Genomic DNA, 72,089 nt, shown 5'->3' on the forward strand with positions numbered 1-72,089 from the left:
CCGAGATCAGGGCAAGAGATGCCACACATGTGAAGAGATAGGGCACATCCATAGGAGATGTCCCTACCATCAATGCTTCCATTGCAATGAGCTAGGACATGTCGAAGCTAGGCACATCTGTAGGCAATGTTCCTACCATCCATGCTTCCATTACAATGAGCTAGGACACATCCAAGCAGACTACCCTGACTTAAGCCCAGATGCAATTGAGATGTCCCTACCATCAATGCTTCCATTGCAATGAGCTAGGACACCTCCAAATAGATTGCCCTAACTTAAGCCTAGAAGATATTGAGCCTCCAGGAAAATGAAGCTACACAAGTGGAATCTATGGATATATAGAGGAATCAAATCACACACAGGGAGAGAGTGAGAAAGAGAGAGAGAGAGAAAGAGGGAGAGAAAGAAGAAAGGTGAGAAGTGAGAGAAGAAGAAGAAGAAGAAGAAGAAGAAGAGGGAGAGAGAGAGGGAGAGAGAGAGAGAGAAAGAAGAAGAAGAGGGAGGGAGGGAGAGAGAGAGAGAGAGAGAGAGAGAGACTCTTACTCTTCCCCTCCTAAGAGGGTGGCCACACACATATTTTTTTCCTTTGGCTAGGAATCTATTCCTCGTACCTCTCGCGAGATTTTCCTCCATCCTGTAAGCTGAACTTTTCCCAATTGACCCCTTCTCGAGTGAGTGGCTACTGAAGGACTGCACAAGTTGCATCTAAAAGAGGAAAAAGACCAAGGATGGCCCCCAAGCAGAAAGTATCACGCACAGATTGCAACCCCACGACAAGCAATGAAGCCTCAGGCGAGGGCATTAAGAAACCCTAGGTCAAAGGAAAGACCGAAGCTTTTGTACTTGTTGAGAAGAAGGCTAGGTTATCAAACAATGTAACTGACCTATAGAACTTACATTGCGTACAGTTTTAAAACCCCTAACATATGCCTTAGCCAAAAGAAGACTGTGTTAAGTAAATTTTACATAGAACCACTCCTGATTCCAAGGGGGAGAGAAAATTCATGATGGAAAGGTTTTCGAGACTATTCCTGCAATGTTTGCAAAAGGATACCATTGTTTTTTGTTGACTGATCAAATAATGTCCTAAATGCTTTTGCATTAAACTAATAGTTGAAATGTGATTTGGATGATTATTCCAAGTTCTTGTGTTTGATGGTAAATGCATGGCAAGTGTCAGCGATGACAAGTTGCCATGGGGAATAAAGGAATGTTTTCTTGGAAGATGATATTAGGATGATTGCCTTGATTGTGCTTGATTCTTAATTAGATTAATTAAGGAAGAATATTTTTTGCGGGTGCATCATCTCCAAGGTCACGCCGCATTTCAACCTGAGAAGGGCATTGCTCAATTCACGAGCCGTAGGTCAAATAGTGAAAAGTCCAACCATGGAAGTTGTGTCTCACTCCTAGGTCACTTGGGGTCAGTGGAGCTCTAGACACCCTTGCTGCCTAGAGTCGAAAATGGAGTTGAAGACTACCGTGAGCCCAATGTCTTAGGCGATGGAAGATCCTATTCTAGATAATGGATGGAAATTACGGTGCCATGTGATTTGGACCATGTACTTCTATTGGACAGAAGGGATACATAATTTCTCTTATATAGGCAGGAGACAAAGATTAACATGAAGGGATTTGTTTGAACTTGTTTGTCAAAGGATTGCTTGCTCTGTATTCGTGTCTGTGCCATAAATTATGCAAACAAACCCCGTTCCCTAAAAGGCCTAATTAAGGAAGCTGATTTTGAATGTCACACATAAATGTGATAGGACCTAATTAGAAAACTAAGGATATCAAGGGAAGCGGGTGGGCGGAACTCCTGATGGGTCCGTCCTACGCAGGGTGGTCCTAGAGAACTGGGAGGCTTCTCACAAGGTTTTATCAACGTTCGACCTTTAGGTATTGTTAATTTAGGACCCGGTTCATACCGTTTTAGGGGATCGGAATGGGACTATGCCCTACGGGTAGAGAGATTGAGTAGCACATCCCTCTCATTTTCCATTCTATTTGAACCTAGTGTGGTATGGGTCTTCTTCGGCTTGGGTATTATTGTGTAAAGTAGGATTTCCAAGACCCGATGCTAGAATGCGGTCAGGAGACCTTGACCACTAGGAACCCAAATTTCATGTCGATCCTAGTGGGTTTGGTCATGAATGTTCCATTGCAAGGCGGGCTCGGGAAACCCTAGGCGACAAACCCCATAACATTCTATGAGAGTACCAGGAAACGACGCTTAGATTCGTTTCTCGATGGACCGCTAAAACATGCTTGGAAATTCGATAGGTGGGAACGTTACATGAAGTCCTTTTCTCCCATAACCTATTTTCTTTTTTCTTATTTTTTGTTTTTCAATACAAGAATCCTAGTGTTTAGAACCAACCTTGCCGCATCTATTGGATTGGAAAAAATGAAATAGAATAGGGGCAAGAGTTAGAATATAGGGTAAAGAAGATATCATTTGATTTGTTAATAGAATCCACATGATGATGACTAACAAAAGTAACGTGAAAAAAATTGAGTGATGTCAAAGGGGAATAATAACTATTTGCTGTGATTTTCAAGGTCCCTAGTGAGGGTAATATTTCTTCAGGTGATAGCCATTGATTAGGAAGGGATTATCAAAGACCTCTACATCTTGTATTTGCATAGAGTCATTAGGGTTGACAAGTACCTTGTAAGGACCCATCTAGCATTGTTGAAGCTTTCTAGCAAACTAACCAAAGTGAGAATCATATACAAGGACAAGGTCACTTTCTTTGAATTCTTTCTATTTGATAAAGATGTCATGGTAGACTTTGCAATGGGAGTGCGTGGCTTCCATGCACTGTAAGGCCATCTGTCAAGCCTCATCTAGACATTCCAAGTGTAAGAGATAGTGCTACAACAACTCAATATCTCCTAATTGTTCTATGATAGCCACTCTCAAAGAGGAAAACTCTAGCTTAATAAGAAAGATGACTTGTGTATCATAGACCAACTAGAAATGTGCCAATTCTGTTGTGGCCTTATGGGAGGTTTTGTACACCCAAACAACTTATGTAAGTTGATCATCCCAATCACTATGATGTGTAACAATTGTCCTTGTCAAGATTGAAGAGAGGATGCGATTGGTGACTTTGACCTAGTTGTTTGCTTTAGGCTAGTCAGGTGTGGACTTATGATGGTAAATCTTATAGATCCATGTTAGTTCTTCCATAATCTTGTTTAGGAAGTGTGTGCCTCTATCACTGACAAGCTCTAAAGGACTACCAAAGCAGGTGATAGTATTCTCATACATGAACAGAGCCACACTATTACCATCATCTCGCTTGTTGAGAGCTTTGGCTTCACACCACATTGTCACATAATAATTACATATGTAATGTGCCTAGGTCATGACACATTTTAGTAGTCCATCAGGAGTTTGATCTAAAAGATGCCGCTTTGCACTCCCACGGAATGTCACAGGGTTTGTTGATTAGCCACTCTCGAGTCTACCCCGCAACAAAACGTATCGGCCAACCCTGTTAAGATCAACCTGAATCTTCTTGGGTTTCTAATGCTCAAGTCATTCTATAGCCTTCTAGCTTCGGATCTACTTTGCGGAGAGCATCTAAACCGAGGTGGACTCATATCGCACTTGGTTCAAAGAGAATGGGAAATGAGAGGGATGCATCGCTTTACCTCTCTACTCGTAGGGTAAAGTCCCATTCCGGTCCCCTAAAACAATATGAGCTAGGGTTCTACCCTGCATTATCCAAGATCAATATGTCATCGCAATTTGAATGTCAATAAGCCTCCTAGTTTTTTGGTACCACCCTGCCATAGGACGGGACTCGTTGGGGGTTGTGTCCACCTGCTTCCCTTGATATCTTTAGTTTCCTACTTATCTAAGGGCAAATTAGTGATAACACATACAAGCAGCTTCCTTAATTAACCCGTTAGTCACATGTTCCTTTACATAATTTTATGCACTAACACGAAAATAGATCAGACAAATCCCTTGAAAGTAAACTTTATATTAAAATCTCAACTGAGATACAAATCCCATCCATAGTATGATTCCCACAATTGGTAAGGATGAGTCTTATTTTCCTCTAAGTTTCCACCCTTGCACTAGTAACAGGGCCTTGAGATTCCTTTCCGAGTCACGTCGACCATCCGAGTAGGACCTAGAGGTAGGGAATTTACAGCCAGAGCCCCCTGACACCCGAGAGCCTCCTACGAATAGACATTTCTACGAAGGGTCCTCTCACGACGAGCTCGATCCACATTCTCGACATGGTTATAAAAAAAACCCCTTGGATAGGGTTGGTGGCTAGCTAGTGGTGCTCAACACGCCTTTTCCAAATGTTTTAACCTTAATCCAATTTGAAAGATTTTCTTCTTATCAATTCCTTTGTTAGATGACTCCTTTTCCAAATAGGCGTTTCTAAGTACAAACACAAGCAGAAGTGCACAATATGTACTAGACAATTATTTGTTCTCTTTGTTGAAGAAAATTTCAATTTAATGCGATAGCATCTAGTCTTAGCTTTATCCCCGTTATCGTCTGAGATTTCTAGAGATAACCTAATTTAATTTCCTCATTATTTTGAATGAAGGATTATCCTTGCAATGCTTATTACAATTTGGGACATTGGCTTCCCTACAACGAAACCCTGCATATTCATTTGAACTAGGGTTTGTCGTGTAATTCATCTAATTACTTAAGGACTTTGAATTCCTTTCAACTTCAAGCAAGATGGGCTTTGAGAAGAATCCTTCAACTCTTTAGGGTTTGAAATTCTTTCAACTTCCTAGGAACCTTACGTATTTTATCACAAGTTCAATCTATGTTTTGTGAGATGTAATAGGGTTTCCTATTATTTCAACCAAGCAAATGGATGCGGATGCACAAAATCTATCCGGCTTAATTGCAGTTTAATGCATATTCTTGAAACTTTTCATACATACATACATACACACACACACACACACACACACACACACACACACACACACACACACACACACACACACACACACATATATCCATGGAATTTCCATGTAATTTATGTGCAATTTAACGGCTTCTAAGTGCAATTTTAATCGATCACCTAAGATAAATGCGATGAATAAAATTTTCCTAGTATGCTCATTATCTCGAAAAGTGCTCAATTAAGTTGCGATAATTAATGTAAATGTTCTTTTTTCCCAGTTTCTTTTTCCTAATACAACGAGGTGCACCTGATTCATAAGAGATGCGTTTCCCGTAGTTGCGGTCCCTTGGTTCACGGTCTCGTTGGTTGTGGTGGGAGTGTCAGAATTTGGAGAGATTTTTCACTTGGGAGCCATCGTCCGCAAGTGGATTCGAGAGATAAAGGAGGAATGGATTTGAGATGGGAGAGTGTAGAGAATATGGCTTAGTCAAATATCAAGATAGGGGGAATTGAGCCAACTCTCTCCCTCGCAGCCTCTCGGGGTAACTCCTCTCTCTCTCTCTCTCACTCACTCACTCACTCACTCACTCTCTCTCTCTCTCTCTCTCTCTCTCTCTCTCTCTCTCTCTCTCTCTCTCTCAAGCTCCTTCTTGCAATCTCTTTAAGGGGTATCCTTCTACCTCCCTCTCTGTACCTCTCTCTCGCAGTCTTTCGGGGTCTCCTTGTGCTTTCTTAACTGCTCCCCATGCCTCATTTTTATAGCTAAACGAGAGAAGAATGGTTGTGGCTGAGAAGAAGAGCTCTTTATGGAGGGGATCTTGGAAAAATGAGCAATTTGATGCTCAAATCACAATTTTGATAGTTCCATTGGCTTCAAAACGGGGGTAAAACTCCAAGATGGTTTGGTTAGAAATCTTCCAGATCACTCCTTCTCCTTGTTCGAAGTGCTATTTACTGCCTGTAAACTGCAGTCCGGTGCGCACGATTTCACCAAACCTCCTTTTTTGTATTAAATCTCCAAAACAAGCTAAAAAAACTTTTTTTTGTATGATATCATGTTCTAGAAATCTCCATAGCTTTTTTAGGATATTTACAATAAGTAATATCTAAAATATCTAAAATATGCTGGTTTTGCCCAAAAATCTAATATTTTTGGGCCATCCATACTATACACATTAACACTAGTGATTAATATGGATCATAGCTCTCATTCACATTGTAACTTCCATGAAGGGTGGCTACAGTCCTTGTCAATCCGAGAAAAATGTCGGATTACAACTCTCGATTTTTTATATTTTTAATTAAATAAAAATTGTTAGTTATTAATGTTAGTTAGTTTTTACCTTAGTTAGTCTTTATCTAGTAACCTTACCAACTTATTAATTGACTAACTAACTTTCAAACTAACCAACTAATTTTTAATTATGTGGAAGTATTACAACATACTAGAATGTATTTGTTCTACTTCCTTTTGGTTGGAGGGTTGGCCCCACAAAATCGACACCCGATTTCTTGAATGGCTTCAAGGGAATGATCAGTTGTAGAGTCATGGCATTGGTTCTAGTAGATTTTCCCATGTGTTGACATTCATCACAGTGCTTACAATATTCATAGGTGTCTTTGTGGATGGTTGGCCACCAATATCCTATGAGTAAAGCTTTCTTGGCTATTGCTTCTCCTGAAAAGTTTCCGCCACATGGCTTATCATGGCATGGCTTCATAATGATTCAAATCTCATATCATGCAGTACATCTTTGCAGCACTTCATATTTACCCTTTTTGTGCAAAGCATTGCCTAGCAAGGTGTAGGGGGATGATTTCAACAAAAGCTTTTTCTTCTCTTTGATGCAGATACCAAGGGGGTATTGTTGTGTGGCCAATAGGTTGGCAACGTGTCTCCATACCATGGGATCACAGTCTCGACTAGAATCAGAGGTACATCAAGAAGGCCTAGATCATCTTGCTCCCCTTTTTCACTCTGAGGGATTCATAATAAATGATCAGCCACCAGGACATGGAAGTGATGAGGTTTAGTGATCACTTCAAAATCAAATTTCTAAAATAGAAAGAGCCATTTTATCATTCTGCCTTTAACATCTGCCTTATTCATTAGGAAGGATAGAGACTCATGATCCACGTAAAACTTGGAATGTATTGATAAAAGGTAATGCCAAAACTTCACTAAAGTGAACACCATCCCCAAGCACTCAAGCTTTGTCACTATATAGTTTCACTCTCTATCATTGACTTTATAACTTGCATAATAAATTTATTATTCTAGCTTTGAGGAGCCTTTTTGATAGAGAGCTATGCCTAGCCCTTCAACTAAGGCATCCGTGTGCACATGGAATTCCTCCATCTAGATAGGAGGCTGTAGGATGGGTGCTCTAATCAGGCACTTCTTCAAGGCATTGAAAGATTTTTCACACTCATTTTTCCAAATAAACTCTGCATCTTTCTTTAGGAGCTAATGAGGGGGGTTGTCTTAGTCCCACATGGCCAAGAAATCTTCTCAATTACATTAGATTGGTTGGTATGGCTACGGCTGCAATCTTTTCAATCTTGGTAGGATTTGTTGCTATACCTTATGCAAAGACATTGTGGCCCAATGGAACTCTTGAAGAGACTCTAAAGATGCATTTGTTGGGGTTGAGGGAGATCCCATACTCCAAAGTACTGCTCTAGGTGTCCCCAATGCTTGTAGAGCGGATTGAAGAAATAGAAATAATCTAAATGTACCTCAATGGAATCATGCGAGAGACTTTGGAATGCAACCATCATGACTTGTTGAAAAGTAGTAGAGGCATTACAAAGCCCAATCAGCATCACCCTATAGGTGTAGGTACCCCATTCCATTGTGAAGGTCATCTTGGATTGGTCTTCTCTCTCCAATCTCTGCACCTCATTGTATCCAGTAAAGCCATCTAGCAAGGAATAGAGTTTGTGACCTACTAATGTGTCTAAAAATTTGTCAATGAAGACATTGGGAATTTTTTCTTTGCTTGCATTTGCATTCGCCACACCCGATGTTCCGTTAGTAGTGGCAACTCCGACAACCTCGGGGACTCTTGTATCTATGACAATATCCATTCTTTGACTGATTGTGATGGCTCTCATGGTCTTTCCACCTCATCGATGTGGAGTTCTTACTTCAACCAATGCCAATACCTAGTCAACCATGGGATGCAATTAGCATGGATTTCATTGTGGAGCTCCCCGAATCCCATGGTTACACCATCATTTTTGTAGTGGTGGACTATTCCTCAAAGCAAGCTCACTTTATACCTGCTAAGCCACCATTGAATGCCAAGGAGGTAGCTCGACTCTTCTTCACACATGTTTTCAAGGTGCATGGCTTACCCTTAGCCATAGTGTTAGATAGAGATGGAAGTTTCATGAGTGACACGTGGAAGGAACTTTTTAAGACTTTGAAAACATAGTTGATATTCTCATCCTCCTTCCACCCCGAGACAGATGGGCAAATAGAGAGAGTCAACCAAGGCATTGAAGACTATCTCAAGAACTACGCCTGGGTGGACAAAAAAGATTAGGCCTTGTACCTCGATGTGCTCGAGTTTCACTACAACAACTCAATTCACTCCACCCCACAGGCTACACACCCTTTGGGTTAGCTACAGGAAAGAAGTCGTCACACCCCTTGTCTTAGCCTTACGAGCTCCCAAAGATGAAGATTAGGATGTGGAAGAATTCTTGAAGAAATGGAGAGACCGCAATGCCACAATTAATAAAAGTTTGGAATAGCGAAAAATCACCATGACAGAACATGACAACAAGAAGCGAAAGGTAGTACTCTTTTACTAAGGGAGACATGGTCCTTGTTAGCTCCAAGCATATGTCCCTCCCAAAGAATATGAGCCCCAAATTAAATCACTGCTATTATGGACCTTACTACATCACTCAAGTGCTAAATGAAGTCACATACAAGCTTGACTTGCCCGAAAGTATTTGTGTCCATAATGCATTTCGTGCTCGTCTTTTGCGTAGGTTCTATCTTTGACAACCAATGGGGGCGGCACATACCACTACTTCGCTCCAATGGCATTCCTTCGGCGTTGGGAACACAAAAGGTACTGCGAGTACCTAACCAAGTGGAAAAGATGCCCTCTCAAGGAAGCCACTTGGATTTCGGAAGTGGAGGTGCATGAACGTGGCAAAGACGCCTTCGCCACCTATCTTATGGAGAATACCACCTGTCTTATGGAGAATCCCACCAATTCTTCCAATGTCCCTTGAGTCATCCATGGAACTCATCATAGGCCAAGTAATGCCTCCACTTCTCATATGTAATTGAGTTGAGGGTGGACTTGCATGGTAGCCAAAATAAACCAAAGCACCCAAATAGTCTAGATGGGTAGACAATGACTAGCTTGATAGGAAAAGATGTGTTAAGACCCCGAAGTCCTAGTGCGGTAGACACTGACCGGTTTGATAGTAAAGGTTGCGTTAAGACCCTGCTAATGTATCAAGACCTAGACTAGCAGACAATGGCTAGCTTGTTAGAAGAAGCTATGTTAAGACCTTGGATGAGTCAAATAACCTCTACTCTTAGATTGCTAAGGACAATCTAGTAATCGGGGGTGAGTGTAAGGGATTTGTAGCTATACCATGGCATTGATACCAAAAACACCTATATAGGGAGTAGTAGTGACTCTGAGCCTTGCTTGGTTTCCAATCTACATATGATTCCCTATATGCAGTAGTGAATCCTTATATGTGCAATGTCACAACGGTATAGTCCTAGAATGTGCCTATGTTGTACCATTTCTTTCACTGAATAATACAAGAGTATACCTTGCTCTCACATATTGTGTTACTTTTTCTGTGCTGTGTTGAGTGATTAAACGAATGCAGGTGCAACCCTTTCTCCCCCCGCCCCGGGCGCGTATCATAAAAGAGCCATTTGGCTATAGATAGACTCATGGGGGGATAGGGAGCTTGTGCACACGAAGCACGGGAACGGGCAGTGAGAATTCACAAAGGAGGGAAGCTGGACATGGGGACAAAGGGAAACGACATAACAGAGAGAGAGAGAGAGAGAGAGAGTCTCACTCTCTGCTTCAAATTTTCAGACCTTGGAGGCTCCTCCCTGCCGCCCGTGCTCTTCCTTCTTCTTGTCCTCTTCTGCAGCCTCCCTCGGCCATCCACACGACAGGTAATAGTCTTTCACACACAAATTGTAGCCTGTTTTCTTGTTTTCCTCTTTGGGATCTTCCATAGATGGGTAAGAAACAGATCACTCATGTCTTCCCTTTCTGTGTTACATTTTCAGCCTGCTTTTCTTGCCAGTAGTGCTTCATTCATCACGATGAAGAATACTGCTCTTTTCCTCTCATCAGTCCTCTTCTGTTAAGTTACTCTTTGAACTATCCAATGGCATTGGCATCTCATTTGCATCACCGCATTTGAATCAGTGACGTTCATGCCTTGTATGTTACCCATATGCCGGCCGAGCTTTCTGCCCTGATTCTGCGTCCCTGCAAGTATTTGCAATATTGATCCTCACGCTTCAAATTGAGTTTATACAAGCGATTCCGAGCATTTGCTTGTGCAGCTGCCTCAGTGATTCCTTTAGTTTGGACGGCATGTACATACATACCTTCACCTGCGACTGATATTTTGTCTGTCTCGAACTAAGGAAGCTCGTAACAAACTGGGGTGATCATGGCTAGCTTTTGCTGGTGGATGTGTATATTAAGCCTTCTGCCATTGTGTTATGAAACGTGAGAAGCAAAGGCAATGGTGGCTAAAGGCTTGCTGGCCCTATGTTTCATGGTTTTGCTCAAACAGGGTCTGCTGGCCAACCTTGCAGACTCTGGCATACTAGGGCCTTCCTCTCTGTACAATTCTGAAAATCAAAATGGGACGAATATAGGTCCTGCTGGCACTGATGTTTCTGACAGTTCTGTAGATGGTAAGACCTTGTGTCAAGAACTTTGATCGTAGGTTTCAAATTTAGTTGGTTTTGGAGAGGTGCATGTGGATCAGTACCAATTGTCCAGCCTGGTATGCTGATTGAATTGCTGCATTGCTGTTGATGAAGTCTTACCAGGAAAGTTAATATGAGCATGGTCATACCATTTTTTTAGATTTTTTATGAATGGATGCATGATGATGAACTTTAGTTTAAGAGACATGGGTAATTTCAGGAAGGTTATGAAGATCAGAGATCCTCATACATCTAATTTGTGAATGCTCTTTTTTTGTTGACAATATCACAAACTAAGCTCTTTCTGTTGGCAATGAAGTTTTTTGACTACAGTATATTGACTTCTGTTAGTCTTCTGGTCTTTCAAGGGCTGAAGCTTATGACCTAACTTGCAGTTGCAGTGCTGGAACTTTTCCGAATTCACATCACCAGGGATCCAGTTGGAGTTTTTAATAGCTGGAATACCACCACCAAAACTCCATGCAGCTGGTTTGGGATCGTGTGCAATAATGATGGGCGAGTTGTTAGTTTGTATGAGATGGATTCTAAACATTTTCTTGATTTCATTTTTGGTCTAGTGAATGTTTCATAATGATAACATAGCTGGAAGGGGAAGATTCTTGAGGGCTTCTCCTTGATGCAGGTTTATGTTTAGTTTTGCAAAAAATTCAACATCTTCATTTACCTGACTCAGCTATATTTGGGCATGTCCTAAGGTTACTTGGGAGCAAACGCCTTGAAGGCACCTTAGGTGGGCCGTTGCAGGGGCTATCATTCCTTGAACTTCTGTGAGTGCAGATACAAGCACGTTTCTTTTTCTGAGATTTGAAAAAAGCTAAGTTGCAGTTAAACTCCTGTTTTTGTGCTTCCTTTCAAAAGAAGAGACTTCATTGCTTTTCCTTGAGACCCTTTTCTGTACCTTGTTTGCTAAAAATTTTGGAACTTGAGGCTTATATATCATCCCAACCGTCTCTATAAATTTGCTAAATGTGAAAAGCTAAACTTGTGTAGTCTTCTCTATTTTGAGTACTACCTTTCAAGTTCTTAATTCTTTTCACGTTTTTGCCAATACAGGGATATTCATAATAACTCTTTCACAGGTCCAGTGCCATCTGAACTGGGGAACCTTCAACAACTTGAAGTGTTGTAAGAATGGCAACTTATTACATGCTTTGAGCTTCTTGCAAACTGTTCATTTGGAGCTACCGTGATTTACACATTAGGTTTCCTTTTCATTTGGTCTATGGTTATGTATGTAGATGTCATATGGAATTCCTTTTTCGATTGCTTTTCTTATGGTTTCAAAATGGACACCTTAGCAAATGTTAACATTATGTATCATTTCATTAGAGTTCTTGTTTAGCAAAAGGTTGCATTTATGGAGTTTATTTGACAAACTGCAGGATGAACATAGTTGACATGATGATCTTATGTTAACTAAATGACAGATTCAAATCCTTTAGGTGAGACAGGTTTTCCAATTCACTGAAATTTTAAAAAAGCAGACTTGACAGTAAAATGAGTTCTCCCACAACACAGTTGGGTGGAAGGCTATTATCGGAAAACGATATTGTACAAGCCTTATTGCACTCTTAACATTGAGCGTATTATCAAACTAGGAAATTGATGTTGAGGTATCTATGGAGCTGTCCCGATCTCATCTTTAACCATGTTCAGAGTTGAGATTATGTGAGAGAGTTGCTCAGTCAGTGTATGCTTGCTGCTTCTTGAACCCTCATGTCATTTAGGGTTCCTAGAATGGAACTGTGTAAGTTGATACTGAACTACACTCTCCCTGTAAAACTGTTGCTATCTCCAGCTGCATAGTCTCTTTGTACACAGAGAGAGTTTTCTACATTCTTTACTTCTTAGCTTCAACAATGCAAGATTAATAGGGTATCCTTTGAACTTCACGAGAAACTCTTTTGTGTGACAATTTGTACTTTAGTCTTTCAAAGGAGTATCTGCTCTGGCTCTATACCAGGCTGAAGGGGCATGTTATCTCCCAAAGTATGTCTTTGTACTCAAATGGTCAGATAACATTCTCCAGATTAAACTGGTTGTCCTTGGATCTCCATCTCCAACTATTGATTTTAAAAGGCCATAAGTGCCACGAATGGTTTTTCCCACAGGTCAGAAAAGAGATTTTTCATTGAACTTGTCCACAATAGTTTTCACGGAACAATCCTCATTAGTTCTCTTTAGGAGCTCCATGAGAAAATTCATGGCAATGCTCTCTCAAAGTTCCCTAGGTACTGGAAGTGGTTGAAGCAACGCTAGAGTCATGTGTCTGTCAAATTTCACTTTTGGCCTGAGCGTACATTTGTTTGGGCAGCTTCCAAGCTAAAGACTGAGCAGCAGCCAAAATTTCTCCACCAGGAATAGTGTGATGTTCTTTGGCAATGTTATTTCCAAAGCCTGAGTAGTGGCCAAGTACATTTTTTTGGGCAGCTTCCAAGTCTTTTCTCTAGGTCTTCCAAGCTAAAAACTGAGTAGCAGCCAAAATTTCTCCACCAGGAATAGTGTGATGTTCTTTGGCAATGTTATTTCCAAAGCTTGAGTAGTGGCCAACTTTTCTGTAACTCATCTGAAATGGTATGATACTCTCACAACCTTCTTCTTGAGGTTCTTTAGAAAGATAGTTGCCTTTTATTGCATAAGAAGTTCCTTGTTTCTGTCTCATAAACCTAGTCCATGATTGTAAGGTCTGGATGGCCTGCGGGAAACATTATGTTCTCCAAGTCCTCTTGACAATACCTCCATCATCATCTTCTTATTTCATTGGGGATAATTAATTGAAATTGAATCATGAACAAGACATTGCCCAAATCTTTTGTTCTTACAATGACAAACTTTTTCTCAATCTCTAATGTTCTCTTTCTCTATTAAAATTGCTCATAGAAGATAAATGTGAGGATGAATGACAGCATGCATTTCTTTCTTATAGATCCAATGCATTTACTGTTGATTTTGAACTTCTCAAATATAGTGGCATTACCAGGCGCTTGAAAGGTTGTTGTAGGGCTTGGAATGAAAAAACTGGCCTACCTATAGTCCTTTTGCTCAAGGGAATAGCCAACAAATGCACTCTTCTCAACTCTTGGGCCCAACGTCTTTCTTAGCTCATCAGGTACATGTACATATGCGATGCATCCAAATATTTAACATGTGTCAGATCTAGTTTCTTGCCAGTAAGCTTCTCCTCTGGTGTCACATCATGCACTGTAGCAGTGGGAGTCCTGTTCATAATATACGCAGCTGTAGGGACAACTTTAGCTCAATAATAATAAGGCATATTCTTTTCAGCCATCAAGGTTCGTGCAATCTTAGGAATGTGCATGTTCTTTCTTTTAGTAACACCATTTTGTTGCAAAGTATACTTGCATGTAAATTGAATTGATTGGAGAGGTACTCTCCCCCTCCATCTCACCTCGGCCACTAAAGTCTAATATGCACACTTGTTTGTTTCTCAACCAAATTTTTAAAATCGTGAAAATGAGAGAACACCTTACTTTTCTAATAAGCACGTATCTTCCTTGTATGATTATCAATCAAGGTTACATAATGCTTACATCTAGCCATTGATGTAATATTTGTAGGACCCCACACATCTTTCTTCTTGCATGCTTTAGTGCATTGAAGGCACTTGTTTGCTTATCGGTTTAAATATTTGTCAAATCATGCTTGGGGAGCTGCGACTTCAGAAAAGTTCCTTAAACATATCATCCGGCAAACTAAGAAACTTTAACTTAAAGTGGAGAGTCAAGTTAGACTGTCCTACAATAGTCTTCACCTTTTGTCCATCATTAACAATCCATTAGTGAGAGTACACTCTAGGTAATGAGTTTGCTTTATTGAAGTGAATTGAGCAATCATGAGTCCAAAGGGCCAAAAAGCCAAGAAGTCTTTATAAGAGAACTCCAACCTTGTCCTCTAGCACCATGTGGCAAGTCTTCACTATAGTGCCCTCTTTTGGCAAGATCAGCATTGTAATAAGATGGAAGGAGGTGTGGAGTTCTGACCTTAGTATTAGAAGGGATGGGGTGCTCCTTAATGGATGATTTTATTTTGCATGAGCTGCTGACCAAACTTGGACTTCTATAGGAGAGGCCAGAGAGTTTCAACCCAGGCTGCATGGAGTTTGGAGACCATCTTTAAGATGGATTCATCCACTATCTCTGAGATACCATTTTCTTAGCTGCCCAATGTTAGTCCATGCTCTTCTTTTCATCAGAGTATTCTGTTTAGTTGGCAAAGTCTTTCCAGGCAGTTGATAAAGGTGGCTCTAGGTTGTCAGGAGGAGATTTGACAGCCTGTCATGTGGAATGACACTATCAGGGTTGAAGAGTTATATTCTAAGAGTCAAAAATGGAAAATCATCACAAAAGTGATAGCCTAGCGGTTAGCATTTGGGATCATAATCATGAGCTTTTGGGGTCAACTTTCGCTGGTGCATCACGTGGTTGGACACCTATGTTCACATAGTGTGTGGTAAATCTATGCTCTTGGCCACTCAAACACTCGGTTGGTGCGAGAGTCCCAGTGCAATCAAGCTCCATTGTTCATTTGCCTTCTCAGCGATCCTATTTGCACATAGGAAATGCTAGCATCGCTCTTGCCCTCTCTTTCAGCCAATATTCAGAGAGGAGGCATCTCCCCGTTGCCTCCTCTCTCAGCTAATACTTGGGGGGGAGGCACCCCCTTTCTGGGTGTTCAGGTTTATGGATCTTATCTCAAAAAAAGAGGAACAGACAAAAGCATATCTTCCTTTTGAGAGAAAAGCATAAAAAAGAAAGATCAGCTGATGCAAACCATTGTTTGTTGTGTTTTTAGATCTAGCATGCCAAAAACCATTGCAACACACGCATGAGCGAAGAGGACTTCCCTTTATAAGACCATCCCCTTGGACATCTAGTTACTGCTGTATATATTACAGCGTGAGGGCAATTTCTGGCTTATTTTCTTGTTACTTTTCTCAGTTGTGCATTCAGGAGGTAGGTGTATAACATCTGTTTAGAGGGCCAATGATTTGTAAGTCACGTTTGAGGAATTTGGGATCTCTATAGTTGATATTCGTGTGACTTTGAGGTTAATGTTATTTAAAATTTATATGGAGAAAAGTCACACCCCAGTATTTTCTCTTTATGTCAATTAAGCTTGAGGTATGGGTTTGTATCGAAAAGTGGTTGAATTTTAAACATTTTTCTGTTTTTCACAAAGTATTTGTAATTACAGCTATTTGGGAGAAACTTAATGGTTTTAAGCTAACTCTTAGATGCAAACATATATGAAAGCTCAAACTTAGCTAAACATAAAGATTGTTATGCTGAGTTGTGGTGTTACTGCTGCAACAGGGATGTTAGAAACAACCAATTGAGTGGTGAATTTCCTTCTTCAATTGTCAACCTTCCTCACCTTATACAGCTGTGAGTGATGCAATTCTCAGTTTTATTCAGAAAATTCTCATGTTGATAATACATTTTTGCTCTCACAGGTTTGTCATTTGAAATCTTTAACATGCTAAATGTAGATGAAAAGATGTTTATAAGTCACCTCTATTCCTCTATGATCAGCTTTTTCCTTCTTTCCCTCTGAATGAGTCTTAGGAAAGTTCAAACATAGGATAGATCTGCCTACAGTGTACTGTTTGTGATACAGTATAGTAGTGCACTAGTTTGTAGGGATGATTCTGTAAACATGCTTGCAAGGATTATAGATGTAATTGCCCACAAATTAAATTCTAGCCTTTTTGTTGCACGCAAAGAGGAAAGAGAACATGATTACTTGTAATGGTTCCCATGTCTGTTGTTGTGAATGTATCATTATTGGTATGTTCTGAAAATATTGCTTTCCAAGCTTGAAACAGTTTCAAGCAATTCTAAGATATTCCTTGGACAGACATGTTATACTCATCAATGGTTATTCCTCAATCTTCCTAAGCCATAGTTGTGGAGGATAAAAAGGTATATCAAGAGTTGGAGACAGCTGCTTCTGCAAATCTTAATTTTGTGTTCCTGCACACATGGGTTAGAGTGAGGCTTTATTTGCTTAATCCAGTATGCTTTTGTATATCTGTGTTATAATCCTGGTGTGTTCAGTCACTACAATGGGGCGAGGTTGTAAATTCACTTCCTAACATACTTCTTGTTATTTTTAATTGAAAATGTTTCGCAAGTTGTCAACAAGAGTACAGCTGTTTTAATGGTGTTGCTGTTATGTTACAATAGCATGCTTTTCAGTGGCACGTTAGAAAAGTGCTATCTGCAAAGCAAAGAAAGAAGGATGAACCAAAAAGGAACTTTCTGTTATAATGTCTTCAAAAAGGAACATAAGGTCCGTGAGACAGTAGCTAGGACATTATGCGTCTTGGAGAAGGAAGCTCATACGCAAGGATGGCTTCTTATCTGGGTAGTGGGTTCTTTTTGTAAATTATTCCAAGTAACCTTGCACCATTAACCTTTTTCCCTGATTGCATAGGGCAGTGCTTTGCTCTATGCAGAAGGGCAATAAAAATCCAACTTGACAATATATCTAATCAGCCATTCAAGTGGTCCATTCTTGTTTGACTTTTGTGCCACATTAAACCAATGTACAAAGGATCAGATGCAAGGATCATTATTTTGGAGCTGGATGCACTAGTGGAGCACAGAAAATTGTTCATGCTTTCAGCAAGTATGACATTCCACTTGTAACATTCAGTTTGATACAGAAATAGATGCACAGAGAGAGGCAGTAAGACAATGATGATGGATCGACACAGATGGTAGTTTTGAACAGTTGCTTTCAGAAATGTTGATGGTGATTGTGATATGATTGCAATCTCTGAAGGAAGATGCAAATTTTAAAAATGGCAATGGGTCTGCAGACTCTGCAATGTCTGGATATTTCACATGCAGTCTCCATGTGTGATGGTCATAAGATGATTGCAATAATCCTATCCAAATTCATCTAAGAATACAGTGTGACTTATTTTGGGTCCAAGAAGTAAGTGACTCCTAGATATGCATACCAGCATTTGGTATGTCCTTGTGAAAACATATCCAGATCTTGTAACATTTCCTATGACAAACTTTTATTAAACAGTATAAAGGTTGGGCCTACGTGACAGACCTTATGTAACCAAAATCTAAGATTTGCATAGTCTTGAGTATTGTAGGCACCGTTGATGAAAAGGGTAGGAGCTTTTCCATGACTGGTTGGAGCCAATTTTAAGCCAGCAAGCAAGAGTAACTGGAAATATATTATTGGGGCTCAAATAGATCCCTGTGATTGAGCCTTATCCAGAGTAAGCTCTTTATCCAAAAGGGCCAAATTTACCAGTGTGTTTGAGATGCTTATGAGCTATGACAAGCACCCGACAAGCACAACTTCCAAACCCAATCCTTTGGATCTGGGTTGAAGAGAATAGAAGTTTACCTCTGCACAGTGCCAGCATGAACTTTTTACCCATTTCCTTCCTTTATCCAAATCTATTAAAAGCAGTGGTTGTGTGACCAAGTTGATGTTAAGATGACCTAGTTTAACAAAATGACTAGATAGATTTTAAAATACTAGTGCTCTTAGAGAGTGGGATCATTATTTAGAAAGTATGATTATGAAAGCAACTGGTGTGTTTGCTGCCTCATGGAAACTTGAAGGAGGAGTTAGGCATCCTATTCCAATTCGGTAAGGTGGTCTATACAAAATGTATATAAGGCATGCTTACTCACAAACTTTTCATCATGTATGGGCCAGCATTGTAGTTAACTGGAGGATCACAAGAAAAGGCCATGGCTTAGAAACCCAATTGGTTCAAACATGGGGGATGTATAAAAAATCTTTCACTATATAGAAATGCTAGGAAAGCCTGTGTACATCGTATAATATCAATATTATATAGCTTGGCTTGTTTTGACAGCTCAAAATAGGCTGATAGAGCATTTAGCTATATTGGGGATGCTAGCACTTGGGTTCTTTGATATTGGTGCTTCTAAGCACATTAAATCCCATAGGGATTTGTTTTCCTGTGTTCTTATAACTTCCATTGGTAAGTCTGTGCAATGTGCCAACAATGCATCTTACCTTGTTAGAGGTGTTGGGGATATTGTCTTGAAAGCCATTGATGGCTGTACTCTCCAATTACAGGATGCATTATATGTACCAGGGAGAAAGAAGAATTTGTTGTCCATTTCTTCTTTAGCAAAGCGTGGTATGCAAATCACATTTGATGATGATAAATGCATGGTCAGGGATAAAGAATTCTTACTTTGGTTTTGATTGGCACATTATGTCATGGACTCTATGAGTTGGCTGCTTATTTGATTGATCAGTTAGTCTATTTAGCATCAACAACCAGATTATAGATTGTGCATTCGGATGTATGTGGACCTATGCAAACAAAGTCATTTGGTGGATGTTATTATTATTTTGCCACCTTCATTGATGACTTTACTCGTTTTTGTTGGGTCTACTCATTGGTGAAAAAGTCAGAGGTGTGTGATGCATTTTTAGCTTTTTTTGCACTTGCTAAAAATAAATTTGGCTATAGGATTAAGGCTCTCTGTTCGGACCAAGGGGGGAAATACATGTCTTCCTTGCTGAATAAATTTTTAAAGCAAAAAGGCATTGTCCATCAATATACTACTGTATATACTCCATAGGAGAATGAGGTTGCAGAAAGGAAGAATCGGTCACTCATGGAGATGGCCAAATGTATGTTGAAAGCTAAGAAGTTACCATATGGCTTTTGGATAGAAGCAATTATGTGTGCTTGTCATGTTTTGAGTGGAATAGCCGGAAACCTTTAGTTGGCCACTTTCGTACTTTCGGGTGTCTTACGTGTGCCCATATTTCCAAAGTACTAAGAAAGAAGTTGGACAACAAGGTTGTCGAATGCATTTTCGTAGGGTATAGGAGTGAGAGCAAAGGATGTGGATTGTATGATCCTATTTCCAAGAAAGTCTTTGTTAGTAGGGATGTGATTTTTGATGAAAAATCAGAATTATCCCTTGCTGGTTTTGATACATATTAGGTTGCAAATGATGTGTTTGAAGGGCTATTGCCCATTTTTTTGGTGGTACAGTTGGAGTTTCAGTAAATGAACACAATGTTCAGCCAGTTGTTCCATTGAGCAATGTAGAAATTCAGCCTATGGTTGATTTGAATATTCAGCAAGATGCTGAATTTAAGGTTCACTTGTACATAATTAGGAAGCTAGGCAGATGCCTAGATGGTACTTGTAGACTATGAAAGATACTCATTTGGATGCTCCTATTGCTGGTCGTACTAGAGGACAAGCCCATCTGTATGATCATGCTAATACAATGGAGTTTGTTATAGCAGAGCACACACTTGATGATGAGGAGCCTCATTGTTTTGAGGATGCACAATAGAGTGTGCATTGGATAGTAGCAATGCAAGCTGAATTTGATTCTATCATAAAGAATCAAACATGGGATCTAGTGACATTGCCTGTTGGAAAGAAAGCCATTGGTACTAAATGGGTCTATAAGTTGAAAAGAAAAGCAGATGCATCCATTGATAAGTATAAAGCCAGGCTTGTGGCAAAAGGCTACGCATAAAAGAAGGGCATTGATTATGAGGAGACATTTACTCCCATATGATTACCATTCGGTATGGTTGCTTCGGCTGCCCATCATGGTTGGATTGTGCACCAGCTTGATATTAAAAATGCATTTTTACATGGGAAACTTCAAGAATAAGTATGTATAGGAGACCATGGGTTTTGCAGTTCAGGGATCAGAACACTTGGTATGTAAGCTGAAAAAGGCTTTATATGGTTTAAAGCAAGCTTCACGAGCTTGGTATGCAAAAATTGATGCCTTTTTACTCAGCTAAGGGTTCATTAATAGACCATCATAGTCTACTCTTTATGTATGCAAAGGGGGGGGGGGGGGATCCTTGCTGGTCATATGTCTTTATGTAGATGATCTTCTACTCACAGGGACACATGTTGATCAGATTTATGTATTGGAAGACTCCTTGAGAGGTTTGGCTTCTAGGATTGCAAGCTAGTTAGCACACCGATGGAGATTGGACTTAAGTTGTCTTTGCATAAAGATTGTGATTTGTTTGACATCCATACATATGCTCCAACAGTTGGATGTCTCATTTATTGATGCAACACAAGGCTAGATATTCAGTTTGTAGTTTCATCCTTGAGTAGATACATTGGCAAGCTATGAAGCATGTTTTTCATTACTTGTAGGGTGCTAGGACTCTTAGATTGCTTTACGTCAAGGGGGGACCACTGTAATTACATGCTTATAGTGATTTAGATTGGGATGGTGATTTTGATTCACATCACTCTATGAGTGGAAACTGTTTCTTTCTTGGCTCATCTTACATCTCTTGGCTTAGCAAGAAACAATCCATTGTTGCCACATCGTCTTATAAAGCTGAATACAAGGCAGCTTTCACTACCACAACTGAATGTATATGACTTCACGTTTGTTGGCTGATCTTGATGTATCTGTCGTGGAGCCTACTCCTTTGTTTATTGACAGTCAGAGTGCCATTGCAGTGGCACGAAACCCAGTTTTTCATGCACGCACGAAACACGTAGAGATCCACTATCATGTTGTTAGAGAGAGGCTACATGTAAGAGATATCAACCTTGTCTACTGTTCTACCACCAGCAATGTGGCAGACATCTTTATCAAAGCTCTTCCTCACGACAAATTTGAAGCATTTTGCAATGCTTTAAATTTGATCTCCTTTGGTGGTAGATGATCCTTGTATGCTAATCACTTTTCACTCTAGGGGGTTTTGTTGGGTTTGACTCACGCCTACACTCATAAAAGAGTGTTGGTGATCCGCAGTAGGACATGGATATTTTTACTCTCCTTATGAGAGGTTTTTCCCCTTAGCTACATTATCTTCTATTTTATGTGCTTATATTACACAATTTGGTCACTTATCCTGTTTTGCACCTTGTAATTGTGAATGCACATTAACAACCCTAAGGTTTAAGGGTTATACTTTGTATTTTCATTATACTCTTGGTAATTGCATTGGGAGTCATACTGTGTCTTCACTCTCACTCACTCTCTACTGTCAATTGTGTACTCTCAACTGAGAGCTTCCATCTCCATCCCTCACATGAAAGGACCCATTCTACTTCAAGACAAAGAAAGAAATCACATTGAAGCCCATCCTCTTTTTCAAATTCATTCAATATCTTTTCTAATAGACCCTTATCAAGTTAAAATGAAGAGTCACATTGTTCTTGTGGAAAATCTCATCATCAACAAAGGTGTCAGCATTCTTCACTCGTGTCTCCATCTCTGTTTTGACCAACTACATCATCTTTAACCTCACGATGTAGGCATGGATGATAGCATAAAAAGAAGAAGATCAAATCACTATCTTAGCTTGAAAAGAGGATCCAATTCAATATGTATGATGATTTGCGTAATCTTGATCTTCTTCTTAAGTTTATTTGTCAATTTTAAATCTTGTGTGGTCATGACAATTTCAGAGAAAAAGGAAACATTAAGTTCATAGCTCTATCGTGACCAACCTAGCCCACACTTGATGAATGGGTTTGGAATATGATTATGCTGCCCAAAATCATGGAGGTCCTTTGTTTGCATGACACAAGGCCAACTTCCTACTCCTTTGAATACAAAAGAACAGGTTTGATGACTGGACAAAGAGTTTTTTGCATGACACAAGGCCAACTTCCTACTCCTTTGAATACAAAAGAACAGGTTTGATGACTGGACAAAGAGTTTTTTGCTGCTAGTTTTGAAGGTCGAACACTTCAAAAAAATCAACAATGGATCAAGTTTAAGCCACTATTGAAGTAGCCCAAGAGTGACAAAAGAAGCAAATTGATAAATGAAGGAGATGTTTGGCTTAAAAATGGCCAATATTTTTGGTTGAAATTTGATAAAAGCAAGGTTTGTGGTGGTTGGAGTTTTGGGTTAGGTAGCCCCATTAAACTTGGGTTAGGTAGCCCCATTAAACCAGACACTTTAATGTTTGGGTCAATCATCTCTATTGGGGCATGTGAAAGAAAAGAGAATGCACTAGAGTATAGGAACATTATATGCAAGTGACAGAGAGAGAATATGGAGAATCAAACTCTTTGATTATTATAGATGATCACAATAACAGCTAATGCTTTCCAGCTGTGTGCTTCTCATGTGCTTCTTTTAGGAAGATTTGATAGCACACAAGAAATAAGAGGACAAAGGCCGTATTTGCAAGGAGACATGGCTTAAGCTTGTAAACCAAACCACAAACGGTACCCTGATTAGAGCGTTGAATGCATCCTTTTTCAATTATGCAACCAAAATTAACCTTTGATGAATATATGGTAGATCCATAATACTTGCTTGCTTTTTTTTTGGGGGAGAGGGACTTTAGAGTCCACCTCCTCCGTACCTCCCTAAAGGAGTCTATTGAGAAAAGCTATGCTGTGAGAGACACTCCAAATAAGAGCCTAGTGTAATAATGACTCCACGTGCATATAGCTAGGCTGACAATGTGCCAACCCCCTCTAGGATTTGTCTCAAGCTATTTGGCCACACTCAACCACCATCTAATATTGAAATTGGGACTTGCTAGATAAATATGCTACTCACAGGGCCTTCTCCTCATATGGGGGGCTCACAAAAATAGAGTCAATTACCTACATAGTCACTTGAGGGGTATGTTGAGAAACCACTCCTTCAGTTTACACACTTCATTTAGGGTTTCGCATTGATAGCCCCAAAAAATGCTAGTGTCGACATTTTTCATCAATGGGTGCCCACACAATGGCATGCCACCCTAGACCACTTATGCCTATAAATAGGTCGTCACTTCATTCATTCTTTATCCTCCCCACTTCAGTCATTCTTTACCCCTCTTCCTTTGCCAGTCCAACACTCTTCCCTCTCCACACCACTGCTGCCCATACCCCTATTGGAGGACATTGCAATTTATGGTCACCCTTCCTCTTCTCCTTTAGGCACTCTGTTTCCTTTATGAGGCCTTATGTTTGGAGCCCTTTTAGCTTGGCGTCAGCATTTGCATTATAGGCCTAAGATTTCCACCACCCTGGCATCAGTCTCCATTAGCTAGTGTCATCCTATAGTTTGCGTTTGCTGCCTTCAGAGGCTCTCCACCAGCTAGTGTCAGCTCCCATCAACCTAGCGTCTTCCGATGATCTACATTTTGCATTTGGAGGCCTTCCCTTAGCTTTGCATTAGCTCTCATCACTTGGTGTCTGCTTTCTTCCATCTGGCGTCAGCATCTAGGCTGCCATAATCTATGTTTGGCAGCTTACACACATCTGGCATTTGTGTTTTGCATCCAGGTCATCTCCCTAGCATTTGAGGACTACGGTTCTCTCTCTCAATAACTAGTGATCATCTTGCTCATCTCTGATAGCACCAGAGGACTGCGGCTTGCTCCCTCGACAGCTATTCTTTACCTTCTAGTGATTACTTCGATAGTCCACTATCTAGAGGACTGCATTTTCGCTCCTTTCATTGTGTACATTACCCATAGGTGTCGCCACTTGATTCAGATAAGACAGTGCAAACTTTTTTGAGCTTTGGCTGTGTTATATCAGCTTTTCCTCTCATAGCATGATTCAGTGCATTATCATGTATTCTTGTGTTTCTAAGTTTCTCTTCTCTCTCAGTGTTTGCCGTACACACATTGTGTTTGTCCTTGCAAACCCTATAGTCTCTCTGTTCTCTTAGTCCTTTTTTTGACATGGTATTAGAGCATACCTATTTTTTTGACATGGTATTAGAGCCAGAAGCGGTTAGTGAGCCACAAAAATCTTGTGCATTAGAGAAGGCAAAGATAGGTTGCTAATTCAGCATTATATTGATTTCCCCCTTCATTTCCGTTGCATCATTGGGAGACAGAGATACCATTCTCTTCCTCTTCCACCCACCCTCCCTTTATAGGTTGACATGTCAATGTTTTGACTTTTCCATAGGCAGATAGATAGACCACTAGGTGCTCCTCTTCTGGCATCATTGGACACGGATCCTTGCTCCCTACATTGCCGGAGTATATATGTCTACCCCTAGGCACTCGTTATGCCACCTCTCCCTTTTGGGCCAAGAGTTTATTTTGCATCGGCTTTTAGATTTTTATACTCAAGGCAATAAGACACATCCAATGTGTACTAAGTTCTCTTGAGCGATAGGAGGATTGTTAGGTACCATGGCCTCCTCGTGATCGCCGCAATGTGCTATGGAGGTTACTTCTACTTTTTCTAGGGTTTCAAGAATGCTACCTTGACAACCCACGGTTTTGCAATTCGCTCCACTAAGAGACAATGATTGTTGAATATCATCCCCTCAACAGTCTGCTCCTTTGAGAGATAGTAGGTATTCAACACCTTCCATTACTTTGGTTCCACTGTCCACTCCATTAAGAGACATCGATTGTTGCCCACACCCTTGGCTCAGCATGGGCCTATAGCCTTTCCCCACTCTTGACTACTTAGGCTCGAGAGGCTATCTCTGGGAGTTCTTTGATATCTTTGAGGGGGCCCTTGTGTCTCCACCCTTGGAGGGAGTATCTACTTATTATGAAGTTCTTCACCCACCATTTATTCTTTTGGGATGGCTGTTTTCATGTAGTCACTTTTCCTATTGATATCGAGAATCTTTAGGTCCACTTAGATCAGAGCCTTGGAGGTTCAACCATGACTTGGTGATGATGAGACCTTTGAATTCCTTCCAGCATGGAGTTACAGAGATAGTGGCTTCTCTCCCTAGTGGAGTAAGGTGATACAATTCATCCCATCTACAGTTCCTTACTATAGGTTACCTTTTAGGTGGAAATCTTGGATCTCGAGAATCCTCTTCGTATCTCTCTTTGCTCCTCTTTCTTCATCCCTTTTTGGGCCTGAGAGGGGGTGTTGAGAAACCACTCCTTCAGTTTACACACTTCATTTAGGATTGCGCATTGACAGTCCCAAAAAGAGCTGATGTTCACATTTTGGTCATTTTGTTAGTGAGTGTCCACTCAATGGTGTGCCACCCTAGACAGCTTATGCCTGTAAATAGGCCGCCGCTTCATTCATTCTTTACCCACCCCAGGTTAGTCATTCTTCAGCCCTCTTCCTTTGTCACTCTGACACTCTTCCCTCTCCACACCATTGTTGTCCATACCCCTACTAGAGGACATTGCAATTTGTAGTCACCTTGCCTCTTTTTCTTCAAGTGCCATGTTTCCTTCATTAGGTCTTTTGTTTGGAGCCCTTCCAGCTTGGCGTCAGCATCTGCATCATAGGGGTTAGCTTTCCACCACCTAGGTGTTAGTCTCCATCAGTTGGCATCATCCCACAGTTTGTGTTTGCTGCCTTTGGAGGCTCTCCACTAGCTAGTGTAGGTTCCCATTAGCATGGTGTCTTCTTGTGATTTTTGTTTTGCATTTGGAGGAATTTCCTCAGCCTAGCGTTAGCTCTCATCACCTAGCATTTGCTTCGTCCCATATGGCATCAGCATCTACACTCCTAGTGTCAGCATCTAGGCTGTCATTATCTATGTTTGGCAACTCACACACATTTGGCATTTGCATTTTAGGTCAGCTCCTCAGCATCTGAGGACTACAGTTCGCTCCCTTGACAATCGGTGATCATCTTCCTCATCTCCGATGGCATTAGAGGATTGTGGTTCGCTCCCTTGACAGGTGTTCTCTACCTTCTAGTGATTACTTCGATAGCCCACTGCCTGAAGGATTGCATTTCGCTCCCTTCACTGTGCAGATTCCCCACAGGTGTTGCCACCTGATTCCGATATGACAATCTAGTCATCTTCTGAGCTTCGGCTCCGTTGTATCAACTTTTCTTCTCATAACATGATTCAGTGCATCATCACTATCTTCTTCTTGTGATTCTGAGTTTTTCTTCTCTCTCAATGTTTGCCATACATACATTGTGTTTCTCCCTGCAAACCCTACCATCTCTTTGGTCTCTTAGTCATTTGTTTGTCAAGGTGGAGCGTTGATCTTCAATAGCAAGCCCTCTATCCTTGTAGTAATTTTCTTTGACACATACACACTCTCCTCTTTTTCCTCCACATGCCATAGCATCACACGATGCCCCTTGTGCACAAGAATGGAGTATAGGCAGCCATCAACACCTAGAGGATGTGATCATCCATCCTCTAAACTCCACACATGTACATGGAGCTACATTTTGTGGGTGCCCCTTTTCCCTCTTTTCCCTCTCTTTTACTGATTCACCTCTTGGTGCCTGACTAAGATGGTCCAGGCCCATGACCATGCCTTTTCTTTTACTCATGTGCATAATCAGGAGGATGCATTCTTCTCAATCTTGTTAGCATGGATCAGGTGAACTGATGTGCTACCTTCTTGATTGGCAAAAGTGATCAGTTACTCCATGGTGGTGCATTGCTATCCATGTCTTCAACCTGAACTGAGTTTTGTATTATTTGTTGTGTGTGTTTCACATGAAACAATACAAGGGTGTTCAAAGTGGAATTAGGCAAAGAAGAACCCAGATGTGTAAATGATAATAGTGTTTTTCAGATTTTTTAAACATACACATACTTTTGAATTACTGCCAAGTACCACTATATGGCACTGCAAATCCCTTTTATTTGTGGGACATAACTTTTTGGCGACTTTGAGAGGTGACTGGATGGCAGGACTTTTGTTCTTGCCATGTTTCTTCATTTGATGCAGCCAAGGCCAACCTTGAAGCAGCTACAAATCAATTTATTATGGCTCCTCAAAAGTGGATGCTTTGGTGTCATTGTATGTAAACGCCCCGAACAACGTAGTATGAGAAAATGAACACTTAAAGTTGAAAATGAAAATTACTCACAAAATTACAGCCATGAAAATGTAAAAGTAATGGAGACAAGATTGAGGGTTGAAGATGGGCAACCCCCCCCGAAGGAATGTATTTCTGCTCAACCCAAGTCCCTTAGGGAAGAGCTTAGTTACAATCAACCTGAGAGTGAGAAGAAGTAATTCTCACTCTCACAAGATCATGCAAAGATGTACAAACACACATGCATTATCTATTATGCAATGATAAGAACTGATTTCTTTACAGTATGAGAGAAGAAAAAAAGGGGAATTCAGCATTTCTCCATCGTTGATCAGCAGTACATGGATAGAGCTTGCTTCTTGTAGCTAAAATGGAAGAAAGAGCTCAAGAAGAAGGTGTTGTAATGAATTTACAGGCTTGTTGTCTTGTAAAACAACAGTGATAGAAGAGGGAATATGGAGGAATTTGATAATGGAGAAGTGGGGGATGATGATGGGGATGGATGGGGCCAGTTTCTGGCTATCTGTGGGTGCTGTACATGATTTTACAGCAAAGAAAAATGATGTTGAATGAAGAAAAACGAGCTCTTATTTATAGGAGAGGGGAGAGCTAGGACAAAAGGGGAAAGTGGAGTAGCACAAGACAAGTGTCCAGCCACATCTCATGAGATGTGACAAGTGGTGGGACACTTGGAAACTTGTGTGACAAGTGTCTTGACACTTGTCTCTTCTCTATGGCCTTCCTTTTTGGGTTGAATACTGTCAAGAATAGAAACAACCAAATTTAGTAAGCACAGTCAGAGTACAGAACTTACTATTTTTAGAATGACATCCCTATTTTTTAGGACTAGCATTTTTAGGCTAATTCGAGGCTCCTAAAATTTAGGGACCTCCTAAAATTTAGGGATCTCCTAAAATTTAGGGACCCCCCCAATATGGGTATCATATGAAAGTTTTTTTCGTGTACATCGCAAAAATGGTATCCGAATCTTCATGTGACTTTCCTATGCAAAGAAATGTGCATTTCAAGCTTTCAGCCCACACATGCACATTATACAAGCATTTCATGATCATGCCATCTTGTTGATTGTAACTGTCTGTTCTGGTGGATCTAGCCCACACTTCAAGGCATCAATCCTTTCTGTGTGCGAGTCTAACCCTGATATGCGTGAGTTCTAGTCACAGGCGCCCAATCGGGTCATATAGGTGGAAGTGTGAACTATCTTTTCTCTAACCCACCGTGTGAGTCCACCATAACCTGTGACCACTCATCAGTGGCCAGCTCCAATGCACTTTTCTTTATATCTAATTAGTGCAAAGGAAATAAATTTAATAAATCATTATATAGACAAATTAATGAAAAAGGATACAAATTCTATTTCTATAGAGTTGTGACAGCCCTCTGGCTTTTATTCAGCTGTCCTCAGCTGAAAAGCTTCTTGATATTGTTGTAGAATATTTGGGTAATCCTTCATGAATTTTTCATCTACCCACTGTGCATCTGTTGTGGGTAGATTCTTGAATTTTAGCAAGAATTTTCGTGTCACAAGGCCACTTCTCGTGGTTCGATCCTTGAGAAACAAAATCTTTTCAGGTTCCAAGAGTTGCTCTGTTTCTTCAACTTCTGGGGGATCTTCAGTAATGGGTTCCTTTGGTTCTGGTCCTATGTAAGGTTTTAGCAAACTTACATGAAAAGCATTGTGTATTTTCCAATGAGTAGGAAGCTCAAGTCGATAAGAAACTTCATTTATTTTCTCAATCACTTTGAAGGGTCCAAAGTATCTACTGGAGAGCTTTGGAAAAGATGAATTTTGACCAGAACCTTGTTTGAGCCTGCTTTTATCAAACTTTAGCAAGACATATTGACCTTTTTCAAAAGCCAAATGTCTTCTTCGTTTATCTGCTTGCTTTTTTTGTCGCTCTTGGGCAACTTTGATAGTGGCTCGAACTTGATCCACTGCGGTTTTTAAATCTGAAGCAAACTCATCAGCAACAAAAATCTTATCTTTAGTGCGAATAATTAGAGGGGGAATCACTTTACCCTGTACTATTTCATTTGGAGCTTTCCCTGTGGATGAGTGCACTGTATTGTTGTAAGCAAACTCCAATAATGGAAGATATTTCTCCCATTGTGACTTATGTTCACTAACATAAGCTTTCAACATATCCAAAAGAGTGAGATTCATCACCTCTGTTTGGCCGTCAGTTTGAGGATGAAAAGCTGAGGAGAACTTTAAAGTGGTTCCCAAATTCTCAAATAAAGCACGCCAAAAGTTACTTGTGAATTTGGAGTCTCTATCTGAAATGATCTCAGAAGGCATACCATGTAATCTGAAGATATGTTGAATGAAAAGTCTTGCAGCTTGTGCGGATTTCAATGTTTTATGACATGGAATAAAATGTGATTGTTTGCTGAATCTATCAATTATGACCCAAATCATATCATGACCTTGAGGTGTTCTTGGAATACCTGAGATGAAATCCATTGTGATAGATTCCCATGGATCTTTGGGCACTGGAAGAGGTTGCAACAATCCTGGAATCTTCTGCCTATCATATTTGGATTTTTGGCATACCAGACAAGCCTCGATGAAGTTATGTGTATCTTTTCGTAATGTTGGCCAATAAAAGTAGCGCTCAATTGCACTTACAGTGGCTGCCCTCCCTCTATGCCCTGCATAAGGGGGTTCATGACTTTCTTTAAGCACCTTTTGTCGAACAGGAAGAGTGACACAAAGGCGATTGTTCATGAGAAGGTAACCGTCTTTGATGGAATAATCTGGATGAGAACCTCCTTGCTGTAAATTTGACCAAACTGCTGCAAAATCAGTATCTTCATCATAAGTATTCTTCATCATTTGAAAATCTTCATGATGAGCCACTGTAATAGTTGCAATGCGAGGCACTCTAGAAAGTGCATCAGCAACTACATTTTGTTTCCCTGGAGTGTACATAATTTGAAAATGAAACATAGACAAGAAATTTTCCCATCTTGCATGTTTCTCCTGCAAATGCTTTTGAGTCTTGAAATACTTCAAGCTTTGATGATCGGTTTTAATAAGGAATTCATTGCCTAAAAGATAATGTTTCCATATCTTTAAAGCATGAACCACTGCTAAGAGCTCCTTTTCATAAATGTCATACCTTTTCTCCACATCATTTAGACGGCGGCTTTCAAAGGCTACGGCATAGCCTTCTTGATTTAGCACTGCACCAATACAATCACCGCAAGCATCTGCTTCCACCACAAATGGTTTTACCAGATCTGGAATGATAAGAACAGGTCCAGAAGTAAGAGCTGTTTTCAGCCTTGTGAAGGCTGCCTTCTCTTTTTCCTTCCATTGGAAAGAGATCTTCTTCTTTGTAAGGTCATGAAGTGGAGAAGCCATATGTGCAAAATGCTTGATGAAGCGGCGGTAATAAGAACATAAGCCAAGAAACGATCGCACCTCATGTACATCACGAAGATGAGGCCATTCTTGGATTATCCTGATCTTTTCAGGATCCATCTGAATCCCTTCAAAAGAGATGACATGCCCAAGGTAATTTATTTTATGCATGAAAAATTCACTCTTTTTACCATTTACCAAGAGTTGATTTTGTTGTAGTAATTTTAGAACAATTTCCAAGTGTTGATGATGCTCCTCTTCATTCTTGCTAAAGACAAGAATATCATCAAAGAAAGTACCGACATATTGTCGATGCTCTCTAAAGATGCGCTCCATCATTTGATTAAAGGTGGCTGGTGCATTGGTTAATCCGAAAGGAACCACCAAGAATTCATAAAGACCGTATGAAGTGCGGAAAGCAGTTTTGTGTACATCTTGTGGTATTACCCTAATTTGATGATAACCACTCTTTAGATCAATGCGGCTGAAAACCTTTGAGCCTCCTAGACGATCCAAAATGTCGTCAATTCTGGGAATAGGAAACCGATTCTTCACGATGATTTTGTTGAGGGCTCGATAATCAATGCACATCCTGAATGTGCCATCTTTCTTTTGAACAAGAAGAACCGGTGAACAAAATGGTGAGCTACTTGGCCTAATTAGCCCACGGTTGAGTAAGTCTTCGACTTGCTTTCTGATTTCTTCTTGTTGAGGACGGCTCACACGGTATGGTGCTATATTGAGAGGAGAACTACCCGGGATAATATCAATATGATGGTCTTCTGGCCTTTCTGGGGGAAGCTGATAAGGAAGATCTTCCAAAAAACAATCTTTATACTTTTCCAAGAGCTGAAGTTGCTCTTGGTTTTCAGCATTCATATTATCTTTTACATCAGTGACATAAAGCAGACAACATTGAACACAATCCTTAATTGCTCTAGAGACTTGCATATGGCTTACCATAGGTATGGTGTCTCTAGAAACTCCAGCTTGGATCTCGTACTTCTTGCCTTTGTTGGTGAGTTCTACCTTCTTTTTCTGAGAGAAGATGGTTGAATCTACTCTATGATTCCAGGGCATGCCAAGAATCACATCGCAACCATCAAGGTCTCCGATACAGAAGGTATCTTTGTCACTGTAGCCTTGAATTTGAAACTTGAGCTTGCCAATGTAGGGTATCACAGTCTTCACTGTGTCACCTTCATCAGCATTTAAAGCTTGGCGAACTTCTGCCGGAGTGTCCATCTCTTCATTCTTTAATCCAAGCTCTTTAGCTAATTGCAAGAAAATAATATTTTCATTCGCCCCAAGATCTATCAAGAATAGTGCTTGCTTACCTTGCAACTGTCCCCAAGCTTTTAATAATTTGCGCGTCTCTGGAGTGTGAGTTGTGTTTGCAACTACATCACTGATAGCATTGATTTTCACTGGCGACTTAGGCTTGTTGTCAGAAACCTTGCTTTGTCCCTTGTTTGGACATTGCTTCGCTATGTGGCCTGTTTGTCCACATTTAAAGCACTTCCCTTCTTTCATGAAGCGTTGCTTTTCTTCTTCGGAAAATTGCTTTGCTTGTGGGTATAGATTGGAGCGAAATTGAGGAGCATTAGGAGGTGCATAGGGCTTCATCTTCTTTTGATTTGATGGTGGCTGCTTTTGCCACTGTTTTTGTCCTTCATTTGGGGCTGAATACTCCTCATCATCAGCTACTCTCTTCTTATCATTCTTTTGGAATGATTTATTGCCATTGTGCTCCATTTCCCATGTCTCAGCATGGTCAATGAGTTTCCTGAGACTAGAACAATGATAATGATTAAGAGCAGTACGAAGTTTAAAATGCAAACCTCCTTGAAACTTCCTAAGCTTTTCCGAACTGCTGATCTTCTTGAAATGTTGGACCTTCAAAAGTAGCTCCCAAAATCTCTTGGTATAGTCACCAAGTGACTCATTTTTCCTTTGCCAAAGCCGATCCCATTCCATTTTTACATCTCTTTTGAAATGAACAGGAAGAAATTGGCTTTGTATCAGGCGAACAAAGGACCGCCATGATTTTGGGGCAGCATGATCATATTCCAACCCCGTCCACCAAGTATGGGCTAAGTCGGTTAAATGTAAAGCTGCAAACTTAATCTTTTCTTTTTCTTTATACTTGTCACGACCATACAAAATTTGAAATTGACGAATAAACTTCAGAAGAAGATCAGGATTTCGGGAACCATCATACATACTGAACTTGATCTTCTTTTCAAGTTGAGATAGTGACTTAGTCTTCTTCTTCTTCTTATGCCTTCGTCCATGCTCGGATATTGAGGTTGAAGATGATGAAGTGCTTGATGGGGATGAAGATGGAGACGAGGATGAAGAATGTCGACGCCTTTGACGATGATGAGGTCTTCCACGAGAAGGGTGTGACTCTTCATTACTAGAAGAGGATCCATCAGAATAGGCGCCAGATGACTTTGAAGAAGAGGATGAGCTTCGACGTGATCTCTTTCTTGAAGTAGAATGGGACTGCCTCTTAGAAGTAGTTGGACTTCTTGATCGGCTCCTTTCATTGGTATGGCTTTGTTTCCTTGAAGTAGATGGGTTTCTTTCCTTGAATTCTTTGGGATTCTCAACTTTTTCTAATTTGAGAAGTTGCTCACGAATTTGCTGATTCTTCTCTCTAAGACTTTGAATGGCTTGAAGGATAGTACTCGATTGATCCATTGAGACTAAAGAAAAAAAATATGCTCAAGCACTCAATGCAAGGGCTGAAAACAAACAAACTTATAGTTGTAAGCACTACCAGTGTTGGGGGTGAGGACCGAGCCAAAGCTCTGATACCACTGTAAACGCCCCGAACAACGTAGTATGCTTAACAATTATGATATTTGCTTGTTTTCAAGATTTAATATAAAAGAAAATGAACACTTAAAGCTGAAAATGAAAATTACTCACAAAATTACAGCCATGAAAATGTAAAAGTAATGGAGACAAGATTGAGGGTTGAAGATGGGCAACCCCCCCCGAAGGAATGTATTTCTGCTCAACCCAAGTCCCTTAGGGAAGAGCTCAGTTACAATCAACCTGAGAGTGAGAAGAAGTAATTCTCACTCTCACAAGATCATGCAAAGATGTACAAACACACATGCATTATCTATTATGCAATGATAAGAACTGATTTCTTTACAGTATGAGAGAAGAAAAAAAGGGGAATTCAGCCTTTCTCCATCGTTGATCAGCAGTACATGGATAGAGCTTGCTTCTTGTAGCTAAAATGGAAGAAAGAGCTCAAGAAGGAGGTGCTGTAATGAATTTACAGGCTTGCTGTCTTGTAAAACAACAGTGATAGAAGAGGGAATATGGAGGAATTTGATAATGGAGAAGTGGGGGATGATGATGGGGATGGATGGGGCCAGTTTCTGGCTATCTGTGGGTGCTGTACATGATTTTACAGCAAAGAAAAATGATGTTGAATGAAGAAAAACGAGCTCTTATTTATAGGAGAGGGGAGAGCTAGGACAAAAGGGGAAAGTGGAGTAGCACAAGACAAGTGTCCAGCCACATCTCATGAGATGTGACAAGTGGTGGGACACTTGGAAACTTGTGTGACAAGTGTCTTGACACTTGTCTCTTCTCTATGGCCTTCCTTTTTGGGTTGAATACTGTCAAGAATAGAAACAACCAAATTTAGTAAGCACAGTCAGAGTACAGAACTTACTATTTTTAGAATGACATCCCTATTTTTTAGGACTAGCATTTTTAGGCTAATTCGAGGCTCCTAAAATTTAGGGACCTTCTAAAATTTAGGGATCTCCTAAAATTTAGGGACCCCCCAATATGGGTATCATATGAAAGCTTTTTTCGTGTACATCGCAAAAATGGTATCCGAATCTTCATGTGACTTTCCTATGCAAAGAAATGTGCATTTCAAGCTTTCAGCCCACACATGCACATTATACAAGCATTTCATGATCATGCCATCTTGTTGATTGTAACTGTCTGTTCTGGTGGATCTAGCCCACACTTCAAGGCATCAATCCTTTCTGTGTGCGAGTCTAACCCTGATATGCGTGAGTTCTAGTCACAGGCGCCCAATCGGGTCATATAGGTGGAAGTGTGAACTATCTTTTCTCTAACCCACCATGTGGGTCCACCATAACCTGTGACCACTCATCAGTGGCCAGCTTCAATGCACTTTTCTTTATATCTAATTAGTGCAAAGGAAATAAATTTAATAAATCATTATATAGACAAATTAATGAAAAAGGATACAAATTCTATTTCTATAGAGTTGTGACATTGTATCAGCAACTTCTGTAGTACTCTAGGATTGTCTCGGAGCAAGAGACCTCCATGCCCATATCAATGGGCAGTATTCTTACTAGGTATTTTGCATTTTCAATCTCAGAAGTTTTTCATAATTAGTTAATAGAGAAGCCGTGTCATCCTGATAAATAACATTTTGTTTGGGCTGCAGGATCTCTTCTGAATTTATTGAAGGGCCCTAGCTTGGCCACAGAAATTTCATTCAGCTAATCACAAGTGCGATCTGCTTTGTGGTAGTCAGACCAATGGGTTCTTGTGGTGCTGTAGTTAGACATCCAAAACTCCATACCTGCTATATTTGAGTCTATCCAGTACATGGTAGAGGGCATTATACCCTCTGTTACCACCAGCCATTGGAAGCCTGTATTGTATTTATTTGTTTGGCTTCATTGTTTGCGGATGTGACTTGGCTTCATGATTTGTCTTGCCCAATAGCCGTCTTGTTTTCCAGCAGTTTTGTGCATTGGGCCCTAGGGAAACCAATGAGGTACTTATGGCATTATATCATTATCTTGTGGCAGTCTTGTTTAACCCATCCATATCTCACGGGTAACCTTATATTCTTCTTGCTTTCCAAAAGGGCGTGAGGTGTACATGGATGCTCTCTAATGCATGCAGTTTTTTAAAATGTCTCCAATATCTATTTGGTATGGACACTCTTACTTTATGGTTCTATCTTTTGGTTTGATTCAACACTCCTGTTACATGAGTCCTCTTGCATGGAGCTATTGAATCTTGGGGCAAGGAGGATGGGTAGAAGGTGGAGCAGAGATAGGCAAGCTGGGAGAGACAACCACCAGTGGGTGCAGGGTAAGGGAGGTGGTCAACATGGAGTGGCAGATTGCATGCATCAAAGAAGTGCACAGCCAGTAGCATGTAGGGGAAGGTGGTCATGGAAACATGAAATTTTGAGATGCTCTAATCTTGCCGATAAATGTGTAAGGTTGTTTAGCACATGTGATGCACATGGCAATTATTTCATGGTAACAAGCCAAGGACCTCGAGGATGCAATGGGTGTCAAAGACAAAAGTTGTAATAAGTTATGCTTGATAGGTACTAGGTGATATCCAGTGCCAGATTTTGGTCTAATCTAATTTATTGGCCACTAATGTTAGTTTGGTGACATCAGAGACTAGGCGTCGATGAATTCTAGGCATTAATTAATTAATTAATGCCAACCTAAGGGCTAATAACTGCTCAAGAATACTTGGATGACAAATTGGCCTAGCCAATTTAATTATTGGTTGGTGAAATTGAGTTTTTGAGCACTAGAGTAATTATTAAATTAATTTTTAAAATTAATATTATGAAAATTAATTTAATAAGTCGGATAATACTGGAAAATGGGATTAGAAGCTTACCACTTGGCAAAACTTATCCATGCAAGTGGAAAAAACGTTTTTAGGGGCTGGTGGAAGTTTGTTCTAGCCATTGTGAGAGAGAAGGAGACTGCTAGAGAGCAAGGAGAGGTTGCTAATGTCATTTACAGCCATTAGGGATCAATTCTACAGCTTGTGAGAATGGTTTGGAGCCCTCCAGGAGTAGGTGACAACAGCCCAAGGTCCTTCTAGTGCATATGGCAACATAGAGGAGGGGGCATCAATCTTTTTGGTGGTCCTAAGCTATAGGTGACAACTTCCATGACTGTTTGAGTAGGACAACAGTAGTTTTTCAGCATTTCTCCTAAAAAGAAACTTTGAAATTTCTCTCTCTACGGCATTTTGGTGGTCCTAAACTATAGGTGACAGCTTCCATGATTGTTTGAGTAAGACAACAGTAGTTTTTCAACATTTCTCCTGAAAAGAAACTTTGAAATTTCTCTCTCTACGGCATTTTCTCTCATCCCCCAACCATTTTTCAAGTTATCTCAGCATTTTGAGCCATCAAAGGAAGAGATTTCAGTCAATCTCTGCTGTAAACCCTAATTTACAGCAGAAAGTAGGATTTTGACAGCTGCCTTGGTATGCATGCTCAGAATTGAGGACCTAGGACTTGAATCCTAGCAGCTGAAATTGAGGAATTTCAAGGAGATTCAAGAGGCCAACCAACCAATATCAGATTTGGGGCTGAATTTGTCTTTCAAGGAGCAGGGTGAATGTCAATCCCCAAGCAAACCAAGGGTCAAATTGGTTTGGAGGCTTGCTGTTAGTTTTGACAACAAGAGGCACTTGGATTAGTGGAGGAGATCAGAGATCTAAGTTGTACTCCTTCTATTTGCAATATGAGATAAAGAAATACCGCAAGGGGCGTCAATTGGGGGCCAACAGGGTGTCCAATGTCCAAGATTAAAGTGTTAAGTATGCATTTTCAGTTTACTTGATTTTTGTGCTTGTTGGAATTAGTGCTTGATCAGGTTTTACCACCTTATTTGAGAAGGAAGGTTGGTTTCAGAGGTGGTGGGAGAGATCGTGATGCAACTAGGACAAGGAGGTGGAGATAGCAAGCTGCACGTCAGTCAGGAAGCAATTGGCAAAGGGGAGCTTGAGTCACGTGGAGTCATACCATTCTTTGATGAATGGTAGATATAACAATGATGCATTGTCACAACCACCTTTTACTCTGTATTACACCTTGTTTGGCCTGCAAAATTTTTGTGGCATGATTTCATGAGGTTAAAGTGAGCTTATCTAGCATAGCCTTCAATATCTACGCGAGAGATCCTTTCAGATGTTTTTGATTGACCTATACATTACTCTAGTTGGCCAAAACATAATAGTAGACATGGTCATACTCTGCATGCCTGAACCCTACAACTATCATTTCTGGACCAAATAGCTAAGTACACTGTTAAGTCATTTTAAAGTTCACAAGCTCTAGCCAACTATCACATACATCTTTATTGGGAAAGAAAAATTAGCTTTGAGGCTTTCTCATATTTATTCTAGTACATCTAGTGGAAAATGGTCCTCTCCCTTGAACATTTAAAGCTTCTGGAAGCACATCCTGTTTTCAATCACATTTGAGAGGCAAAGGCTTCTTGTAATTTTCAAAATCGTGGAGCCATGTCTGCTTCTTTTCACATAAACTTTAGGTTTTGCTATTCTCTCTTCAAAAACTAGCTTTTGAACATTATTCTTGACTAGGTTAGCATAGCGAACTTCTGTTTTACATCTGCCTTTGGGAAATTTAAATGGAGGTTTCCTAGATAGTTGTATAAGCAAGCATTCTTGTCATTTCACAGTGACATCAGCGACAACAATTTTAGTGGAAGTATTGTTCAACCTGTTGGATTGAAGGATTTCAAGTACGTACATGGTTATGTGTATTTATTTATAGGTTGGCATTCTTTCCGGCATCAAATGTCATGTCCTAAAAATCTTGTATGAAGCTTGTGTACCCAACCTTCACTGTTGAGAGAATTGAAAGTGTCATGGTGATCTGTGCATGATATATAAATTTTCAGGTTGGTGCATGATTTGTTGATTTTCAGGTTGGGGAAATCCTTAGGTTTTTTAACAAGCATATCTAGAATCATCTCATGATATTTGCACAAACTTTTTCACTTCACAGTTAGACACTCAAAAACAGATGAACAGGTCTTTAAGGAACTTTTGAAACACAAAAAAAGTAGAGGGAAAATTTCTCAAATTCATTTTTTTCTGTGTTCTCTGGCAAGTCTTGTTAGGTTTACTCATTAAGCTCTAAATGTGGCTGAACATGTCAATGCAAATTTTGGAATTTTAAAGATTTACATGAAGTACTATGTGCCCTTATCAATATAGTTGCAATCGAACAGTTAAGGGCTTTGGACTGGGTTTCCAAAGAACACACAATGACATCATTCTACTGTCTCAAATGAAACAATAAGATCAGCTGAGAGGTTGTTTGTTCTTGTTATACTTTTTCAAGTCATTGTGCCTCTTCATATTTCTTAATCCAAATTCACAATATGTAGAATATGATGGTCGATCAAGGAGAGCTACGCTTCATTCTGTGGTTGATCAACTTGCAGTCTCCATATCAATTTATTGTCAAATACAATGGTCAATCAAGGAGAGTTTAGACTTCATTCTGTGGTTGATCAACTTGCAGTCTACTGTCTCCATACTAATTTTAACAGAGTGATTGGATACTAGTTTTAGGTAACTTTAGAAAGATTCGAATGGCGTATGTATAATGAGTCACAGAGAACTTTAGTAGAAGGTTGCTACCATAGCTTAACTTGCTTAAACATGAAACAATCTGATTCATAACCTATGGAATAGTAGTTTCTTGGTGGTCTTAAGGCTATCAAGGGTTTCCTTGCTGAGGAGTAAATTAACACACATTCACATAATTCAGGAAACACAGCTCAATGTGTTGTTCACCGATGAACATCTCAACCAAAAACAATCGTGCACATATCAAGAATCACCCATGGGCTCAGTATCTAATATTCACCGATGAACATTATAGTACAACTGCCGATGCTTATGGATGCTATGCAGCTTCTTGCTTATGTTGAAGCGTTCAAATAATCATATTTCTGTCATGTTTTCTTTCAACAGTATTTGACCCCATGCTTAAGGATGAAGCCAATCAAGCATTTGTTTCTTCCTCTCTGATTGTTATAGGTACTCAAATAATCCAAATCTTGTTGTCCAAAGTGGGAACAAAAAGGCAGCCCCTCGGATATCCATTTTGGAGATAATTTCTGTCATAATCACACTGTCCATACTTGGCTTTGCTGTCCTTTACTGCTGGTTGCAGTTTCAACATAAGCACAGGAAAGAGAAGATCAAAGGTCACTCTGGCAAAATCACAAATGGTATTGGCAACACTTTTGTCGAATGCCTTTATGCTTTGTTGAGACTTAAATTTTCTCAGTCAATGGCTCCGTATACTTCCAAATCGTAAATGGCCTATCCTGTTTAGGTTTTACATTGTTTCTTAGGATTGGGATTTGATTTGCAGATGCACACAGCTGGAAAGACTTACCATTTTTCCCAGGATTCCTTTACATGCACATCAGGAATTTCAGTCTCAAAGAGTTGAAAGAAGCAACCCGAAATTTTAGTGAAGACTGTTTGCTGGGTACAGGGGGATTTGGAATGGTTTACAAAGCTCTACTTGAGAATGGCGAAATAGTAGCTCTGAAAAGGGCCAGTATAGAATCAGTGCAAGGATCGGATGAATTTCAAAATGGTATGAAAAATGTTCAGATTCCATTTTGCTATATGCCAGCTAATGAAAGATGCATTTTTCATTGGTGCAATCATTTCTAAAACTGGATATGTTTAGAGTTCTGAACTGAACCTTTTTAGCATATTCAACTAATTGAAACATGTATGTTTAACCTTAATGTTCAATGTTCTTATGCGCTGCTATATTTCTTAAACAGAGGTAAAACTTCTCTCGAAGGTACACCATAAGCATCTGGTCAACCTGATAGGATTCTGTGGTGAAGCATGTGGGTGCCTTAATCAAGCTTGTTGTTTATTGTCTTTTGGTAGATACAGTTTAATAGGCTTGTTTTTGTGCAGGTGAGCAGATACTTGTATATGAGTTTATTCCAAATGGTTCTTTGCTGGAGCACCTTTCAGGTAGTATTATGTGCAAAGGAAAACCTTTTCTTTTAGATCTCTATCAAAAGCATTTTACTTTCTGAGCCTGTGATTTGTTACTCTTGTACAGGAGTGTATGAACCTTTAACTTGGAGGCAGAGGGTCAGAATAGCTATTGGAGCTGCTAAAGGTAGATTTCAAACTTTGAGGAGCTTTTTGCCATTGTAGACTTGATTCACCTCTCAGACACCATGTTGGGGGATGGAAAGTGGGCTGTACAACTGAGGATCATTAGTGTTAACTGAAATGCAAGCACTTGGCATGTATTGTTCCATTGCTTGTTAATATTTATCTTTTTGTGAGCATTTGTACTGAGGCATAGCCAGTAATGAAAGTGGATTGCAGTCAATAGATAAATAATCGGCCATAGATTGCTCTCTCCAAATGACACAAAACAACCCATGAAGATCATGTCAACAAGTAGGAAATTGGGATGGGTATGTTTGTTTGGATTATGCTTTGGTGTCAAGAAACATTTAAGTTGATGGTTGACAAGCACGAAAAGCTTCTGTGTAAGTAAAAAGAGATCACAAGAAGTAAAGAAATGATGACTTCACATTTCCAGGTCTTTCATACTTGCATGAAGGTTGTTCACCGCCAGTTATTCACAGGGACATGAAGCCCAGCAACATTTTGCTTGATTACAACTTTGAGGCAAAAGTTTCAGATTTTGGCCTCTCAAAGCATGGACCTACAGGAGATGAATCTCATGTCAGTACCCTTGTTAAGGGCACCCTTGGTTATTTGGATCCACACTATTACTTAAGCTTTCATCTCAACACTTCCAGTGATGTGTATAGTTTTGGTGTGATCTTATTGCAACTAGTGACTGCTCGACCTGCAATAGATCATTCAAGAAAGCGTTCTCAATACAACATTATCAGCTGGGTATGTAGACAAGATTCTGTTTGTTTTATTTACAAGTAAACTGATACTAAAGAATTGTAAGGTTGGAAATCACAGGCAGCATCAAGCATTGAGAACAATCAATTGGAACATATTATTGATCCTGCACTTGCGAGACAAGGCTACAACAGGGAGGTGATGTTAGTCATGGCAAAGCTTGGGCTCAGATGTACCTGTAAAGATTTGAAACTTCGCCCATCCATGTCTTACATCAGTCAAGAATTAGAAAGAGCTCTCAAAAGCAGCACTCAACACTTGCCTACCTTGTTGGGCTAGGTTTTATAGGCACTTTCTCAGTATGTCACTCCTATCTGTTTTATTAGCCCTTGCGAACAATCTTGGGCTGGCATTCACAATTGTTTGGGGTCTTAATGGCAGCTGAAAGTGCAAGGTGAAAGGCTGGTCAAGGTGGTATGGCCTTTATTTGCTCCAAATGTAGGTGATGTCTGAAGGTCCGATTGTGAAAAGCTATAATTAATAGATTATGGGTAATGTAAGAGCCTCTCTTTCTTGGTACCTGCATTTTTCTTATATAGGTACTGTCAGTCACAAACTAGTGGCATCCCTTGTACTGTATTGAGCCTTAGAAGGCATTCTGTAAATAGTGTAAAGTGTGGCCTTATATCTTATTACCTGATACAAATTCACGAACTACATTGCTAGTCTACATGCTGTAGTGCCAGGCTTGTTATTCTAATGGCCATTTCTCCTTAAGCAGAAAGCAGGGAGATATTGATCCATGTGCTCATGTCTATTTCAATATTTGGACTTGTACTTTGTTTTGACTGTAGTGATGATTATATTCCTCAGGGGTCTTTAATTGAACTTTCTTTTGTGAAATATCCCTTAAGATTCTTCTCAAATTTCCACTTCACACATTTCTAATGGTGTAATTATTCGATCTGAAATTTAGTACCACACCCTCTTGTAATGTAAGCATTCTGGTGGGTGATAACACGTGTAGCTGTTGGGCCATGTTTGTCGCATTTTAGCTGTTGGGGTAAAAGGCCTCTGGGCCTACCCATGTACACTATGATCGTCCATTCTTTATTCATATATAATATGATAGTGCAATAAGGCTATCAGTTCAGTTGGACAACACCTACATTGTGTGTGCTCTTCTCTCCCGCATCTTTCTCTTCTCCTTCTCCATTGCCATTGAATCCCCTTCAACTGGTATCAGAGCTTGATCATGGAGCTTGGCCCAACATTACTTCAGTTCGGATTAAAGACCTAGAGCTTGGAGCTTCAATGCCAGCCATTGCTTCTTTCCCCCGAGGTAAGATTTCATCTCCTGCCTCTCCCCGACTCTCATAGGCTCTTTGCAGGTGTTCCTTGGCTTCATTGGGCACCTTGTATGCCCCCATTTTCCCCCTTATCCTTAGCATAACCAACAAGCCCCACAGTAGCAGCTCACTTTTTTTTGCGCCTGTTTCAAAATGTGGCTTAAAAATCCCATTTTTTCTCATATCTCGGGCATCCAGAACCCGATTTATGGATAGTGCGCAGCAAGTATCCAAGTTTTGCCATGGTATGAACACTCCTCTAAACCACCGTCTTGAAGCAATGCATCCAACAGACTTGCAAGATGCATTACTTTGAGCAAAGTCAATCGTCCAAGAACTTAAACTGGTCAATTGTGACAAAGATGATTCTCGAGATTAGGGCAAGAGATGCCACACATGTGAAGAGATAGGGCACATCCATAGGAGATGTCCCTAACATCAATGCTTCCATTGCAATGAGATAGGACATGTCCAAGCTAGGGCACATCTGTAGGAGATGTCCCTACCATCAATGCTTCCATTACAATGAGCTAGGACACGTCCAAGCAGACTACCCTAACTTAAGCCCAGATGCAATTGAGATGTCCCTACCATCAATGCTTCCATTGCAATGAGCTAGGACACGTCGAAATAGATTGCCCTAACTTAAGCCCAGAAGATATTGAGCCTCCAGGAAAACGAAGCTGCACAAGTGCAATCTATGGATATATAGAGAAATCAAATGACACACATTCCCTTTCTCTCCATGTGTGTGATTTAATTCCTCTATATATCCATAGATTGCACTTGTGTAGCTTCGTTTTCTTGGAGGCTCAATATCTTCTGGGCTTAAGTTAGGGCAATCTATTTGGATGTGTCCTAGCTCATTGCAATGGAAGCATTGATGGTAGGGACATCTCAATTGCATCTGGGCTTAAGTCAGGGTAGTCTATTCATTCATCTTCAAAGTCCGGTAGGTTGGCGGAAGGTATCGTCCATGTACAACATCTTTCAACTGATCCCAAGTAACAATGGCTTTAGAAACACCTTGATCTTTGCACCATTTCTTCCACCATATTCGAGCCTGGCCAATAACTTTAGTTTGGATATCATTGCTTGATTGGAGAAAGCGGTTCATGTAGTAGAGAAGTAGTGATATATCAACTCAATCCATATCTCCACCTCCTCTGCTGTAATGTCTATCCCTCCTCCATCAAAATCAGGTGCCTTAATTTTCTTGAGAAGGAATTTATTTTCTTGCATGTCACCATTCGTGGGTGCAAAAGGTGCCTGATAGTTAAGCCACACCGTTTAGGTTATTCTATTTAAGATATGTTTATGAACCATACATAAATGAATCCCATATCATTACAAAGTTTGGCTCTAATACCAATTGTAACGTGCCCGCCTATCGGCTGTCCAAGCACGTTTTAGCAGTCCATCGAAGAAACGAATCTAAGTGTCGTTGCCCGGTACTCCATGGAATGTTTCGGGGTTTGTCACCTAGGGTTTTTCGAGTCTATCTCACAAGGGAACGTTCACGTCCACTAGGATTGATCTGAAATTTGGGTTCCTAGTGGTCAAGGTCTCCTGACAGTATTCTAGCGTCAAGTCTTGGACATTCTACTTTACACAGTAATACCCAAGCCAAAGCAGACCCATGCCGCACTGGGTTCAAAGAGAAAAGGAAACAAGAGGGATGTGCTACTCTATCTCTCTGCCTGTAGGGCATAGTAAAATGGTATGAATTGGGTCCTAACTTAATAATACCTAAAGGTCGAACGCCGATAAAACCTTGTGAGAAGCCTCCCAATTCTCTGGGACCACCCTGCCGCCATAGGACGGACTTGTCAAGAGTTTTACCTACCCACTTCCCTTGATAGCTTTAGTTTTCTAATTAGGTCCTATCACATTTATGTGTGACATTCAAAATTAGCTTCCTTAATTAGGCCTTTTAGGGAATGGGGTTTGCTTGCGTAATTTATGGCACAGACACGAATACATAGCAAGCAATCCTTCGACAAAAAAGTTCAAACAAATTCCTTAATTTATTTTCACGTTAATATTTGTCTCCTGCCCATATAGAAGAAATTATGTATCTCTTCTGTCCAACTAAAATATCCAGTCCAAATCACATGGTACCGTAATTTCCATCCATTATCTAGAATAGAATCTTCCAACGCCTCAGATGTTAGGCTCATGTAGTCTTCAAATCTGTTCTGGACTAGGCAAGGGGTGTCTAGAGCTCCACTAACCCCAAGCAACCTAGGAGTGAGACACAACTTCCGTGTTGGCCTTTTCACCACTCGACCTTCTGCCCGTGAATTGAGCAGTGCCCTTCTCGGGTTGAAATGCGGCGTGACCTTGGAGATGTTCCACCCATATAAAATATCCTTACTTAATCAATCTAATTAAGAATCAAGCATAATCAAGGCAAACAGCCTAATATCATTTTCCAAGAAAACATTCCTTTATTCCCCATGGCAACTTGTCATCACTAACCTTTGCCATGCATTTACCATCAAACACAAGCACTTGGAATAATAATCCAAATCACATCCCAACAATTAGTTTAATGCAAAAGCATTTAGGACGTTATTTGATCAGTCAACAAAAAACAATGGTATCTGTAGAGGCGATCAACCACTAAGACCCACAGACCGCTTATTGCTTCAGGCATTACAAGCCGAGCACTAATGGCTATCTCTCACATAGTCAACGTGATATCCATCTCTATGGGTGTAGTGAGCTTACCTCTATGCCTAATCGAGTTATCTCCTCTCCCGAGTACTCCGATAGCTCCACTTCCATCTCTATGGGTATAGTGAGCTTACCTCTATGCCTAATCGAGTTATCTCCTCTCCCGAGTACTCTGGTAGCTCCACGATCCAAGTGCAAGCTTCAAGCAAGCTCCATCCTCAAGCTTCATGCTCCAAGCTCCATTGTTGCGAGTAAGGGAAGGGAAGGGAAGGGAAGAAGAGAAGATGGAAAGGTTCTCCTCCTCGTTCCCTCACACAAACTCACTCCCTCACACTCTCACACTCCCTCTCTCAAGCACAAGCTCAAGCGAGCAAGAAGAAGAAGAAGAAGAAGAAGAAGAAGAGAGCTACTTTTGGCCACACAAAAGAATGAGCTTCTCATTCACTTTTCAACTTTATATACAAAACCCTAAATCCCTTTTGGGCTGTCATCCCCTTATCTCCTTTTTTACATGGCCAGTCGTGGCCCATTTTCCCATTGTCCTTCTATCTTCCTAACTTCCTTTCCACCGCCCATCTACCTTTACAATTTGCATGGGTGAGATCCCAGCACTCTTAAATAAGTCGTGCTGCGCCTTGCGCTCTTTTACAAGAGTATTGACTTGCGTTTTTTCTTGTGCGCCTTTCTCCTTGATTTAGGAATTTTCTGCATTTCTTGTGTTTCCATATTTTTCTTAGTGTGCCTTCGTCTTCCATTTCGCTTTTGCCTTGGCCTTGTCTTCTACTTTAGATTTTCCAGATTCTCCACCTTGTTCATTTGAGGGTTAACATTACCCCCCTCCTAGACAAGTGCCAGTCGCATGGCACTCACCGTCGTAGGTAGCAGGCTTTGGCATGCACTGAAGACATGGGCAGAAAGGGATTGCTGTGGTTGGCCTTGGAGGAGTTTTAGTGGTGGTGTGGATGAAGGTGGTTGGTGGCATCATTTGTGTTGTGACAACATAATATAGTGTAATTGAACTCATCAACAACCTAACTTTTGGTAGCTGGTAGCTACTTGTATTGCTTAACGAGTATGGTGTACTTTCCATGGTCGTTCTACATTGCTTACCACTATCGATTGCAATGGTAGTGAAGTGGAGTGAAAAAAAGGAATCATGCAAGTGGGTCAGGGTGACAGGTCTAACCATGGGCGAGACAAGCTCCCTAGGTATGTCTTGCCCTTAATGTTCCCTAAACAATTGTGGGGGACGTGTAAAGGGCTAGGGGACTAGGGACGGAGCCAACCAACCAAGGTCACTGGAGGTATCTAATTTGAGGACCCCTAGGTGTTGTGCTGTGATTGTGAGTGCTTTTTCATTTTTCTTTCATTGTTTCTTTCTTTCTTTTCTTTTATTTTCCATTCTTTTTGTTTTTTATTTTTCTTTATTTTTCCTTTTTATTTTGGAATTAAGCCATTGCAATACTTTGAGGCCATTAGCGTTTCATTTGGTCTGGGAAATATAGAGAGTCAAAGGCTGTGGAAATGAATATTACAACGATGATTGTGTTACTAGCCTCGTTGCTAGGGGAACAGTTGTGAGGATGGGGAGATATACTTGAGATTTTGCAAAACCTCTTTGTGACATACGATTTCGGTACAATTGAGGTAACAAAACTGCCGTGAGCCAAATGTAGAGTCTGATCTAGAAAGAGAGAGTAGCCAATGACTATGCTTTAGGCCATGCTCAAATGCAGTCTGGGCGTTCTGTAAGGGTGCTATTCTTTTCCGGCAGTGAGACTTCCGTCATGGCTCTTTGTGAGGTTGGTGGTCTGGAGGTGACTTGGACATTGACACTTTCGTATAAAGAAACGTGTCATCCTGCATCCACTTGATACTTTGTGAGAGTATATGCAAGTCACTGTATCAACTTTACTGAACACATGCAATGCAAAAAGACATTACTTCATCCAAATCCTATGGTATTGACTGCGATGCATATCACCGACGCTTGTTAAAGACGTGACATGTATTAGTAGCAGGTAAGGAAGGTTGTACAATCGGGGAGCCTACCCTTTTAACCACTTAAGGACAAAAAGTTATGGCAAGATGGCATTTAGTAAGTAGCTTATACAACATAGGGACTATTCTATTTGTATGAGTCGGGGTGAGTTCGGGTGATTAGGCGCATAGGGCAGTGTTGGCGGTGGGCTCTTGTCAGGTTGGGCAAGGAAGACATTGGATGGGACCCAAATGGTGTAGGCCTTGGACGTTGCGGCATCAAGAATGCTTTGGAATAACTCGAAAAAGTCATTCTTGTTTCTAGCTACCTTTTTCTCTTTCGAGCACATGGTGCCCGAGCATCAGGGAGGGTCTACACGATGGCAAGGGTCACTACCCCCAAGTGTTCCCTTATGCCTTCCTCTTCTCGGCTTGGGGAGTTTGCGGCTTGCGTCGGAGACGGTGTTGCTTTGGGCCTCATTTCGGCATATACCTCCTTAGGTAGGTATGTAGCGCTTTGGTGGAGCTTGTGCCATATGCTCCCTTCGACGGCAGAGAGCTTCCTTGCAGGCTAGTTGCACCGTGTGTTCCATGATAGCTACTATGGGGGACCTGCAAAATGTGAACCAAGGGTTAGACCTTGAGGAAGAATAGAACCATTCACATGAAAGGGATTAAACAGTGGATTATCAAGCACATATGACAAGGAGGGGTGAGGTGAGGCATACAATGGGCACTGCAGAGGGGTAGCCCCCATGATGATGTTCGTTCTGCCTCGACTGTGGGGCGTATTCTATCCAGTAGCAGATCTTTTCTCACTCCCAATTGCACGGACTGGTTGTGATGGAATGGGGTAGGCTTGTCCTCGGAAGGATGGATCGGAAATAGGGGAAAGTCTATAGAAGAGGACGGTACCCTGTGTACACCCTTAGAGCTGTTGGTCACGGCCTGTCATGGTAGCCATGAGGACTACATGCCCTCCACTTGTTGGTGTTGAGAGTGGAAAAATATTGAATTTTAGACAGATTTTTGTTGTTTTTAAGGTCTGAATGATTGATTTTTGATGGATTTAGAGTGATGTATGGTTGTTAATGGAAGTGTTTTAGAGTGTTTTGGATGATATTGATTATGTTTTAGAAGTTCATGATGATTTTTAGTGGAAATATGAAGCTCTGTGATGATCTGATAGGTTCTGTTGAGGTTCTTATTGGTTCAGATACCTTCTGTATAGCTTCAGTTTTGTGTTGATTTTCTTCTATATGAAGCATGGATTGATGATTGATGAAGGTTAAAATCTTTTGGAAGTTTATTGAATAGTTTTTTATAGTTTGGAATCGTTTTAGTATGAGTTATGAGGATTTGTTGTTCTCTGATGACCTTCTGTAACCCTCTGTAAACCTTCTATGAGCCTCTACCTCTGTTCTGTATCTGCTCTATTCATGTTCTGTACTATTCTATAGATATTCTGTAAGTGTTTTGTAGAATGCATGTGTGACTTCGGGAAAGTTTCCTAACTTTTGGAAATGATGAATTTAAGTTCAAAAGAGCTAAAACAAATGGAATAAGCAGCTACTGAAGACTGAAGAGAAGACTAAAGTGACAGTGACTGTAGTGAGCTATGAAGGGACACTATAGTGGCTCTGGTGCCTCTTCACATCAGACATACCTCTTGGGAGGTGCATCCACGACCTAAGAAGGATTATTGAGAGTCATTATGAGAGTATTGTAGTGAGGAGATGATGTACTATTTATATATATATATATATATATATATATATATATAGAGAGAGAGAGAGAGAAAGAGAGAGAGAGAGAGAGCCAGAGATAGTCAATTCTATCAAAACAGTGTATCTGTGTATGAGAGATTGAGAGAGAAAACTATGAAGACATTGAATATGAATACTATGTGATTGATTTCCATTCAAAAATGGTGTATTATTTTATGTTCATTGCTCTATTGAAGGATTCTATGAAGATGTTGAAGATTATGGTTGATTCTATCAAATCCGTGGGAGATATCTACTATGATGCTGTGTAAAGATTTGTTGTTTTTTTTGTTTTGGTCATCAAAAGAATGAAATAAAGGCTTATTGATGTTATAAAATAGATTTTCTTGCAGTAGAATCCCCTTTTCCTTGGTGTTATTCTTGGGGCTCCATGTTTTTGATGCGCAGTCGGGGAATAACACAGTGTATGTTTTTGGTGCGCAGTCGGGGAAGTCACAACATACAGATTGAAGCCCCTCTCTGATTCTATTCTTTTGAGTACTGAACAACTGGTTGGAGCCAACCCCCCGATGAATGACACAATCAAGAGGCAAGCATTCGAATGAGTCCAGAGGTATGTAAGAAGAGAGAAGGCAAAAATCAAGGCTGAGAATGAGCTTGCAGAAGAAGCCTCCTTTGATGTCCTAAAAGCACTCTTTACAGAAGTCCCCATGGCGACTCAAGGTCCCCTTCCTAGTCAGATCTGTCCTAGAAATATTGATGACAGGACAGCAACTGTAGTCCCATTGCCAGTTTTTAAGGGAGAGTACAATGAAGACCCTGATCTTCATGTAGCAAAGTTCATGGTAGCATGTGTGGCTAACAATGCCAGAACCCTTGAGCATTGGTTAGCAATATTACACTCCACTTTCAAGGGTACGGTGTTTCAACGGTACGAGAGACAAGCAACAGGAACTTTTGGCACATGGGACAACCTAAAGTTGGCATTCCTCACTAAATTCAGACGTGAAGGTTTTGAAGAGCGGATGCGAGAGGAGTTCATGAACCTAAGTCAGTCCTCTGGAGAAAGAGTAGAAGCTTATGTCTTGCGAATGGAATCCATCTTGAAGAGATAGACTAACCATCATTTGGACGAAGGTATCCAAAAATGAGTATTTCTTAGAGGTCTACAACCAGAAGTTTGCAAGTTCATGGAATTGAGAAGACCAGTCAATCTGCAAGGCTGCAGTGGAAGGTGCAAGATTGTATGACGAAGTTGAAGCAAGGCTTTCAATGACTCCAGGAAGAGGAGTCTTATCTCCTACCATTCCAGGAATGGTATACCCACCAAATACAGTTCGAGGGACAGTTCCCATTCCCTATCCCCGGATGCAAACAATGCAGCAGTATAATGCACCTAATCCATTGTGGTCACCACAGAGGACAGTGCCTCAAATGATGGTTCAACCACAACAACAGTGGCCTCAAACAGTTCCTCCAATGGCAACTCAACAACAGTGGAACCCTACCAACTGGAATCAACAATCCCAAGTCTCAACAGGAGCTTTGAATCAGAACCAGAACAGAGGACCCTCTGGATCTACCCAACCAATGTATGCAGTAATTACAGAAGCTTCCCAAAACCCCACTACAGGTACTTCAGGAGGTGAAAATCTAAAGGACTACTTATCCAATTCAGTTGCAAGTATCAAGAAAGAGCTTATGGATGAAAGGTGAGAAGGATCGAAGCTTGCACGCGAGCTATGGCGGGAGAGCAAGAGCAAGAAAGAGAGAGACAAGAAATGGGAACTCCAACAGTCACAATGTGTGACCGGGCCTTCCTTTATTCAAACTGTCACTAAAAGAATAAAGAATAAAGTGACGTGACGGGCGCCCGCCACCTGCAGTGTGCAGTGGCGGGTACTGTCAGTGTAGTAATACACGGGGCGGCACGGCGGAGGCGCCTTTACCCCCAACAACCTCCCACTTAAAGGCGAATCTGCCCTAGTGAGAGAGAAAAGAAAAAGAAAAGACAGTACAAATGTACATAGGTGAGGAAAGGTGACATCTCATCCAACGCCCATCAACCTCCTGAGGAAGGCAAAGCGCTCAGTAGTGAGGCTCTTCGTGAGCAAATCTGCAGGATTCTCGTCAGTGGAGATCTTGACAAGGTCAACAGACCTGTCCTCCACGACACCACGTATGAAGTGATACCTCACCTCAATGTGTTTCGTCTTCGCATGGAAGACCGGATTCTTAGCCAACTGAATGGCACTCATAGAATCCGAATGCAGTGTAGGTGTAGCATCAATCCCAAGGTCAACAACTAGACGGCCTAACCATATGGCCTCCTTGCAAGCCTCAGTGGCTGCAACATACTCGGCCTCAGTGGTAGACAAAGCCGTACACTTCTGAACCCTGGACATCCAAGAGATAGCCCCTCCAGCATAGGTGAATACATAGCCAGAAGTGGACTTCCTACTATCTGCATGTCCTGCATAATCGGAGTCAGTGTACCCCACGACCCCTGTATCCTGGCTGCCATAGCAAATACACATATCTGCTGTGCCCTTCAGGTACCTCATGATACCCTTCACGGCATCCCAATGTCTGCTGCCAGGTGTAGCCATATAGCGTGCCACAACACCAACTGCATGTGCAATATCTGGACGAGTGGCTATCATGGCATACATCAAACTGCCCACGGCTGATGCATAAGGGATCTTGGCCATCTCGGCCCTCTGCTCATCTGTCTGCGGACAATCGGCCTGTGATACCTTCACATAAGAAGGTAATGGACAGCCAATAGGCTTTACGTCCTGCATGCGGAAGCGCTCAAGGACTTTATGAATGTACTCCCGCTGTGAGAGATACAAAAGTCCCTGATGCCTATCGCGCTTAATGCGCATCCCAAGTATATGTGAGGCCTGTCCCAAATCCTTCATCTCAAAGCTCTTCTTTAGCTGAGATTTAAGAGCATCTAGCTCATCATGAGCTTTCCCTACTATCAGCATATCATCAACATAGAGTACCAAGATAAGCAAACTGCCATCACGGGCTTTCTTCGTGTAAAGACACGGATCCATAGCACTCCTGCTGTAGCCCTGTGACTGCATAAAGGCATCAAACTTATGATACCATTCCCTAGGTGCCTGCTTCAAGCCATACAAGCTCTTCTTCAACTTGCACACTAGGTGCTCCCTGCCAGGTTCTGCAAAGCCCTTAGGCTGATCCATATAGATCTCATCATACAAGTCCCCATGTAGAAAAGCCGTCTTGACATCCATCTGATATAGATCTAAGTCAAGCTGTGCAACCAAAGCCAAGACTAAGCGCAGGGTGGTCATCTTAACCACAGGAGAGAAGACCTCATCAAAGTCCACACCATGTTTCTGCTTAAAACCCTTTGCTACCAATCTAGCCTTGTATGCCGGCTTGGGGTGTCCAGGGGTACTTTTCAGCTTGTACACCCACTTGCATGGCAAAGCCTTCTTGCCCTTAGGCAAGGCAACCAAATCCCAAGTCTCATTCTTATGCAGGGAGTCTATCTCAGACTGCATAGCCCTCTCCCAGGAGTGACTGTCACCCCTGCGCATAGCCTCATCATAAGTGAAAGGCTCTCCTGCATCTGTAACCAAAACATAATGCATAGAGGGCTGAAATCTGTCAGGTGGACGTCTATCTCTAGCAGACCGTCTCACCGCAGGCTCTGCTGCCTGTCTAACTACCTGTCCAACATCCTGGCCCTGTGGAGGAACTGCTGCAGGCTGTACTACTGGCTGTGCTGGAGCTTTAGGCTCCTCCTGAAAGATCACTCTGCGGATCTCAACCACCTTCTCAGGCTGCCTGTGCATCTTGTCTTCATGGAAGACGACATCATGGCTGCGTACTATTTTCCGCGCCTGCGGATCCCATAGACGATAGCCCATCTCTCCTGACTCACCATAGCTAAGGAATATGCATTTAATGCTCTTTGGATCCAATTTACTCCTCTTGTCCTTGGGCACATGGCAGAATGCCTCACATCCAAAGACACGGAGATGCGCATAAGAGGGTGGCTTACCAGCCCAAACTTCCTCTGCAACCTGGAAATCCAATCCACTGGAAGGCGATCGGTTTATGACATGCACTGACGTACTAACTGCCTCAGCCCAAAAACTCGGGGGTAGGCCTGCATGGCTAAGCATAGAGCGCACACGCTCCTGAATAGTCCTGTTCATGCGCTCAGCCAAACCATTCTGGGGTGGGGTGTAAGGGGCGGTCAACTGACGCTTAATACCCCTGTCATCACAAAACTGCTCAAAAGCATGCGAGACATATTCTCCCCCATTATCTGTCCTAAGGCATTTCAGCCTATACCCAGTCTGGTTCTCAACAAGAGCAAGCCATCTCTGAAAAACTGCCAAGACATCGGACTTCTGCTTTATGGGATAAGCCCACACTTTCCTAGAAAAATCATCAATGAAGGTAACGAAGTACTTCGCGCCACCCATAGACATGCAAGGCATAGGCCCACAAACATCGGAATGCACCAATGCCAAGGGCTCACTCATGCGTGGCCTACCCGATTTCTTATGCGTAGACCTATTCTGCTTACCATAAAGACAATGATCACACGAGTCAAAACATGCATAATCCAAAGGCGGAAGATACTGCAAACCAGATAACATTTTCATTCCTTTCAAAGACATATGCCCCAAACGGGCATGCCAAAGTGATACATGTGGGATAGAGCCCACTGCCAAAACATGGTCTATAGAAGACCCAGATACAACAAGAGGATAGAGACTGCCAGCCTTGGCGCCTCTAGCAAGCACAAGTCTGCCTTTGGTAATCTTCCAGGCAGAATCCCCAAAACAGACATGAAATCCTGCATCATCCAACTGTCCTGCAGACATAAGACTACGCGTAAGCGCAGGTACATGACGTACATCCCTGAGCAAAAAGGAACTGCCAGTGGAAAACTGCAACTGAATATCTCCACAGCCCACAATATCAAGAGACCTGTCATCTCCAAGTCTGACTGATCCAGACACAGTACGGTAAGAGTGAAACCACTCACGGTAAGGCGTCACATGGAAGGACGCACCTGAATCCAATAACCAGCACTGTGCATACATACTAGGTGTCTCAGTCAAGTGTGAAGCATCAGAAGAACTAGCTGCAAGTATAAACTCATCACCACCATCGGACTCTTCAGTCTGCGTGACATTAATTTCCTCAATCTTGACGTTGGACTTCGCAGGTACTATGCTGCGATCAGAGGACTTCTCCTGCACTTTATCTTTCCCCTTATCCTTGCGCTTCTCATTGCGCAACTCATGACACTGTGGTCTAATATGGCCCTTCTTCCCACAATGATGACAAGTGACATTTGCATTGCGTCCACGCGACTTACTACGCGACTTGCCACCACGAGATTTAGACCGACCCTTCTGCGAGTCACGGCCTCGGCCATTACCACGGTCATACCTGTCATTCCTGCCTCTAACTGTCAAAGCATGACTACCACGAGAGGCATCCAAGTTTTTGCGATTCACCTCTTCCTGAAGAAGAGCACTCTCAACATCTGCCAATTTTAGAGTAGCACTAGAGGCACAAAGAGCAGTGCGGAATACATCCCATGACTCATTCAGAGTTCCAAGCAAGAAAAGAGGAGTTACTTCCTCTCCAAAGGTGATATCCTGCGAAGTCAGGTTCTTCAGTATAGCATGGAACTAGCTCAAGTGAGCAGACATAGTCGCATTATCCTTCATGCGCAGATCCATAAGCTGCTTCAACCAGTACATCTGACTCGCCGGACTTTTCTTATCATAAAGATTCTTGATCTTATTCCATAGATCCCATGCACTCTGTGCTTCCTCAAATACATTATAATGTACCTGTTCAGTGAGAGACAATACAATCGTGGACTTGCATAGCTCATCAAGTTCAAGCCAGTCGTCAATGTCCATAGTTTCAGGCTGCTCCCCACTCAACCGAAGTGGCTTAATCTGAGATTTCTGCACCAAAACCTGCCATATTTGACTCTTCCAGTAAGAGTAGTTGGTACCATCCAACTTTGTAATGTTAAAGATGGCACTATCATGCGAAGATGACGCCATTATGCAGGCTGGAAATGCCCAAACAGTCCAAAACTGCTTGCTGTTTTACTGCAGAAACTGCCCAAAAATGACCAAAACGGGGTCCAAAGGGTGAGCAAAGTGTGCCAAAAGTTGCTGCCCACTTAGTACTAGGTGCGGTACACCAAATCAGGATATTTCAGCATGAAAAGTACACCTCAGTCCACCAATAACTGCTTGCTGTAATAAATTGCAGGTATGCAGTCTAGAGAGCAAACTGTCCCAAAATAGGATCCAATGTCAAGCAAACAATGCTAGGTCCAAAGCCGGCATGAAACGGACATAAGCAAGGCCAATGATAGTGAAAAGAACATGAGCTCAACACCAAGCATGTCAAAATAACATCTGCCAGTGAAAGGCACACCCCCAGACACTCTAGGCAAAGTGTTCCTGTAACTGCCAAAACCTGACACAAATAGGTATCTGCTCAAAGAGAAAGATCCAAATATGAGACTCAGCTCATAAGCATCCTGTGAACCAAGAGTACATCAATGCATATCCATAAAGATCGGAGTATGATCCCAAAGTCTCAATGTGTATGTAGCTGCTCAAGACATAAACTGCTTCAAATACATGTAAGTGCTCCAATAGCATGCAACTGTCAAAGGTCAAGAAAGCATGTAAAATGCTCCCACTGGCACAAAAGGCGTACAAAGCGAGCTCAGAAGCTCAAACAACCCAAGAGAAAGCACGAGTGATAAGTGACCCTGTCAATGCATCAAGCGCATCCGAGAGAGCATGACATACATGAAGCACCGGTCGTATTAACCATGAAGCAATACATAAGCCCAAATAAGCTCTCGGTCAACTCAATGACATCCAAATAGCAACCAAGATCAGTGATCAAGTAAGCCGGGAATGCTCAAATACATCCAAATCCAAGCTCCAAATGTCGGTATGGCATACACGAACCAAATAGCATATGTCACGAACCAAAGCATGTAATGCAAAAGCCTAACTGTCAAGCAGAGACATGAGGCATAGGCGGTCCACGAGCATGCCGAGTCGGTCCAAATGCCAGTGAAGACGGAGCTAATGCGAAGCTCAAAAGCATCCCATAATCTCATACATATGCTCCAAGTCGTCCCCAAATGTCAGAGATATCATGCCAAAGCTCAAAGCATACATCTGGTATCGGTAGGTAAGTGCCAAAGCATGTAAAGTACCTTCAGCCCACTGTTATTCCAGCATGTATTTACTGTTCTAAACAGTAGATTTCAGCCCCAAATTCAAGCCAAAATCATGGTCAAACCAAATGCATAGATCCCCAATACATCCGGGTAGGAAGTAGACCGCATACGGGCATCAAACAAGGTAACCGGAGTAGAGTATAAGCATTAAATGCCAATGCCAAGTGTGGCTGCCCTGTTTCCAGCACTGTATAACAGTAAATAACAGTCCCAAATCAGCCAATATTTCAAGCCAAAATTATGGCATAATCATGTGCATACATTCCCAAGGCACTAGGCATCATGTAGACCGCATAGGGGCATCAAATAGCACAACCGGAATGGAGTATAAGCAACAAATGCTAATGCCAATGGTGCTGCCCTGTTTTCAGCCTGTTATGACAGTTTATGACAGTCCCAAATCTGAAGAAATCAGCCCCGAAAGATCAAGACCAATACCCAAAGCTTGAATGACATCAAACATGAAGTCTATAGCCCTCTTGATCAAGGTAGAGAGCAAGAAGCAATGGCCAAGTGTGGAGCTGAAGTAGATGAGTGCTCACAGCCTGGAAAAAATGATGCAATCTGCCCTGTTGGTGCTGAACTTGCTGCTGCTCCACATGGGCTGAAAAGGGGGTAATGGGGGGCTCAATGATGGCCCAAGGTAGGCACATACCAAGCTATGAATGCCCAATGCAAAGGGGAGGGAAGATATGAGCTATGGAGCTCAAGAAGAGTGGCTGCCCTTTGTTCCTGCCCTGTTTCAATCTGAGAATACACTCAAATGCCTGCAAATGCTGAAGCAATACCTCAAGGGCAAGGCCCTGATGAAGCTCAAGAAGGCCAGGATGGAGCTCGGGAAGCCGGGGAGAGTCGGGAGCTCAAGAGGTCGGCTATGGCTGCCGGGATGGAGACCCAATGCGTGAAGCGAGTCGATGCGAAGGTCGGGAAGCACCGAGTCGAGCTCGAGCAAGAGAATGCCAAGCTCTGATACCAGTTGAAAGGTGAGAAGGATCGAAGCTTGCACGCGAGCTATGGCGGGAGAGCAAGAGCAAGAAAGAGAGAGACAAGAAATGGGAACTCCAACAGTCACAATGTGTGACCGGGCCTTCCTTTATTCAAATTGTCACTAAAAGAATAAAGAATAAAGTGACGTGACGGGCGCCCGCCACCTGCAGTGTGCAGTGGCGGGTACTGTCAGTGTAGTAATACACGGGGCGTCACGGCGGAGGCGCCTTTACCCCCAACAATGGATGTGATTACAGAGCAGCTACAAACGTTGAAGGAAAATACCGCCAATATATCCACTCCTGCAGGAGTTGGAAGAGATGTGATGCGCTCTAATACATGGTGCAGAAAGTGTCATCAAGCAGGACATTTAGCCACCGAATGTACTCGAAAGCCAACAATTCTTGGAGCTTTTTGTTCCTACTGTTTGTGGAAGAACCATACAAAGGATATTTGATCTTTGAAGAAAGAGATGCACAAACGAAGACAGAAAGATGAAAATGCAAGATTCAACTTGCTAGAATCCAAACTGATAACACAGGATATTGGACCAAAGCCTAGGGAATTTGGTCCTAACTTCGGTCCAAGGAGGATTCCCTCTCAAAGTTACAGAGGACGACAATCTGGTGGCGGTCAGAGATCAGAGGTAGAATGTTATAGGTGTGGAGAAAAGGGTCATATCTCCCCAAATTGTCCAAACCCTAGACAATATGTGGATTACAAGCCCTTATGCAGCCAATGCAAAGGAGAAGGCCACACTGCAACCAAGTCCAACCCCTGTAAAGGCCAATGGCACTGATAGCCAACAGAAGGTACAAAAGCCTGCCTCGAATTTGGTAAAGTTGGAAATTGCCATTGTCATGTGCGCCAAGAAGAAGGAACCAATTGTTCAGAACAAAAATAATTCCCCTGCCAAGACTGTGAAGTTCACTCTATCAACATAGGGACAAAGCAGTACAGGACAGAACAGTGCAGTACAGAGCACTGTAGTGCCATAGAGAGTCACAGAGACAATCCCAGAAATAGTACCAGAGGTACAAGAGATAGATGATACAGAAGCACTTCCAGAAACACAGGAAGTGCTGATGCTGCAATTGCTAGAAGAAAAAGAAAAGATGAAAATGGGTGTAGCCCCATTCCCCAGCAAGCTGGAGAAGCCTATGGAACCTATCAAAGAATATGACTTGGTCAAAGATCTAGACACTTTTAAACCTAACTTAATATTCTGGCAGTTGCTGATGCTATCTCCCAGCTGCCGTAAGAAATTCAAAATCATCTTGTCAAGAAGACGTGGATTACGGATAGCTCCTTCAATATGACCAATGCCAATAAGGTCCCAAAGCCTGTAAAGGAAGTAGATGTGGCTAATGCCTTCCTAGATCCTGGAACCCTAGAGATTAGTGTATGGATAGAAGGATGATTTATTTCAAATGCATTGATTGATGGAGGCTCATCAGTAAACCTAATGACGGATGTGACAATGAAGGATCCAGATTTGCAAGGAATTCAACCTACACAGTGGCTTATCAGATTGGCAGATCAAAGCAAAATTAAACTATTGGGCATCCTCCCATACGTAAAAACAACCCTTATAGGAAGAGACTATTGGCTGACATATTTGGTGGTCAAACCAAATTGTTATGGGACCTCATACCCTCTGCTATTGGGAAGACCTTGGCTTTTTGAAGCAAGAGCCAGGACGGACTGGTTTAAAGGAACCCTGACCCTAGGTAGAGGACCCAACAAAGTGGTGTTGAAATTGTATGGATTGCAAAAAGGCAATGGATCCACATCCATTGAAGTTGTAACTGACTCCCCCAACGAGGTAACAGATGGTACGTCAGGAGACAAAGAGGCTATTAAAGAGATCTTTCCCAAGAAAACAAAGGCATAGTCCCTAACAGTGGGCACTGTAAGCCAACTACCAAGGGAAGCAAAGTCCTTGTCCATAGGAGAATACCTCCTGCCTCAACTTGAATTGACTTCTGAGATCACCTCTGACAGTGAAATAGAAGCATGGATGTACTGTTCTCCCTGTTACATGACAGTCGTCGCAGAGACAATAACAGAGATAGTCACAGAGCCAGAGATAGAGACAGAGCCAGAGACAGAGGCAGTAACAGAGATAGAAGTAGAAGCAAAAACAGACGCAGAGGCAAAAGATATGTTCTTCTCCTACAGAGCCTCTATAGAGACAGAGACAAAGCCTCCAGAGGAAGAGAATGAAAATGATGAGGAAGAAAATGAAGCAGGTTATAAAAGTGCAGTTGAAAAAGATCCTCTGATAGTAGATGATCTTGTTGATGTCTCTACAGAGACCTTAGCGGCCGAAAATAGCGAGGTGTTGGATGGAATGACCATGGTTCCATTTGGGTCAATGGACCAAAAATTATGCAGAATCTGCATAAGAAATGGATCAATGGCATAAAAATTAAGTTCACCAGTGGCTCCTATCATCCTGACCATTCATTCTGGAGAAAAGATGATGATGATGTCCCCTGTCACAACAGAAGCTAGAGCTATCAGAGCAACAGCTTCTAGAAGGTCCCTGCTATGTGACATTCCTAGACACATCCTCTAAAGATGAATCCCTAAGTCTAGAGGAAATCACCACTCACACAGAAGCACACAAAGCTCTAATATCCTTCCAGCAATCTCAACAGAAAAATGAGTCATTTGTTCAGAAGGAGGGCACTGGTTCTAGTGGAACATCAGATGATGACACTACTCCCTTGAAAGAGTCAGACCTCTATCCAGAAGCAATCCGTGGGACATTTATCTGCGAAGTGGAAGGTGAAAGGCAAATAATGTTCTTGGATACTGATGGTACTGAACGTCATGTGAAAGTGGGCCTCAATCTTCTAGAAGAAGAATTGGTGGTTCTGCGAGGCTTACTTAAAGATAACTTAGATGTGTTTGCTTGGTCGTACAAAGACCTAAAGGGGATTGGTCCCACAGTATGTCAACATCACATTGACCTCGAGTCTGATGCCAAACCTGTAAGGCAAAGACAAAGGCGTATGAATCCTAATTACTCTACTTTGGTGAAGGGTAAATTATTGAAACTCCTTGAAGCTGAGTTCATTTATCCCGTGGCTAACAGTGAATGGGTTTTTCCCATTGTGGTTGTACCCAAAAAGAACGGGAAACTTTGAATATGTGTGGACTTTTGAAAGCTCAACTCGAAGACGAAGAAGGATCATTTCCCTATTCCTTTTACATACCAACTGTTGGACACAGTGGTGGCAGGCCATGAGCTGTATTCTCTCTTAGATGGATTCAGCGGATATAACCAAGTCCAAATTGCAGAAGAGGACTAATCCAAAACAACCTTCCCCACAGAATGGGGGACCTATGCCTATAGAGTGATGCCATTTGGGCTCTATAACACTCCTGCCACCTTCCAACGAGTAATGATGGCTGCCTTCCAGAATCATTTGCATGATTTCATTGAGGTGTATCTTGATGACTTCTGTGTTTATAGCTTGATCCGTGAGCATTGGGAACACCTAGAGCAATGTTTTGACACATGCCGAGAGTATCGGATTTCTCTCAACCCCGACAAATATGCATTTGGCATCTCATTAAGAGTTCTTCTGGGTCATATTCTTCTGCACAAGGGATTGCAACAGACCCGGCAAAGATTGAGAAGATTGCTGCCTTAACAACACCAACAAAGCTCAAGCAATTGAGAGGATTTCTTGGCCATATGGGCTACTACAGAAGATTTATTGCACATTTTGCAACCAAGGCGACCCCTCTACACAAGCTCCTAAGGAAAGATGCTAATTTCCTTTAGACTGATGATTGTGAAGAAGCCTTTAATACCCTAAAACAGTGCCTTATCCAAGCACCTATCTTACAGCCTCCTGACTGGACGAAGGAGTTTCATGTGCACATAGATGCATCAATTGAAGGGCTAGGTGATGTTCTATGTCAAAAGGGCCCCTCTAAATTAGATCAACCAATATATTATGCAATCCAGAAGGTCACTGATAGGGAACAGAACTATACAGTGACAGAGCTTGAGTACTTGGCAATGGCATTTGCACTGGAGAAGTTTTGACACTATCTACTGTCAATGCATTTTAAGTTCTACGTGGATCATGAAGCCCTGTCCTTCCTGATGAACAAAGCAAATGTTAAAGGATGACTAATGAGATGGTTTCTCCTATTCCAAGAGTTCGATTTTGAAGTGGTCACTAAGCTTGGCCATTTCCATGTCCTAGTTGATCATCTATCATCACAGATCCCTCAAATAGAAGAAGAGGAACATGATGATCCAGACCTTCCTGATGCTTCCTTGTTTTTAGTTGAAATAGTTACTCCCTGGTATGCAGACATAGCCAACCTCCTAGCAACTCAACAGTATCCTCCTAGTATCTCAAGCCGGGAGAAGAAGAAGCTTCTGTTAGAATCAGCCCCCTATACCTTGCTAGGCGGTGTACTGTACAAGAGAGGCAAAGATGAAGTGTTGAGAAGATGTGTTGCAGGGGATGAAATTAGCATAGTATTGAAAGCATGCCATGATGAACCATGTGGTAGACACTTCGCAGGAGAAGCGATAGCCAGGAAGGCTCTATTAGTAGGATATTGGTGGCCAACCCTCCACAAAGATGAATATGACTACTATAAGAGATGTGATGCTTGTCAGCGAATGGAAAAATCCACCAAAACAAGTGCCATGCCATTGCAACCCATTCTTCCCCTAAAGCCGTTCAAGAACTGGGGGATTGATTTTGTGGGTCCCATTGATCCACCCACCAGACGGAAGCAGAACAGATACATCTTAGTATGTACGGATTATGTCACAAAGTGGTGTGAAGCTAAAGCCCTTAAGCAGGACGATGGTAACATCGTAGCCCTGTTCATGTACTAGAATATTATCACCCGTTTTGGCAGTCCCCTTGAGCTGGTAAGTGACAGAGGTACTCATTTCCTTAACAAAATCATGGAGGAGCTGACAAAGCTGTATAAGATCTGCCATCGCAAGTCCACTCCCTATTACCCTAGAGCCAATTGCCAAGTTGAAGTCACCAATCGCATCCTTTGCTCGATCCTAACAAGAACGATTGCCGCTCATTGTCGCGACTGGGACGATCGACTTACAGAGGCCCTCTGGGCATACAGAACCTCCCATAAGGCAGCTACATGACAGAGCCCTTTCTAGCTAGTGTATGGTACAAAAGTTGTCTTCCCTGTTGAGCTGGAATTGCCCTCTTTGTGAGTGGCAGTTAAAGAACTCTTGGGAGATGATGAGTCACTGCAACGCCGCCTCCTACACTTGGAATGCTTGGATGAGATACGACGGATGGCTCTATAGTGCATGGAAACCACTCAAGTGTGACACAAGGCCTATCATGATAGTTTCATCAAGCACAAGGAGTTCAAAGAAGGTGATCTTGTCCTAGCCTATGATTCGAGATTTGGCAAGTTTCCTGGCAAGCTTCAACAACGGTGGATGGACCCGTACAAGGTACTTGCTGTCAATCCTAACGGCTTTGTTCAGGTGCAGACCGTTGATGCCTTTGATGATCCTTTCCTGATCAACGGCTATCGTCTGAAGAAGTACTCCCATCCCTGGGGATCTTGACAATTACAGTCGACCTATCCTCTCTCTTTTGGGTGTCACACTGTCTTTCTCTTCGTGCTCCTGATAGCCCTTATGATTCTCCTCCTGAGGCGGTCTCGTTCTGCTAGCCCCTCACAGATATCTCTTAAGCCGACCTTGTTCTCTTCTCGTCTGATCCAACAATGGTGGCGAGGTTGGTTCTGACTCATGGTAGTTCTACCATTCTCTTTCTTAACGAAAAATAATAATCAAAGAAGAGATTAAAAAAAAGAAAAAAAACAAAACAAAACTGTTATGGGAGAAAAGGAAGAAATTCCCTATCATAACAGGCATCGTTCCAAGAAAAGGTGGAAACACCCTTGGGGGAGAAGCTGACTATGGAAAAGGTGGTAACACCCCACAGTTCAAGATAGTTGACTCACCTGCATCACCTTTCCAGCAAGTAATTTGAAGCCACCTCCCTTGGTGCGCTGTCTCTGCAATATCAATCCATTCGTCCTTCTTAACAGACGACCTTTCTTACAAATCATTGAAGTATGAGAATTGTTGGCTGCCCCCTGGGTACGCCTCATCTTCAATATCCTAATAACAACAATAGCCAACATGATCTTCATCTCCAACCCCTTGAGTGATGTGAGCTTCATCCTAACAGGATGGAGACGTGAGTATAGACTGCCCTCTATATCTATCAATGAGTGTGAGAGAGAGGGTGGGGTGAGTGACTAGTCTTTCCCTTCAAATCAAATGAAAGGTGAGATGTGTGAACGGAGTGTTGTACGCACGGGATGGGCCTCTCAATGCACAATGCATGATTTGTTCATGTGCAATGCACCATAAGGCTTCTTGGCCTTCCTTCTTGCACTGTATGCCAGCACAGAGCGGGATGCACTATTGCATCATCAAATGCGCACAAGGCATACAACCTTTGCACAAGTAACAATGAGGATTATATCAATGGGTTTCAGGAATGGGCTACCCTATGTATCTTTCAATGGAGAGTGAGATAGAGGGTGGGCTGAGCGTGATGGATGTTTCTTCAATCTAGTATTGAGAGATGAGGATCGAGGAACGTTACGACCATTGGAGTCAGGTACGTTCCTGTTCCCCTATGCACCCATGGGATGGGTCTCTGCCATCAACACAAGACACATCACTCTGTTCTGATCACTGCACTGCAAGGCTTCCTGGCCTTCCTGCTTACACCTATGCCAGATGGGTTGGACGCACTAATGCACCATCAATTGTGCACCCTGGCATACTTCCCCTACGCCATTCCCTTGTCGATTCCTAAACTGGGTGTGAGCTCTATGTTTCATCATTATTTCCTCGAGTGATGTTAGTAATGGGGCGAGTGACTATTCTTTCATTTCATTTGAGGGATCGTGAGTTGAGTGCAATATCCCTCATCATCGATGAATTTCTTGCGATTCCTTCAACCAGCTACCTCCCTAGGTGCTGTCGCGTGGTCCTTGCCATAAAGGACGTGTGCTGTGATGACACCTAGGTATCTCTTGCAGCCGACAACGACACAAGACGCAACCTCGATAGTTGAAATTACTCCTCGGCAATACGGGCCAAGTTTTTCTAACCCTACACCTTTTGTTTCTCAGTGACGATCATGTCTTAAGTGTGGGGACGATCGTGGTTGGTCTGATGTGTGGTACTAGGTCATTGTTGTTCGGTTTACCCTTCCTATTAAGGTTTTAAGTGTGGGGACGCGTCCCTATGCCACTATGTTGCATATCCCCATGCATATACCCTGCTATGATCATGCATATATGCCATGACTTCATTTTACCTTGATGGGGTACTTTAACCACCCACCCGTCCACTTTCCCACCCTCTTTTGGGGTCGTTCCTTCTCTATTTCCCTTTGTCCTTTGTTTTGACGCTCTTTCATGCGAATGAATCATTCGTTTACCGAAATCCCCATCCAACCTTACGACACTGTTCGTCCCTTTGAATTGCCCATTTTTCCTTTTTAGCAACCCTTGTTCTGATAGCTGGTTCTCGAGTTATTAATTTTTAAAGCGATTCCCGTAAATTAGATGGTTTTCCATGTGAACGTGCCTTTATTGCTTCGCAACACTGATCTACCATGCCAGTCCTATCCTACCCATTCCCCTTAACATTTTTCCTTTTTACTCCCTATCATTCCGATGCACGGTTCATCTGCTATTAATAACTGCGGGTTTTCGGACCCTTTTAGTGCCTATTTTTCACATTTTTCCATGTGAACATGCCCTATTTTCACCAAAATTCTAGTTTCATTTGAAAGCTGTGTCTCACCAGCCTTTCCCCCACTTTTTTCTTTTTCCTCCCCCCTTTTTCAACTGCTGGATTTTTAGTTATTAAATTTTTTGAGTGTTTTCGGGTGTCTTTTTTGTGTTTTTTCCATGTGCACCCTTCATAATCCCCCCCAAACTGAGTTTTGATGCACCACCCCTATGAATCCTATTCCTCTGGGCATTTTTCCTGTGTTTTGCACTTCATTCCGGCAATCGGTTCTTCTCATAATAATTTCTGAGTTCATTTTTTGATTCATTTTTAGGGTTTTTCCCATGTGAACGCGTCCTCTCTTGCTCGGAACTATGTTTTGCCATGCTAGGATTCTTGGACACATTATTCTGCACATTTTTTCTTCTTTCCATACTTCGTTCCGATGCGCGAATTTTCTGATATTAACACACGTCTGTGTTTTCGGGTCTATTTCTTGCGTTTTTCCCATGTGAACACCCTAATTTTGCCCCAGACTCCATGTCACATTTTTCCGTCCTTTTCCTCTCGTCTCCCGACCCATTTTTCCTTTTAACAGTTTTTTGATCTGGTGTCTCGTTTGTATTTTATTAATTTTTATTTCCATTTATGTGTGCCGCATCTCTCGCCTCGCATGTGAACGGGCACTTTTCGAGTTAAGCGCCTCGCGACGCCTTGTAGCATCTCCGACTTATGTGTCGACATCCCTGCCCTATTGGGTTCCCCCATCGCAAAATTTTTCCCCTTGCGCGGGGCGAGGACGAGCCAAAACCTTATAATGGTTTTTTTAACATGGATTTTCTTCAAATTTTTTAATTATTTATTTTATTAATCACAAAAGCACATCCTTTCTCTCCCCAACTGCCCGCGTTCCCCCCACCCCTTCTCTCTATCTCTTTCTTCTTTCTTCTTTCTCTCTTCCCTTCTTTCTCTCTCCCCGACCTTATCGTCTCCCTACTTTCCTCTACCCTCCCACCCTCTCCCTGCGACCTTTGTCCCTCCTCCTCCCCCCTACCATCTCCCTCCTCCTCCTCCTCCTTCTCTCCCCCCCTTGGCCGTCTTCTCCTCTGGCCGCCCTGCTCCCCGCCCTTTCGCCGCCTCTCGCCGCGCAGAGGATGTCGCCGCCGAGGCTGTTGTCGCCACCCTACGCACCCCCTCTGCCGCCGTGCTCCATCTCCTGCGTCTCCTCCCCTTCTTTCTCCTCCTTTTCTTCTTTGTCCTTCCCCTACCAACCCTCCCTCCTCCCCCTCCCGCGCCTACCATCCCTCCCACCTTCCCCCCCACTAACCACACCCCCACTATTCACCTAACCAACCCCCCCTCTAACCAGACCCAACCCCCCCATTACCCCACCCCCCCTTAGCCCCCCCTTCACACACTTCCCTCCTACCCAAACCCACAATTCCCCCCTGCCTCTTTCATAACATCCTTAAAAATTACAAAAAAAATCCTTAAAAAATTCAACATTACTGAAATAATTTGCACTATTTTTTAAAGTGATAATTCAAGAAAATAAATTACAAAAAATTTAAAACTTCAAAATTCTTTCAAAAATACATGCAAAATGAGTAAAATTAATTAAAATTTAGTAAAAATTCAAAAATACTTCCAAAAACATTCACAAACCCCCTTGCCCCTTTTGCCAATAATTTCTCAATTGAAAATGCTTCCATAAATGGTCAAAGTATTACTTGAAGCCAAAACCCTAATTTTAATACTTCATCTCATGAAAATTCATTTTAAATTTCAAAAATTAGTTGAAAAATCATGGATAAATTCAAACACATTGTTGACACTTGTTAGATTGCTGAAATTCCACCCTTAAACTTCACAACATATTCATGTGTCCTATATCGTGTTTTAGTGATTTTTAAAAAAGGAAGAAAAAGAAGGAAGAAAAAGAAGCAAAAACATAATATACAAAATACAAACACACCTAACTTATAATTAAAAAAACAAAACAAATACAAATAAAATAACAATTTTACCCAAACACTAATCAACATTAATTGCACCACATGTGATTCCCTTAACCTTGCTTTGATATTTATTTAACAAATCAACAAAAAAAAGAAAAAAAAACACTAAGGTGCTTAATTTTTTCCAGTCAGTGGTTTTTGCTTTTTTGATTGGATTCATTGAATTTGGGACTACTCAGTGCGCCTTCAGCCTCTTGCATATACACCTCTACCATGTATCTATTTTTCATGCTTTATTTATTATGATCATCACTTAACCATAGTTAATTGTTAAAATAAACTTTATTCACCCACTTTTCTACGCGCGCTCGCGCTAAACACATATTTTTTTAATAACTTAAAATCAACCCGCTGTGTTCACTTTGCACGCGCTACGTGCACTTCAGAGGCACTTTGATTTATAATAAAAATGAACCAGCTGTCACAAAAATACACTTGCAAAAAATCGCTTCACATCATCATTAATTTTTAATTAATGAATATGCATTTAGAGACCCCAGTCTGGGTATCGCAGTCCGGGTTTCGTTAAAGCATCGTTTCACCCTAATAAATTGTAATTAAAATTTTAAGAAGAAATCGTCGTTTTCTTATTAAGGTTTATAATCTAATAAAATTTCAACCATTGTTAATAATTTCTTAAAATGAATCCTTCATTAACATCATTTCCCTCACTACGCTTTTTTTCCCCTTTTTAATAAACACGCTTTGTGGGATGGGCACGTATAGTCCTTTTAGTTGACATTATTTATCAAAGTTATGGTTAGGTCCTGATTCGGTTTTTATGGTATTATGGTTTGCTTGTGTGATACGCTTACATGTGCAGTTTGTAGTTTTTTTTTTTTGCTTGATACGGGGTCTTGGGTGCCTGCTTGTTGCATCGCATGAAGTTTTTGGTTGCATATGTGTAGAGGTCATGCCGAATTTTTTTTACGATGTGGGTTGTTTGGGGTGGTCAATTGGTTAGTTACATCTATGTGCATGCTTCTTTTGATTGATTTCTTTTTTATCACTATTTGGTTGTTTTGCAGGCATTCTCTGTGATTGTCTATGTTTGTGGTGTGTGATTTCCATCTGAATGGCGCCTCACACTCCTCCTCCTATCCAGTATGTCCCATTGATCAGTAGGGATTATTCTTCCCTACTGGATTTTGAGCCTATAGCGAAAGCAGGCCTTGCCACTTTTGTGCCTGCTTCACTCCCATTGATTCCAGACTATCCATCTCTTTGTGATGAGTTTCTTGCGTCATACAATAAGAAATTGGGTTTGGTTCGTGGAACTTTCATGGTATTAACACCTAGAGGGTTAGGGAAGGCTTTATCTATTTCCTACAAAGGCGAACCCTTTGTTACAGCCAGACAATTATTCTCAAATGATGAGATTCTCAAGCTATTACAGAAGCAGATCAAAGAGATTCTGAATGTCAAGAAAGTGATTAACACTTCAGGAGTGTCTTTTTCCATGATCGCTGATCTTCTTTGGAAGTTAGTCTGCCAATTCCTCCAAGATAGGTTTATGCCTGCCAAAACACCATCTCACTATTTGTCCAAGGAGCTCTTCACAGCTTTCAGGATTGTGCTAAAAGGGGTGGCCATTGATTGGAGTAATTACATGCTTACGAAGATGGTCCAACATTTTGTCAAAGTGACAAGAGGGAATGTCACAAATGTCACCTACGGTTCCTATTTATATGCTTTCTTGACATATTCCGGCCTTAAAAAGGGTGTGCTAACTCCTCCTCCATCCGATCCAGTACCTCCCCCTCCACCTTCAGAGGATTTAGAACCTATTGACATAGAGGATCTTGATTCCCCTCCTCCATTGGTCATTCAGCGGAAGCGCTTGAAGCGTGTGGCAGATAAAACTCCCCCAATTATTCATTCAGTAACATTTCCTGCTACATCTGGAAGTGACCTCCCTACCTACCTCACATGCAACAATTTATTCAGGGCACATCGAGAGGGTTCTTTGAAAATATCAGTTCCTTCACTAAACTGTTTAGTGTCAGGAGATGCCATTCCATTCCTTTGTAATGACATCCAGAGTTCTATTGAACTCTCAGTGAGCTTGTGTTCAATAGTTATATGCTTCTTTCTATGAAGAATTGATGAATCCAAAGACCAGTTGCATAAGACAACCTCAGAGTTAGCCTCTGCTAAAGACACTCTTGCCAATCAGTTTAAGTAGATGGAGTAGCAGACCCAAATGATTAAGACCCAGAGAGAAGAAATATATTCTTTGAAGATTCAGTTAACAGAAGCTCAGTCAGAGGTCACTAGAGTTTCGGAGGAGAAATAGAAAATATCCAAAGAAGCTCAAGAGTTTAAGACTCTTTTAGATGCAAAACTCTCAGCTTTGCAGACTACTCACCACACATTGGAATCACAAGCTTCCCAGATTAAGCAGTTGCAGGACTAATTGGCACAGTCACGGTCCATTCCTCCAAGTCTCAATGTTCCTATGATTCCTTCTATATCTCAACAGGACTTGGCAGTTCTCTAGAGATAGGCCACATTATGTCCGTTGTTTCAAGATAAAGTGGAAAGATTGCAGTCTAGGATGGATTTGTTATGGTCTACATTTGAGCACTTTCAGGAGTATGTTTCTCCGAACCACTCCTTCTTTGTCCACTATTAGTTACAGAAGTTGGCCTTCTATATGAAGCCTTCAATAATGGATCTCCCTCTTCCAGAGCATGGTTGGAGTGGGGCTTGGTCTTTTGATTTGCTGATAGAAGTTGCCCGTATGGTCTTTGAAGATTCTGTGATGACGGATACCATGTTGCTGTCCTATATATATCTATGAGGTGATCTGTTCATTTCAGATGATGTAGATCTGGCTTGGTATGTGGGAGATGTGGTTTTGCATATAGTCTTATATGTCAACTATTTAGATGACATGTTTCAGTGTTATTCTTCTAAAGTGGCTACTTGCCCTGACACTTCATGGCATTCAATGATTGACTTTGTAGTCCTGAACCAACGTCAGAATACAGCTTCTACTTATGTGCGATCATTTGATTCATCCTTCTTTGATGCCTACCATAGACGATCTATTTTAGGTCCCTCTATTCCTAGCCTATTGTACTATCAACAAATGGCCCATCACTATGATGCTTATCTTTACCTTTATAAATCTAACTCAGCAGCTATCTTACCTCTCCTTTTGCAACCTCAAGGTTTTCCTCAAATTCTAATTTTTACCTATTGTTCTTTCATTGAAGATCGAGTCTTTTCCCCTTCTCCGCCATGTCCTTCTACATCTATTCATATACCTTCTACTTTTCATGCTTATCAATTGACATCTTTCCTAACTGATTCACTTAAATTTTCAACCACTCCTTCTTTAGCTTATTCCTCATTTTATGAATTTTCCTTCATCCTCTTTTACTTATTCCACTTCCATCTCCTGCCACTTCTATTTCTCAACCCCCTCAGTTGGTTAGTGGATATGAAGGATTTGATTAGCAGATTCCAAGAAGAAGAGGATGGAGCTCAATTGATTCTCTCACGAGACCACAGATTAAATGGCCATTGATTCTCGAGGACTGAACAATTGCTAGTTAAGCATATAAGAATTACCTCCATTTTTCTCCCCAATATTCACAATCTCTAGATCCTTTAGTGAGATTGACAACTCATTTTGCTTGGTATTTAGCATATATACATAGGAATTCCCATAACGATCAAAAGGCCATTCTAAAGCTTTGTATGAATGTCAATGTGAATATTGATTCCCAATAGTTGGATGTCCTATATTTTCATGCCCTAGGTCTACCTAGCAGATACCTTGTTTTGCTAGAAAAGATGTGCTGCCTTCAGTTCTTTAAAATCCTCCCAAGGCATTTGTGGATGAGTCCTTCTCCATGGATCGTTTTCGTAATCACCAAGCCTTCAAAAGGGATCACCTTCATTGATGCCTTTGCAATGTATTTTGGATGATTATTAATGATATATATATCTCTTGTTGGAGGTGTCATTCAGATGGCTGTGTTTGTGTGTGTGTTGTAATAATCTTATGTGATGAGTTCGTGCTAGTTGAATAATTTGTTCGAGAGCTCTTTTCAACTATTGATGGTGATGATGGATGGCATACCTATGATGGAAATATGAAGAACCTCTTATATCCTTCACAAATTTGTTATGACTTTTTATTGATTATCAGATGTGTTAATGAATAACGAAGTTTTCCTTTAGTAGTATTCTTTTCTAGAAATACAGGTGATAAGTTGGGGTCGTGGTGGAATGATTATTGAAGAGACTCAAGAAGATTAAATTGAGCTCTTTAGTGAACTTATATTCTTCTTTTCCTTAGGTCGCGAGGACGCTTCCTTTCTAAGTGTGGGGATATATTGAGAGTGGAAAAAGACTGAATTTTAGACTGATTTTTGTTGTTTTTGAGGTCTGAATGATTGATTTTTTATGGATTTAGAGTGATGTATGGTTGTTAATGAAAGTATTTAATATTTTTTTGGATAATATTGATTATGTTTTAGAAGTTCATGATGATTTTTAGTGGAAATATGAGGCTTTGTGATAATTTGATAGGTTCTGTTGAGGTTCTGATTGGTTCTGATATCTTCTG

General features: G+C 41.4%; 1 protein-coding gene across 2 annotated transcripts; it reads left to right on the forward strand.

Moving 5' to 3' along the window:
* Nucleotides 1–10,129: 10,129 nt before the first annotated feature.
* LOC148017156 (putative serine/threonine-protein kinase PBL21) lies at nucleotides 10,130–42,447 on the forward strand. 2 transcript variants are annotated; one of them, XR_015687886.1, is made up of 14 exons: nucleotides 10,130–10,833; nucleotides 11,244–11,379; nucleotides 11,565–11,636; nucleotides 11,923–11,994; nucleotides 16,203–16,274; nucleotides 38,483–38,545; nucleotides 39,855–40,048; nucleotides 40,195–40,425; nucleotides 40,622–40,690; nucleotides 40,764–40,823; nucleotides 40,915–40,974; nucleotides 41,410–41,555; nucleotides 41,671–41,732; nucleotides 41,808–41,876. XR_015687886.1 is itself a non-coding variant. In XM_087663068.1 (13 exons), exons 1-13 carry the CDS (start codon nucleotides 10,659–10,661, stop codon nucleotides 42,024–42,026), a joined length of 1,746 nt encoding a protein of 581 aa, XP_087519194.1. In that variant the 5' UTR covers nucleotides 10,134–10,658; the 3' UTR covers nucleotides 42,027–42,447. The 2 variants fall into 2 exon arrangements, 1 of the variants encoding a protein (XP_087519194.1); XM_087663068.1 differs by having other exon boundaries at nucleotides 10,134–10,833; nucleotides 41,410–41,732; nucleotides 41,808–42,447.
* Nucleotides 42,448–72,089: the final 29,642 nt, after the last annotated feature.

Source organism: Lygodium microphyllum, chromosome 22, assembly GCF_053477565.2.
Source record: "Lygodium microphyllum isolate KBCC chromosome 22, Lygodium_microphyllum_v1.1.10, whole genome shotgun sequence".
Lineage (NCBI taxonomy): Eukaryota > Viridiplantae > Streptophyta > Polypodiopsida > Schizaeales > Lygodiaceae > Lygodium > Lygodium microphyllum.

Coding starts and splice junctions, on each gene's coding strand:
- LOC148017156 (XM_087663068.1), top strand. CDS start 10,659: ATGGTGGCTAAAGGCTTGCTGGCCCTATGTTTCATGGTTTTGCTCAAA. Junction 40,975..41,409: donor AGCTATTGGAGCTGCTAAAG/GTAGATTTCAAA, acceptor TCACATTTCCAG/GTCTTTCATACTTGCATGAA. Junction 41,733..41,807: donor AATACAACATTATCAGCTGG/GTATGTAGACAA, acceptor TGGAAATCACAG/GCAGCATCAAGCATTGAGAA.